Consider the following 67385-nt stretch of genomic DNA (forward strand, 5'->3'; position numbering starts at 1 on the left):
ACTCTGCTACTGAGCCCCAGCCTGCTTTTTTTACAATTTCACATGATTTTCTACATAGGTCATCATGCTGTTTGCAAGGAAAGATGTTCTGTGCTTTTTTTTTTTTTCCTAATCTTAATGCTTTTCCTTTCTCTTGCCTTGTTTCACTGAGTAGAACTTTCAGTACCATGTCCAATGAAAGTGGTGATGGTGGCTACCTTGCTTTGTGCCTCACCTTGAGGGTAAAAGACAGTCAGCAGACTGGAAGTTCAAGAGCACATTGGCAGCAGTTACTTCCTACATGTGTTTTACGAGGTTGAGGGTGCTACCTTCCATTCCTTGTGTATAGAGTCCCCCAGCTTCACTATCAGGGACTGAACCCAGGGAAACAGCTACTGAACTACATCCCCAGCCCTTTCTATATTTTATTTAGACACAGGGTCTCACTCAGTTGTTTAGGGCCTCACTAAATTGCTGAGGCTGGCTTTGAACATGTGATCCTCCTGCCTTGGCCTCCTAAGCCACGAGGATGACAGGTGTCACCACCACATCTGGCCCTTAATTGCAAAGTTCTGATCAGAAACAGATGTTAGGTTTATCAAATACACTGTCCCCCACGTTTTAGATAATCACATGGCTTTTATTTTTTAATCTATTAATATAATAAATTACATTAGTTGAATTTCAAATGCTAAGCAAAACGTGCATCATTGGAATAGCACCAGAGCCTGCTGGCTACTGCTTGTCCCATCCGTCACTGAGACGGGTGTTGGCACCTCCAACTATCCCTGAGGGTTGTCCACTTCTCCCTGCTCCCGATACTCTCATGCTTCTGGTTGAGTGCATTTTACTGAGCCATACCCTTGACCTTTTCTATTTTTATTTTGAGACAGGGCTTTGCTAAGTTGCTGAGGCTGGCCTTGAGTTTGGGATCCTCCTGCCTCAGCCTCCTCAGTTGCTGGGATGTTGGGTGTGGCCACTGCACATAGTTGAGTGCATTCTAATGAGGAAAGTGTTCCCCCACCTGGATGAACGGCCTGCTGCACTACCAAAAGGACCCTCATCTTGCGCAGAGCGCTTGGCTGTGACACCTACTGTGGTGAATACCATCCCTGCAGTTTTCTGTATCAGTGCAAGCTGGAGGTGCCTTTCCTACCCTCTCACTTTCCCTCTCCTTGCCCTTCTCGTCGATGTCCTGCCATCGGCCCCTGGTCCCCTCTGGTCATTCCTACTTTTTCATACTTATGCCACTGACACTTTATGTGATTTTGCGGATTTTAAACCTTCCATTGAGCTACTTAGTCTTCACTTTTCCTGGTTGTTCCTGGTTCCATTTTCTCCGTTTTTCCTGCCTCCTGTGTTCATGGTCACAGGGTCTCTGTCAGTTCACAGGGGGCTTCAGGGCCGTGCTGAGTGCCGGTAACTTTCCCAGCCCCTTGCTCTGTTGTGCAGACCCAGATTCCTATCCAGCACCGCCTTCCTGGTCCTGGAGGACCTCTGTAACGTGTCCAGGGTACAAGTCCACAAGGATGGACTATGAGGGACTGGGGATAGGCCATGCTGGGCATGGACCCGGGGCCTTGTGCATGCTCAGCAGCCCTTCAGCACTGCGCTGTACCCCCAGGCTCACTATTATTATTATCTATTATTCACCACTCTGCTCTCACGACGGCATGCTCCTTTGGCTTTTCCTAATCTTGGGGTCGTTCCCACTTCAGAGAGACAGAACCTGTAGTTATCCTTCACAGAGGTTTTGCTAGGGATCATATTTGTCTCTTTTGTGAATTAATATAGACCCTGATCTTTCACAAGCACCTAATTATTTATTTGGGGAGCAAATTGCCTCATTTCTGGCCATTGGGAGTCCTCATCCCTTGGTGTCTTCAAAAGTAGCCTTGCTTCTGGCCAACATCTGATGTTCCAGCTCCATCCTGACTTTTCCTCTTCTAAGACATGGAAGTGGGCATTTTCCCAGAGTGCATGGGAAGAAGTATATTGTGACGGAAGAGGAGAGGCACGTCTTTTTAGGGCCAGGAGGTCAGGAGTTCACTTTTTGCAAGTCAGCATGCCATTCTGTTGTAACTAACTTTCCTACAACCTTGGGTTTCATCCACAACTGGGACTTCCTACTATTCCAACATCCAACCAGTCGGTAGCTGCGAAACTCAAGAGGCATTAGGTACACAGTGACCTGGGTGCACACACGTATTCGCACCGTATCTTCCTGCTCAGAACTGGTCCTCTTGCACACAGTTCACTTGAAGATTTTGCTTTTTTGTTTCCTTCTGGTACTTGGGATTGAACCCAGGCATGCTCTACCCTTGAGCTAACACCTCCAGCACTTTTTTCATTTTGTTTGGGACAGGGACTCACTAAGTTGCCCAGGCTGGTCTTAAACATGCAATCCTCCTGCTTCAGCCTCCTGAGTCACTAAAATTACAAGCATGGGCCACCGCACCTGGCTTGGCTTTTGATTTTAAAGTTGGTCCTGAGCCACTAATCTGATTTTCTGACCCACTGTGAGCCTCCACCTAGATGACCTCCCCACCCAGAGCCTGGTTTTCCTGTCTTTGAAGGTTGGTTCCTTTCTTCATTGGCCCTGTTGGATTTTAGCAATGGTCCATGGTTGCCACCTTTTTTTTTCCCCTTGCATATTTGGGAGCAGGGGAATGCTTTTTGACCAAAGGGGTCTTTCCCCTGCTTGCTTGTATTCTGCTCAAATCCTTGGCCAGCTCAAGTAGGGTTCTTATCTCCAGAGGGTACCTTCCCAAAGGCAGAGCCATATTGGGGTTTATACAAGCATGTTCAGTATTCTCTTTATATATTGTTTATATATATATATATATATATATATATATATATATATATATATATTTTAGTTGTAGTTGGACACAATACGTTTATTTTATTTATTTTTATGTGGTGCTGAGGATCGAACCTAGAGTTTTGCACGTGCTAGGCGAGCGCTCTGCCAATGAGCCACAACCCCAGCCTTCTCTATATTTTATTTCTAGGCAAACTCCAGTAAATCCAGATTGTTCTTATGTTTTATATCTAAATAAGAGAGCTTTCACAACTCCCATCCCAAAACAAGAAACAGAAAGAATCTGTAGGAGTCCTTAGTGTTTTTTTCCAATAAATGAAAGCCAAATTGGAACTGACCTCGATTTTTTTCTCTTCTTTTTTTAAAAAAAAAAATTTTAGTTGTAGATGGACATAATACCTTTATTTACTTATATGTGTGGCTGTGGATTGAACCCGGGGCCTCACACATGCTAGGCAAATACTCTACCTCTGAGCCACAAACCCAGCCCAATTTTTCCTCTTCTGAGCACACCAGCACCAGCTAAAAACACAGGGTTAAGGGTCCAACCCAGAATCAGAATCTGCTTTGTAACAAGATCCCCAGGGCGTGTCTGTGCATGTGTGGTCCCCGTTGGTGTCATGCTTACAATCTTCTGCCTCAAAGAATTTAAAATATCATGCTGTATAGCTAATGATTTCATAATTCTGATTGAAAAAGTTGTTACTGCAATCATCTGAAACCAATTTTTATGTTAGGTGTGAAGTTTATGCTCTAAACTAAGGGGGATGAGTACTGGCACATGCCTTTAATCCCAGCTATTTGGTGGGTACTGAGGCAGGGGAATCACAAGTTCCAGGCCAGCCTGGGCAAGTTAATAAGGCCTTGTCTCAAAATAAAAAATAAAAAGGGCTGAGTAATATAGCTCAGTGGTAAAGTACTTAGCGTACATGAGGCCTAGGGTTTGAACCCCAGTACCGCAAACAAACAAGAATAATCTAAAAGTTTTGAAAATGAGTGACCAGTTGTCCTGATAGCCTTTATTGGGAGTCCATCATTTTCCCATTGGGGATATGTTAGGTGGGAAAAAAAGAAAAGCAAATTACAAAACTTCAAGTGTAGTATACTGTTACATTTATTAAAAAAATAAAAAAGGGACTGAGCCAGGCTCTGTGGGCAGGCCTGTAATCCCAGCGGCTCAGGAGGCTGAGGCAGGAGGATCCGAGTTCAAAGCCAGCCTCAGCAAAGGCGAGATGCTAAGCAACTCTACAAGCCCCTGTCTCTAAATTAAATACAAAATAGGATTGGGGTTGTGGCTCAGTGGCCGTGTGCCCCTGAGTTCAATCCCTGGTACCACAAAAAAAAAGGCACTCCAAACTGTGATTGCATGAGCGCAAGATTCAGAGCCCGCGTGGTCCCAGGCCTCTAAATGTCCTGATTCCTATACCACTGAGATGGGGGTTCTATGCTGTAATTATTTTGAGCCTGCAAATGAGTTTCTTAAAATGAGCGCAAACTGGCGAGGGGCGCGGCCAGGCACCGGACTGGGAGTAGCTGGGAAGTAGCGTGGCCAGGGAGCAGCGGGGCGAAGCCGACCGGGACTTTGCCTGGCTGGGAGTGAGGCTTCGCGGCATCCTTCCGGCGTGGCGGGAGCGGGGGTGTGGCCGGCGGAGGGCGGGGCGTGGCCTGGCGGGGGCGTGGCCGCGTCCCGCGCGCACGCGGCGGCCGTCCCGTCGCGGGGGGCGGTTGAGCCGGGACGGGGCGGGCGGCGGGTAACGGAGGGGCGTGGCCCTGAGGGGTGGGGTTACCGTTGCGGGGCGGGGCGGCGCAGGCGCGCTGCGCGGTGCTCAGCGGTTTCCCTCCCCCAACGGCGCGCCCGCGGTGGCCGGCGCGGCGTCCTGCTCGGGCCGCGTCCCCGCCTCGCCGCCCGCGTCGCCGCCCCCGCGCCCGCGCCCCGCCGTTGGGCCGCGCCGCGCCGGCATGTCGGGCCCCGGGCCGCGGGAGCCGCCGCCTGAGGCGGGCGCGGCGGGCGGCGAGGCGGGCCCCGAGGGCGCGGGCGGCGGGGACGCGGCGCTGGGCGAGTCGGGGCTGAGCTTCACGACCACGGACCTGAGCCTGGTGGAGATGACGGAGGTGGAGTACACGCAGCTGCAGCACATCCTCTACTCGCACATGGAGGCGGCCGACGGCGAGCTCGAGGCGCGCCTCGGCTCGGCGCTGCTGGCCGGCCCGGGCGCTGGCGCGGGCGCGGCGGGCGCGCTGGCCCCGGCGCCGCCCGTGTACCCGGTGCTCTGCCCGCCGCTGGCGGCCGACGCGCCCTGCCTGGGCCACGTCGACTTCCAGGAGCTGCGCATGATGCTGCTGGGCGAGGCGGGCGCGGCCGAGAAGACGCCTGGCGGAGCGGACGGGGCGCGGGCGCGGGCCGACGGCGCGGCCAAGGAGGGCGCGGGCGCCGCGGGGCCCGAGGGCGCGCCCGAGGCCCGGGCCAAGCCTGCCGTGCGCGTCCGTCTGGAGGACCGCTTCAACAGCATCCCGGCTGAGCCACCGCCGGCGCCGCGCGGCCCCGAGCCCCCCGAGCCCGGCGTGGCGCTCAACAAGTGCGTGCAGGGTGTCTGGCCGCCTGCGGGGACTGGGTGGAGACGGGGTGGGGGTCCGCCGCACCGCCGGTGGGGCTGGGTGGAGAGGCGCGGGCGCAGTATTGCCACCTGCGGGGTGCCGGAAGGGACCCCCAGCTCACCTTCTGTCTGGGTGAAGGAGAGGGCTCAGCCCCCCCCCCCCCACACGCACCAGGGGTCAGCCTGACCACACGCAGGGTTTGGGTAGAGGGGAGTGTGTGTCAGTGGGACTACAGTTGGCCCTGGGTGGAGGGGAGAGGGGAAACCACCAAGTCTTGGTGTCCCCGTATAAAAGCCACCATTCTGCTCTGACACTGTCTCCAGCAAAGAGCAGGCAGACCCAAGTGTGGGGTGACCTGAAAGGCCCTCTCTGTGCGGGCGCTGAGGTCACAGTTCCAGGTGGCACCTGGAAGAGTTGGGTCTAGGATACAGGTGGCCTTGAGCTTTCTTCCTAGAAAAGCCTTTCTGCCTTCCAGAGAGCTGATTCCTATAGGGCATGTGCAGAGCCATTCAGAGCTTGCAGCTGCAAGACAGAGCCATAGCATCGTGCTGCCCACTTGGTGACCCACCTTCAGGGGTGGCTGTGGAAAAGAGTGACAGTTCTGTTTTCCTTTGTTCCAAGGCTGTGGTTGGGCCCCTCTAGCCCATCTTTGGCTGACAGATTGATGTCAGGCACAGTCACTCCTTCCAGGAGGAGCTAGCACTGGTTGGTGGTTGTGTGAGGGTGCTGCAGAGCAGGGATCCCGCTCCCAACCAGAGTAAATGTGACCCATTAGTGGGCGAGTGGGTGAACTTCATATTTCTGGAGTCTTTCTGCCATTTATTCTCAGGTTTCTGGGCTTTCTTTTGTCTTGGCAGTTTGGTAACTCTTATTCGACATCCATCTGAATTAATGAATGTTCCTCTTCATCAGCAACAAAACAAATGTACAACATTAGTGAAAAATAAAACCGCTGCAGCAACTACTGCTTTGCAGTTCACCTATCCACTGTTCACAAGTGCCTGCTCCACTGGTGGAAATCCCAGCCTTTCACAGACGCAGGTGGGAAGATGACCAGCCCTCTTGTATTAAACAGGCAGATTTAAGTTCCAAGAACTGTTTTGCCTTTCATAGAACTTAATAACTCTTTAAAATGGAGAACGTTTATGTGGTTTGGTGCTGTGTGAAAATCCTCAGTGAAACAGATTCAAGTGGCATGCCCGTGACTTGAGGGTGCTCTGCTATGTTTGTTTTGCTTGTGCAGTGAAGGGCAGGTTAAGTCCCATGTTTCTAAGATTCCTGTTGTTTCATTTTTTCAGAGTTCTAGCAACTCGTGTTCTATATTGGAAGCTGCCAAGCACCAGGACATTGGACTACCCCGAGCATTTTCCTTCTGTTACCAACAGGAGATTGAGTCCACAAAACAGACTTTAGGTAGCAGAAATAAAGCTTTGCCTGAGCAGGTTTGGATTAAAGTGGGAGGTAAGTGATAAAGCAGTAGGCTCTTCCAGCTGTGGGAGGGAGGGAGCTGATTGCATGCCCTGGGGACAATCTGTGGGGCCCCCCTTTCTTCTCACTTTGAATGTTGTTCTGAGTTTCGAACATTGTGATTGACCTTAGTGTGGAGAACTCTGAGGACTTTCTTAACAGTAAAATGACAGACTTATTCATTATCTTCATTACTGAAAGCATTTTATAAATTATTTTTGTTTCATACACTGTGAGCAGGAGTCTGAAATCTTCTGAAACCTTTGAGGTGTGTAATAGGAGGACACTATAGGTGGGCAGGGATTGGCTAGGAGCCAGATGCCATAAGGGTCAGAAAGACTGGGAAAGGAGTACATTGCAGAAGGCATAGTTGGCATCCTTAAATGCTCTCAGCTCCTTCCTCTGCGAAGAGAATTATTTCTCATGTGACTCAGGAGGCTAGTACTGCTCTGCTATGTTTTCATGACTAAGCAGGCAGGATGGGGAAGAGTGCTGCTGCTTTCTCCCTGTCCTTTTCTGTGTCAGGACATTTTATGCAACAGCGCATACTGACATTTGTAAGGAGTAAAGATGAACATTGGAATGGTCCTGTGCTGATGGCTAGGTTAAGGAAGGAGTTGCCACCAAAGTTTTGGAATATCCCCCTTAAAATGTTCCACCATCAGGAAATTTGTGTGACAGATCCTTCACTTGGCTTTGTGTAGTGTATGGGACTATAGGTCACCACCCCTGCTAAGTGGATTCCTGCTCCTGGTTTGATGGGACCCCGACATCTTTGTGCAGCACATGCCGCAGCATGTAACATGAAGGCTGTGATACCATTTACTGTGCCTTTTGTGTGAAGAGTCACTGCAGGGTGAGGACGTGTTTAATCTTAACCCACCTAACCCACCTTTCTTCTCCTCTGAGTACTGCAGTTAAAATACCAGTTGTCAGAATAATTATATGTAAAGAAAACCTTTTTTGTAGAAAATATTTCTAGCTTTCTTTTCTATTCTGATTTCAGAAAAAGGGAACAGCATCTTGATTTTGCTATTCATAGGTAGCAAAACTTGGTTAGGGGAATTTTTGCTGGGCTTGGTGGCACATGCATGTCATCTGTGATTCTCGTGACTGATGCAGGAGGATTACAAGTTTGAGGCCAGCCTCAACAACTTAGTGAGACTGTGCCTCAAAATAAAAAGGGCTGGGGATGTGGCTCAGGAATAGTGTGTCCCTGGGTTCAGTGTCCAGTACTGCAAAAAAAGAAAAGGTTTGACAAGGCTGCTTTGGTCATGTTAACACTTGGCCCAGTATTGGATTCCATGGTAGACGCATGCTTCAGTTTTGCATGCAGTGTAGGCTTGGAGCTCAGTGCCAGTGTATGTGGAGTCTCCGCTGCCTCAGCTTCTTATGGCTCAGATTGCTGCATATGCAATAGTGTTTATATCTTGGTTTGAAAATGCCAAAAAATATATTCAGCTTAACGGGTACAAGTTAAGAAGAATAAAAAATTAAAATACCACTTTTTCCTTCTTTTGCAAAGAAGAAGCGCTATGTAAACAAGCAATAAATAAGAGGAATCGGAGTAGAATTCGTCAGTTGGACACAAGTGTAGAACGGCGGGCCCTTGGAGAGATTCAGAATGTGGGTGAAGGCTCCACCGCTGCACAGGGTGCCTGGCAGTCCTCGGAGTCCTCGCAGTCTAACCTGGGGGAGCAGGCCCAGAGTGGGCCCCAGGGAGGAAGGTCTCAGCGTCGCGAGAGGCACAACCGGATGGAGCGAGACAGGAGGTATGTGTGCGGTTGGCGGTCAGGTCGACATGCACAGTTCTCCAGGACTATCCTGAGGGAGGGCAGGAGCAGGGGTCACATTGATTTTGTTTTGCTCTGATCAGGGTCCCCGGGATCAGCCCAGGTTCAGTGATTCACTGGCATACTCAGGGCTGTGACTCACTCTAAGGAAGGGATTCAGGCATCTGGGAGAAGACTGGGGAGACCAGGTGTGAGCTTCCCAGGTCCCTCCCAGTGCACACTGGGTGCCCGCACTTCCCCCAGCGGGTGTGGGCCACACAGTGAGGTTGCCAAGCAGGAGAGGTCTTCAGACGCAGTGGTTTTGTTGGGGATCCCGCCTGCCCTGCCCAGCACATGGAGTCCTCCCAGGGACGCAGGTGCTCAGGGTAAACCATCTCATGAGCAGAGAGTAGGTGCTTCAGGCCACATCTTGTCTGTCCATCAGATCCTGGACACCAGCTGAGGGCCAGCTTTGTCGGCAGGCCCTTCTGAGCAGAGCAGCCAGGCAGGCCTACTCTTGGTACAGTAGGCGGCTTAGTTTTGCATTTTATTTGGTTCTTTTAAGAATGTTGGGGAAGGAGGAGGTTTAAACTGCTATTTAAATGGTCTTACTGAGGGTTTTGTTTGTGTTCTACATAGAATCAAGGTGGTTAATTTTTCTCTGTTCTAGGGGGTTTCTTCAGTGTTTCCCTAATCATAATTAATTAGTCATTTGAGTACTGTGTACCAGTTTTGTTTTAGGCTTAGGAAATAAATAACATTGAATGAGACAGATATCAGCCTTAAAGCTGAGGTCCTGAATGTCAATCTAGGGCAGTTGGTTGCTGCTTTTTTTTTTTTTTTTTTTTTTGCAGGAGGCGGGGTGGGGCAGGTGCCAGGGATTGAATTTAGGGGCACTTGATCACTGAGCCACATCCCCAACCCTGTTTTATATTTTGTTTAGAGACAGGTTGTCACTGAATTGCTTAGTACCTTGCTTTTGCTGAGGCTGGCTTGGAACTTGCGATCCTCCTGCCTCAGCTTCCCAAGCTGCTGGGATTACAGGTGTGCAACGCGGCGCTGGCTCAATCCATTGCTTCTTGAAGGGATGTGCTAAAGCTGACTTGATCCCTCCCTTGCACATGTGTGCACACACTGAGGGACCTCCCTGAACTTGCTGTGGGTTGTGAAGGGCCTCTGCACTCTGCCTGCCTGGACATTTGTTTAAGAACATTTGTCTAATGCCTGCGACAGTTTGAAAGTGTGAATTTTCACTGCAGCACTTGGAAATTTACCAACCTGCTACAAGTTCTTTATCTCTTCTCTGGAGTTTCTCTCCTATAAAAGGAATGTTATCTACCGCATAGACTTGATTAGAATTAAATGAGCAGATGGCTGAAGAGTTCTTGGCCCTGTGCCTGGAAGACGGGGAACGACTGGTGCATGCCTGCTCTTTCCTCTGGTGCATGCCTGCTCTTTCCCCTGGTACATGCCTGCTCTTTCCTCTGGTGCAGTTGTTAGTACAATTCTAGTACACAGGTGTTCCAGTGCCTGGTGACTGGCACATTGCTGAGTGCCCAGTGTCACCTCATTTAGGACTTTGCTAGATGTAAGAAATAAAGGTTAAAAACTATATAATAGTAAGATTCAAGCTATGATTTAAATTCTCTCTAAAAAGGCTGAGGTTTCAGGAGACTGACAGCGGCAGTCTGATTCATTTGTCAGGGCCCCTCAAGGTGTCTGGCACTCCAAGTTCCCATTGTGTCTCTTGGCTCACGGACAGCAGGGTGTAATAGTCCTGACCAGAGGAGTGATCTGCCTGGAGAAAGCGCACACAGTTTTGCTTCCAGGGTTAGGAAATTTGATGCCATCCCTGGTCTAGAGACTCGGACCTCAGGAGTTTATCAAACTGCTACAAGTTCTTTATCTCTTCTCTGGAGTTTCTCACCTACAAAAGGGATGTTATCTCCTCCAAAGACTTGATCATAATTAAGTAAGCAGAAAACTGTGCTGGGACTGGACTCCACTAGGGTGTCATGGGTGCAGCTGCCAGTGTCTTGGCTGGGCACAGAATCACGAGCCACCACACAGCTTTGTAGATTCAAACAGCAATTCTTTATTCCCGAACTCACACCGGCCTCCACACATGCTCTGGGGCAATCCCAGTTCTGCTGCCGCACAATTCACCTACTACACGAGGCTTTCTTCCCAAAATGCTCTCTGAATCTCATGAGAGCTCAACGGGAGCTCAGGTAGCAGGAACGCCCTATTTCCAGCAGCAATAATCCTCAACATCAAACTTCCCTAAAACCCAAGGTCTTAAACTGGGAACGCCCTAAACCCAAGGACCCGGATACTATACTTCCTCAAACTGTAGGATACACCCTAATCCTGGATCCACCCTCGTCCTTGAGTAGGGTCATCTTTCTCAAACACACATGCAAGGTCACAGCAAATTTAACATGGGGTACGCTGGCAAGGAAATTAATGCGTCATTCCTACTTGGTAATGGCCCTCAGCATGCAGCAGCCTCTAGACAGGAGTATGGCAGCACAGTAGTGCAGGCTTTCCAGGGGCTTCCTGGGGCACAGGGTGCCTCTGCAGCACTCAGAGGCCAGCTCCAGGAGCTCTGGCTCCTTTTAGCAAGATGATGAACTTCCCGTTGCTTGCTTGCTTTGCCAGCTGACTCCTCTGGGTTTTGACTGTAGGCGCAGAATCCGCATTTGCTGTGATGAGCTGAATCTTTTAGTTCCGTTCTGCAACGCGGAGACGGATAAGGCAACGACTCTCCAGTGGACCACGGCATTCCTGAAGTACATTCAGGAAAGACATGGGGACTCTCTTAAAAAGGTTAGTGTTTAAGTAGGCCAGGTAGATTTTTAGAATTTTGTAAGTTTACTTATCAGTGTTCCAATTTGTCCTTTTTTTCCAAGGATAACTCAAACTGCCCTTTGTTTCCTGGAATCTGTTGTCACATACCAAGTCCAATATGAACGAAGCTCTGCTTGATAGCAGGGTGAGCACGGCTGCGCGCCGTGCGTTGCATTGTGGTCTGAGGGGCTCATGGGGCGTGATTTCTGCCCTCAGAAAGCCTGGTGAAGGGGATGAGAGCAGAGTAGCACAAGAGCAGAGCAGAAAGGCAGGCGGGTGTCCCGTAAGTGGCTTGGGCCTCAGTTACTTCCATAGGGCAGAGGGCGACCAGGGGAACCAGGACATGCCCTACAGTCCTGGCTTCCCAGGCCCCGTCTGCAGCTGTAGGCTGTGATGGCTGGTGAGCCTGCTCCGTTCTGCTGGAACTGAATGCTGGTTGGAGTGAGTTCCGTGAGTTCAGTCAGCCCCTGGGGCTGCAGAGGGAGAAGGGGCACTCAACAGTTGGTTTGAGCTGTGCCTTGGGGGACCTCAATGTGGGGTGCTAGCCTCGGAATTCTGTTGGTCAGCACCTGGCTCTGTCCTCCCAGGAGTGACCAGGCAGTGCAGTACATAAACCCTCAGCATCCTGATTTTATCTTTCCCAAGCTGTTGGGCAGTTGCTGCTGTTGACCCAGCAGGAGTCTGCTTGGAGGCGGGGCTAAGGTGGGTGCGGCAAACCTGGAACCTTCTCAGAAAGGGTGCCCACCCATGGCCAAGCTGCACTGAGCTGGGCCACCTCTCTGGGCCTCGCAGCAGGGCCTGTTCTTTTCCTTTTCCTGGTCTGTGTCCACATGACATTTACACCATGCAAATTAGTAAGTCCCTTACTTTGACAATACATTTAATTGCATTTTAAAGCAATATTATGTCAATTTTATTCTAATTGGATCATTTATGGTTATTGATAATGTTGCTTTTTAACATTATTTGTTAGTGGTAGACTGTTGGTTTGTTTCAATAAAATAAAGCTTTAATATTTTTTAAAATGACTTAGTGTTTGCCTCTATGTACCTATTTGTAGTCACTTATTGATATAATTCAAATACAATGAATATGTTTATAATTTTGGGAATAAAACATTTTTTAACTGTATACTCCAAGACTAGATTGCGAACTTATGGATACTATATTTTGTATAATGTTTTCTGGATACTTCTGTAGTGGAGTCCTATTGAATGTGTGGGTTGCTTCTGGGTCACATATCAGGCCACCAGAACAGGCGGGAGGCGGTCAGTCTGGGTTGCTGGCCAGCCTAGCTCAGGCACTGGCTCACTTCCACGGTAGCTGCTCCTCTTACCTGCATGCATACTTTTCTTCTTACAGTTGCAGTAACGAGAGTTCTAAGTGGGTTTTCTAAGTTATCTTAGTACACACTTCACTCAACGAGTCTTTCCCACTATAACCAGGTACCTGCTCCAGATTCTGGGGTGCCTTGCATAAAACAGCACCCACCTACTGGCAAGGAGGGGGACTTCAACACCTGCACCTGTGGACAGTGTTGGGTCCTGCCATGGGTGGGAGCCCTGCTGTGGCCCACCCCTACTGTGGGCCAGTGTAATGGCAGAGGCCTTCTTTAGATTGGGTGGTCACCGACGGCATCTGTATGCATGCAGATGCCAAGGAGGAGCGGGAAGCCCTGAGCCAGGGAGCTGTGGATCTCTGGGTCTTTGGGCAGGGTCACACACTGTGGTTAAGAGTGTTGCCTATAGCCACATGGGGGTCCTGAGCATGTGGCAGGCAGGCCAGGGCCTGGTGGGCCTGGGTGTTCCGAGGTCTCAGGAGCCCCTGGAAGGCTTTAGGTCTGGGAGGGACATGACATTTTACAATCATCACTTGGTGCTCCAGAAGGGGTGGGGTGGGGTGGGTGGGAAGGAGCACAGACTGCTAGGAGGCCACCGAGGTGCTCTGGGGAGAGGTGGGCTCAGCCTGGGCTCGTGCTGCCCTGGGAAGCCTGTCAGGAAGGCCTGGCCTGGCTTCATCCAGTGGTGGGGGAGCCATGAGATGGTGTGGGTGGGCTCAGCGTCTGGCCTGGACCTGCTGAGTGTTCAGTGCCTGGAAGGCCCCAGGTAGAGTGTCCAGGAGGTGTTGCTAAGTGAGTCTGGGGCACAGATGGGGATTCCCTTTGTGTTAGCTTGATGAGCTCATGTAGCATGACGAATGCCTGTGCGCCCACCTCCTCATCGCAGCCGTTAACACAAACGTATTTACTCCACACACACCATTCAGAGATGATTACAAACACGAACCTTCGTCTTGAAATATTTCTACACACAACTCAAAGGTAGCCACCCCCACCACCCCCATGACCTGAGCCGTTGTCAGCCCACAGAGCTGATGGCATTGCTCATTTGCTTGGATATGCAGTCCCTATTCACATTTTCCCAAAATAGTTTTCTTTTTTGGTACCCGGGATTGAACCCAGGGGTCCTCTGCCACTGAGCAACATCCCCAACCCTTTTTATTTTGAGACAGGGTCTCACTAAGTTACTGAGGCTGGTGATGAACTTGTGGTCCTCCTTCCTCAGCTTCCCAAGTCACTGGGACTGCAGGCTTTGTGCCATTACACCCAGCTCCAAACCACTCTCTTTTTTGTTGTTCAAAATATTTATTTTTTAGTTTTTAGGTGGACATAATATCTTTATTTTTATGTGGTACTGAGGATTGAACCCAGGTCCTCAGGCATGCTAGGCAAGCACTCTACCACCAAACCACAACCATAGCCCTCCAAACTATTCTTAAAACCGCCTTTGTATCTGTTTTTCCCCCCAGTCCAGCATCCAGCCATGGATTATATGTTGCATTTGATTGTGTTTTTCAGTCTGTAAGCTACAGCAGTTCCACTGCACCCACGGTTGTCTATCACGGCATTGAGGTTTTGAAGACATCAGGCCAGTTATCTGTAGCGCCCCACCTTCTGGATTTGTACCACTTATGGTAAACTTTAGTTATGGTGTAATTTCAAATGTACAGGAAAATCCCAAGAACAGTACAAAGAGCCCCACATGTACCTGCCCAGGTCTCCCTGAGCCCCCAGTCACCCTGTGCCCCATGTTCTCTCTCCAGTCTCTGTGGCTTTCTGAATGGTTGGATGGTGACTCAAGACACCACGCCTCACACACCCCACACACCCCACACTTCGCTGTGTGCCTTTCCAGAAGAGGGGTGTCACCTTATGTAGCCAGAACACCGTGGTCACAGTCGGAAGGTTTAACGCCAGCGAGCATTGGTACCCTGTCCCACCAGAATCCTCATGGCTTTTCCCCAGTCAGAGTCCTCGGCTGGTGACAGTGGTGGTGAAAGGCAGTTCTAGATTCCTGGCAGAGGCCATGGCCCTCTCTCCCCTCAGCCCTCTTTCTTCCTGTTTCCACAGCAGCTCTGCTTCCTCTCCACCTCCCTTTGTCACCGAGGCCCCACCCTACCTGCTTTTTCCCTCTGGCCACCTGGGGCTGCCACTTCCCTTCCTCCTACTTCCCCTCTAGATGGCTTCTGCTTCTCCCATTGTCCCCTGTCAGCACTTGCCTGTTTCTTTGCCTTCCTTTGTTGCCACCTCAAAGGTACACTCTGTACCCTCTCCCTATCCCCAGACCTACTCCTAGCAGCCTGACGGCTGTTCCCTATGCTGTTCAGCCAGAGATGGGCCCATGGCTGGCCTGACAGACACCCCTTTGCTTTCAGCACCCACTTCTAAGACATTGGTTTAGAAGTGGGTGTTGGCTTCCTCTCTGGGCCTGCCTTCTCTTCTCCCTGAGTTCTCATTGATGGGGTGCCCTTGGCTTGCCTGGGGCCCAGGACTAGAGTAGCCAAGGGAGCGGAGAGTCTCCCTGTCAGTGTGCAGCACCCATTGGTCTCTGTGGTCAGTGGGCTGCCTCCCCTACTACATGGCCCATGTCTCTGCAAGCCCAGAGCCCCTGCTGCAGATTCTCCAGTCAGGACCCTGGCCTTTCACTCCCAGGCCACGGGATGGGTTGCTGTCTTGGTGGGCACAGAATGAGGAGACCCTCCTTGCAGAGACCTGTGCCTGGTCCTGCTGAACACCGTCTCACCTTGCAGAGCCTCCTGAGGGTCTGTGTGCTGCTAACAGTGTCCACCTGATAGCACTGCTTGTCGAGCCCCTGGTCAGCTGCAACTCCTCTCACTTTGCACCCTCCTAGGTGCCATCCTCGTGGACAGACCTTTAATTATGTGAACCATGGAGTATGTGTATCATTTAAGTACATCCTTTATGATGTTGCCCACATAAAGCCCCTTCTGCAAGAGACCCAAACCAGATAATTAATACTCAACCAGCGTGTGCCGCCCCCAGGTCATGGGGTTGCTGTGAACTACCCCTGTGCTAGATGCCAGGGGAAGGCGGCACCCACACAGCTGCTGCTGCCTTCAAGGAAGTCCAGGGGCTGCCTTCAAGGAAGTCCAGGGGCCGATCTGGAGCCCATGTAGCAAATCCAGAGCCACAACTCCCCCAAGTGGAGGAGCAGGCCAGCAGCACACATCTGTGCTCAGGAAGGCAGATCAAGTGGCCGACAGCTCTTGCTTCAGCTGATGCTGCTGTCAGGGCCATTCCTGTGGCTGTTGGCTGTGGGCCACACTCAAGTTTAGTGATTTGGATACTGCGTGACTTAACTACTGCAAGTTTTGAAATGTCTTTGTAGGAGCAGGGTTGGCACATGCAGCAACATGGAAGCCAGAAGATGGGGTCACACTTGCCTGGCTCTTCTGGGAGCTGGCACTTGAATGCCTATCATGCGGATTTGAATATGCTCTTTGAACATGCTACAAGGAGAGTCCTCAGCTGCCACACACACACCCCCAGCTTCTGCATGGCAAAATGAGTCAAAGCTGTGTTGTGACCCGTTGTAAAAATCAAGCATCTTGGGAAAAGTGCCACTGTGCTCTGCGTCCTCCTGAGTGAGCCTTTGCCTTCCGAGCCCCTCGGTCTGCGCCTGTTCTGCATGCTTGTTGTGGCTGGGCTCTGGGCCTTCCTGCCTGCAGAGCCAGTGCAGGTCTTGTTCCTTCACTCTACTAACCCTTTGTGTGGCATTAGGAGTGGTGTTTTTTCCTGTGATAATTTGCTTTTTATTATTTGAAAGCCTTATGTCTGATTTCCCTTTTTTTTTTGATGTCTCAAGTTGAAAGTTTGCTTCATTTGTTTTCAATCTTGCTTTCTAATTAATGCATTTAAAGCAAATTTCTGTCTTCAGTGCTCTTTCAAAAATATCCTATAGGTTGGAGTAATTTGATTATAGATATATAAAATTATCTATATCAAAAATATCCTATAGGTTGGAGTAATATGATTATAGATATATAAAATTACTTGAGACTATACACACACAGTCTCTTGAGTAATTTTTGTTTACCTCTTCAGTATATGAATTCTCTGGAAGTAGATTTCTAATTTTCCACATATGTGGGATCTTTTTTTTCCTCCCAGGTACCAGGGATTAATCCCAGGGCCTCCTACATGGTAGGGAGATGCTCTCCCACTGAGCTACATCCCAAGCCTTTTCATTTGAGACAGGGTCTCCCCACATCGCCTGGGCTGGCTTGGAGCTTGGGATTCTCCTGCCTGCTCTTCTTGAGTCGCTGGGATTGCAGACGTGCCACTGTGCCCAGCTGTTTCTGTCTTACCTGTTTCTCACATTTATTTATCATATTGTGCTCAGTAAAGTGGCTCTATATAAAAGAGTAATTTTAAAAGTTTGTTGACACTTCCAGTGTGACCTCGTAATGTAATAAATTTAAGACAGTTCCATTAATTATTAGACAGTGTGCATGCTCTCTATAGAATTCTACATGTTTATCAGACTGGGCATATTTATGTGCTTATAGACAGAGCCTTTGCATGTTGCCCAGGCTGACCTTGAACTCCTGAGCTCAAGCAGTTTTCCTGCCTTAGCCTCCTGAGTAGTTGAGAGTGCAGGGGTGCCACTGTGCCAGCTCAGGCTGAGATGAGTGAGAGTCACACCTCTTCTGTCATTCTCTTCTGTCAGACCTGTTTCCGAGACCAGTGTGGACATTTCCCCTGATTGGATTTGTCAAAGCCCGAGTCCTCTGGGCATTTGCTGGATGTTTACTCAACTGTTATCAGGTACATACAAGTGCCTGCTGTCCTGCTTCCTCTGAGTGGGTTCTTTGTTCACTTTGAGGTATCCTTCTTTGTTTCTTTTAACCCTTTACCTTTAGCTCTGGACACAGATTTCACACTTTTCTTTATCTTAGTAACTTCCTGGTATATTTTCCAAGATATACTTAGAACCATCTTTTTTTTTCCCCCCTCTAAGGAATAGTTTTTATCATCAGAATTATAGTTGCAAATCTAATATGAATGTTTACTTTGGTCAGACATCATCTCAAAATATTTTGATAAATTATAAAAATCCTTTAAAACTCAGCTGAATAGATGCTGATTGTGCCGGTAATCCACAGCTTACAAACTGGAGCATGCTGCTCGTTTTACTCCTTCACACCTGGCTCCGGGCCTGCTGGTCCCAGGGGCCTTCCAGAGCCCAGCTGAAGTACAGCATAACCACCCTGCCCACTCCAGGATGTAGGCCTCATCACTGGGAGAAAATGGCTAAGAAAATCTCTCAAAGTACTTTCTTATGTGAGAAATCAGTATTTCCTTCTCTCATGTAATCATTTTAAAAGGTAAATTCTACCTGGCCAAATATAGGCAAAACAGTTTGTATTTCGCTTTAGATGCAGGCTTACAGAAAATGTGGTTGATTGGAGGCATCCCAATGCCTGGTTTCAAGATGCTACAGAGCCATAGTAAGCAAAGCCACATAGTACTGGCATAAAAACAAACTCATGGACCAGTGGAGCATAACAGAACCCAGAAGAGAACCCACCCATGTGCAGCCAGCTGAATCTCAACAGTGCCAAAGTTATGCTTTGGAGCAAGGACATCCTCCTCAACAAACAGTGCTGGGGACACTGGCCACCACACGGAGGAGATCAGACTTGGCCCCCATCTCTCATCCTGTACAAAAAGCCACTCAAAATGGATCAAAGTTGAAGATTCAAAACTCTGCAATTATTAGAAAACAGGAAATACTTTAAGTCAGCTGCACAGGCAGTGACATTCTGGATAGGACCCCAAAAGTACAGGAAACAAAGCAAAAATTGACATAGATGGGATGACAGCAAACTAAAAAGCTTCTGACAGCCAAGGAAACAGTCAAGACTGAGATAAAGAGGCAGCCCACAGGATGGAATATGTCCAGCTCTTCATCCGACAGGGTTAATAGCAGAATATGCAAGGAACTCAAGAAGCTTAACAGAAAGTGATTCAACTGAAAAATGGGCAGATTTTTTCTTTTCAAAAGAAGAAATACAAATGGCCAAGAAATATATGAAAAAATGCTCCATGTCACGAGCTATCAGGGAAATGCAAATCAAAATGGTAATAAGATACTTTCCCACCTTAGTTAGAATGGCTATTATTAAAAAATAACAAATACTGTCAAGATGTGCAGAAAAAAGAATTTTCATATGCTGTTGGTGGAAATGTAAATTAGTTATAACCACTATGGATAATAGCATGGAGGTTCCTAAAAAATCTAATAAGCTGGGCATGGTGGCACATGCATGTGATCAGTGAGTTGAGAAGGCTGAGGCAGGGGGATCCCAAGTTCAAGACCAGCTTCAGCAACTTAGTGAGACCATCTCAAAAAAAAAAAAAAAAAAAAGGCTGGGTATGCAATTCAGTGGTAGAATGTCCCTGGATTTAATGTCCCTGGATTACAACCCCTCAGAAAACAACTTGAAAAAGATCTACCATATGATCCCGCTGTCCCACTTCTGGGTATATATTCAAAAGAAATGAAATTAGCATATCGAGGAGATACCTTCACACCCATGTTTATTGTGTCACTGTTCACCATAGCTGAGTTGGAATCAGCCTGGGTGCCCATCAGCATGCATGGATAAAGAGAATGTGGTCTATATACACTGTGAAGTATTATTTAGACATAAAAAAGAAATGAACACCTGTCATTTATAGCAAAATGGATGGAAGTGGAGGTTGTTAAGTAAATACCCAGACTCCGAAAGGCAAGTACTGCAGGTTCTCTATATAGAAACTAAACAATTTTGACCTGAAAGTGGAATTACCAGAGATTGGGAGGTGGGTGGGGGGCAGAGGGAGGCTGGACTTGATCAGTGCACACTGAATGCATGTCTTCAAATATCACACTGAACCCCATTAATATGTACAACTAGTGCATGTTCATAAAAATAAACTTTTAGGGCTGGGGATATAGCTCAGTTAGTAAGTAGAGTGCTTGCCTTACATGCACAGGCCCTGGTTTCAATCCCCAGCACCACAAAAATTAAAAATAAACTTGTGGTTCATCTTAAATTGCATTGTAAAGCCTCTTGAAGTTTTGGGAGAAAATTAGAGTATTTATATGCAAATATGCCTTCTGAGTGTAGGTGATAGTTGCAAATGACAGATTGCTTTGGTCAAATGTCACTTGGAGTATGATTAGGTGGAGTGTTAGAACTACTGCAGATGATCCTGAAGCTAAACTGGTGGCAGCGGGGCACCTATGCTGCTTCTCCTCCTGGCCTTGAGTTAAATATAAACTACTATAATTAAGCAAAAAGAGACACAATTTTAAAAAGGCTTGAGTACACCTTTCTCCATAGATGCTCATGTGGATGCCAGTAATTCTGCTCCATCATTAGACAACTGCACATCAGAATCAAAGAGGAGCTTCATCTGGTTGGCTATTATCAATAAGCAGAAAGTAACAAGTGGCGGCAAAAACATGGAGAAATTGGAACTCTGTGCCTTGTTGGGGGCAATGCAAAACGGTGCAGCCACTGTGGAAAAAAAGTATGGTGGCCTCTCAAAAAGTTGAACAGAATACCATATGCTCCCCAAATTGCCAAGTAGAAACTGGAAAGAATTGGAAATGGAATCCAAACTGACAGCTGTCTGTGAACTTCCACAGCGGACTTCTCCCAGAGGCCTCAAGTGGAGCAGTCTGAGTGCCATCAGCAGGTGATGGTGAATGAAGTGTTCTGTGTACACCCAAGCTTGGCCAGCCATTAGGAGTGAAGTCTGACACCTGCTACAACACAGTGTCCTCTGTCCAAGGAGTGCGGCTCTCTGGGGACAGGAGCCATGAAGAGGTGGGAAGTAGACTGTGGGTGCCAGGGGTGGAGGTTAGTGTTTAATTAGGATAGATTCTGTCTGGAATGATGGAAAAAGCCAGTGGTGATCCCTGCAAAATGAGGTGAAAGTCCTGGACGCCACAGAATACTTCACACAGTCACAATGGAAACTGTGTATTCTACCACAGTAAAAAATACGACCATCTTGGGGCGGGGTTGTGGCTCAGTGACAGAGCACTCGTCTAGCATGTGCGAGGCCCTGGGTTCGATCCTCAGCACCACATAAAATAAATAAAATAAGGGGATTGTGTTCAACTGCAACTAAAAAAAAAAGTCCATTCTAATTGAAGCCAAGTTATACTCTATGTATGTATGATATTTCAAAATACACTCTACTGTCATGTATATCTAAAAAGAACAAATAAAATCAACCTACACTTGAACAGAGTGCTATGCTTTAAGAAAATAAAATGCAAATTTCCAAGTATGGGGTTGCAGACATAGCTCAGTTGGTAGAGTGCCTGCCTAGCATTTGCAAGGCCCTGAGTTCAATCCCCAGCACCACCAAAAAAAAAAAAAAAAAAATCCAAATATGGGGGCTGGGGTGGTGGCTCAGTGGTAGAGCGCTCGCCTAGCATGCACAAGGCACTGGGTTCGATCCTCAGCACCACACAAATGTAAAATAAAGATATTGTGTCCACCTAAAACTAAAAAATAAATATTAAAAAAATCCAAATATGCACAAAAATGGAGAGAATAGAATAATAAACTCCCAGTCCCTGGAACTCTGTTCCCAGCATGACTTTGTTCACCCATTCTCCCGTCCTCTAGGTCATTTTAAAGCAATTCCCGACATCTGTCTCACAGACTCTCCAAGAAGCAAAGGGCTGTTTAAAATGTAACCAGCATGTCAAAATCACTGTGGAATACAGCCATTCCTTGACACTGTTTCTGCCCAGGTCCTCCTGTCAGCTCACAGATGTCTTTACAGCTGGTTTATTTGAATTGGGATTCAAATATTCATTTGCTTGACAGCACTTAAATATATTTTAATCTAAAATAGTTTCCAAGCCCTTTCTCTCTCTCTTGCCATTTATCTATTGAAGAGGTGACAATTTGTCCTGTTCTCTGTAAATTTCTGCACATTCTGTATTCTGCATGTTCATGGTGGTGACTAACATCCTTTGTTGCCTGTATTTCTTGTAAACTGTGGCAAGGATGGGCTTGGTGGAGTCCAGGCGGGAGGCCTGTGGCACTGTCCCAGGGCTCTGTTTTGTGAGGCTAAGAGTGCCCTTGTGTCCAGGTGGACCATTAGAATTGGGGCCTTTTGAAGAGTGGAGAGCAGCAGGGTGTGAGGAGCAGGGACCAGGGAACGGCTCCTCATCGCACCTCGGACAGAGCCGTCCATCTCAGTGACCACACCTGACACCTACCTGGCCACAGGATGCTCACCAGTGTGTGGGCCGGCAGGGCCTGCCTTTGTCGAACAGTGTAGATGCCACTGCCCACACACTTCAAGATGGTTAAAGCAGTACGTTGTATGTTACTGTGACTTTTATCACAATGAAACATGGCTGCTTTTACGATTTGGTCAGACATGTTGAGAATTGATTTCGAAAAGCTGAATGAGAATACACGTACAGGGTGGCTGCTATTGGGGAAAGTGAACCCCTGTTTCTATCACAGGCACCCCTTAAATGGTGACATCTGAAAGCCATGTATTTTGAAGTAGTTTACATAGCTCCTTTTAGGGACCTTTTGTGCCTTTGAAGATAGCACTGTTTCACATCTTAAGAATTCAGTACATTAATGATCACTTCTCGACTTTAGGAATTTGAGAGTGTGTTTTGCGGTAAAACTGGCAGAAGGCTAAAGCTGACCAGACCGGACTCCTTGGTGGCCTGTCCTGCACAGGGCAGTCTGCAGAGCAGCCCTGCGATGGAGATCAAGTGACGGACTGAACAGGGACCCTGGGAGTAAACAGCCATTCCTGCAATGCACGCACCTGTTCCACCACTCTGGAGCTCCACCCTGGTCACCTGACATGAGAAGGACCTGGCTCAAGTTGATGGGACTCCAGTAGGGACTTTGGGAGCACATTTTGTAAAAGTATTTATCTAGAACAAAATACTTCTCCATTAATGTCCTCTTAGACCTTTTGGGGATGAAGACATCTTGATAATGAGTAAGTCATTTTTCAATTATCTGATTCCATCATGTTTTTTTAACATGATAACTTGAAAAATTAACATCCTTTCTAATTTCTTTAGTCTTAAAAGGTACATTGCTTTTTACTTATTTTATTTACATTTTAAAAATGCCCCCTTAGCAATTGGAAGAAGGTAAATTGTTCTTAACTACTAGTTTGGAAATTTTATTTCATTTGTTATATCATCCCCCCCCCTTGTAATTATTTCCAGTCTCATGTACTCTGTATTGCAAAATACAGTACTATTTTAAAACTTTTGCCAAAAAATTTCCAGAGACTTTCTTTAAAGCTACTTTTTTTTTCCATAAAAAATAAAACATTTTCTCGGTAGATTGCTTAAATGCCCACATTTTCATATTGCCAGTCATTACTTTGCTTGTAATAAACTGCATGTTTGGAGCGGAGTTTCCAGTGCGTGGCTCTATTTATTACGACAGGTGATCCCATAGACCTTAGCCCAGGCACAGGCACCTTCAATAAATACTGTCAGTTGGAGACTCGAGTTTGTACAAAGAAAGCAGGTAAAGTGGATGGACTTGTGTAGAGGGACACAGTACATGGAATTATCTGGTTTTGTTATACTGTAATCTGTCACTGATCTGAAGACTGAATACATCATTTTATTGGGGTCGTGTTGGGGTCTTTACGTGGGTGTGATGTAAACAAGTTGCCGAGTGTCTTCTAGCTTGTGGGTCGTAGGCAGGTCTGTACACAGAACCCCAAGTCCCTCCAGGCGTGGGCTTCGTGTCCTCCCAGAGGGCGTGTGTCTGAGGTATGCTGTCGCAGGTGGACGACCCCTGTAAATACTGCAGAGACAGGCCATGGCCATGTGCCAGCCTCCGAGGCCTCCTGGCTGACAGGCCAGTGGTGCCCGCTGCTCCTGATAGCCAGGCCGCGACCCTGTCAGAGCCTCTTGCTCAAATTGCCTCCTTCACGAGCTCCGGGCACCTGACTTCTCTCCGCCCCCTCCCAGCATGGCTCCTTGACAGGCTGAGGTGTCACAGATCCCTGGAGTCCCCTGAGCCCCGACTGCGCCAGGAAGGCCCGGATCACCAGGAAGGCCAGGCTCGCCATGAGCACCATCTCTGCCGTCTTTGCTGATACCAGGCACACCCTGTGGCCCTGGAGACAAGGAGGCCGGGATTAGAGGCCACAGGGCCTGAGGAGAGGCAGTAGTTCACATTTGCTGGCCACACCAACCCGCCTTTTTGCACTGGTTATCTCCCAACTGTGCAACACCCCAAGGGGAGGACAGCTGGCCAAGAGGCTGGCAGGGCTCCAGGTGGGTGGGAGGGGCAGGTGCAGGGGAGGCAAGGCACAGTCAGCTAGGTGGCAGAGTCTGGGTGGCCCTGAGGGTGCAGCCTGCTCCAGTGTGAAAGGCTCTGCCAGGTGCATGTGAAGAGTGGATTTGGGGCAGGTGAGCGAGCGAGCGAGGAAGCAGGTGTGGCAGGGAAGGGGCTGCGGCAGCCTGGGGTGGCCTGGGGGGCAGGAGGTGCCCGACAGCCACCTGCAGGTGCTGTGGTGCTGCTTGCAGGTGCTGTCCACCGGGCCACATGTGTGACACTTAAGGCCACACTGGTGCAGGGACGAAGGGTGTGCGAGGAGGAGGGGTGTGGCGGCTGCTCTGCCCCCTGAGGTGTGCAGAAGCCTGGTGTCCAGCTCTAGCAGCTCTGCAGGGCTTGTCATGCCCACACTAGGAGGCTGTGAGGGGCTCAGGACATGGGGGCTGGTTGTGGCTGAGGACAGCAACACTGCCTCCCTCATCAGAGCGTCCACTTTGAACATTAAAATGGACACATTCAATGTACATGTGGGTCAATTAGGAGAAAATTCTGTTTGACCAAAATAGATACTAAATAGCTTTCGTTAGACAGGATTTAACCAAACCTACTTAGCAGAAGCAGATAAGGAAGATGTAATGATTGATTGGACTTCTGCATAGTGAAGTGCTCTTCCCCCCAGTACTAGCGACTGAACCCAGGGGCATTTTACCACTGAGCTATATTCCCAGCCCTTTTATTTTCTCACTTTGACCCAGGTTCTTGCTAAGTTGCTGAGGTTGCCCTCAGCTGGCCATCCCCTTCCTCCCTCCCATGTAGGGGTCACAAGCCCCCAGCTGATGCTAAAGTGGTTATTCAGGGAGTTCCTAATCTTGCCTCTAAGAATGCCTTGCCAAGCCAGGCACGGTGGCCAAACCTGTGATACCTGTGGCTTGGGAGGCTGAGGCAGGAGGATCTTGAGTTCAAAGCCAGCCTCAGCAGCTTAGTTAGGCCCTAAGGCAACTTAGCGAGACCCTGATGAGACTCTGCCTCTAAATAAAATATAAAAAAGGGCTGGGGATGTGGTTTGGTGGTCAAGCACCCCTAGGTTCAATTCCAGATTAAAAAACAAAAAACAAAAAACAACATTTCCTTTTAAGAAAATGAGACATGTTCATAACCCCAGTATTCCCCCATGTAAACCCCGTGAATGACAGTGGCCTCCTACCTTGGAGCCCCTGGTCTCCGGCAGGCCCGTCCAGCCCTGCACCTGCTGCACCCTTGTCTCCTCTGTCACCCTGGCTTCCTGCGAGGAGGGAGGACATAGGTGCATGGTTAGAACTGCTGCCACAACCACATGGTGACAGTGCTGGACCCCACCTCATCACAAACAGGGGGCCACCTTTTACAAGCTTTATACTGCAGCAGAGCCCTTCAGGGAAGGGCAGGTGTCCCCACCTAGCCTGCAGGCAGCAGGAGCCTCCTGACCTCTGGCAGCCACTCTGATGGCAGCCTGGTTCTGTTTCAGCAGTTGCGTGTTCGTTTGGCAATCGTGATTTCTGTATGACCTTTGAACTATAAGTGACCTAAGAGTGATCTAAAATGTCCTTAGTTGCCGTACTCAAGTCTTAGGTGTCTGTGTTGGGTCTGTGTGAGCCACGGAGACAGAGGGATGTGTTAAAAGCTGTCGTGACAGAGGTGTGTCAACACTGGCCTCGCGGGATCTGGATGTTGAGGGCACAGTGACCCCAGGAGTCTGCCCTGCAGACTGAACCTCGGTCAGTGCTGCAGCGCTGTGAGGCAGAGGCTTTCCTGTGTAGGTGTGTCCCTGTGCCGACGGTGTCAACACTGCCTCTGTTCAGCTGTGATCTGTGGATGCATCTCAGTGCTGTAGCTGCTGAAGTGGCTGAGAAGCCCAGGCAGGCCGGGCGCCATGGCGCAGCCTGTAATCCCAGCAGCTCGGGAGGCTGAGGCAGGAGTCTCGAGTTCAAAGCCAGCCTCAGCAAAATCGAGGCGCTAAGCAACTCAGGGAGACCCTGTCTCTAAATAAAATATAAAATAGGGCTGGGATGTGGCTCAGTGGTCATGTGCCCCTGAGTTCAATCCCTGGTACCCACCTCCCCAAAAAAAGAGAAGCACAGGCAGGACTGGCAGTTGGTCCTGAGCCATCACTGCCATCCGGTGGGGGACGGCTCTGTGGCCCTAGAGTTGCAGACTGGCCTCCCTGGCAGGCAGTGGCTCCAGTGGCCTGGATGCTCCAGGAAGCTGTCTGCCTGCTGTGTCCTGGTGGGGTGCTCCCACCCCACACCCTGCTTGCTGGGAGGGCAGATGGAGGCACAGCCAAGGCCCAGTCCTGAGTGCATGTTGTGAACTGCACAGTGACCTCCGGACAGCCCCAGGTCTGCTCTGCCAATGGAGACAGAGACGCCCAGCGCAAGGTGCAGAAGCACACTCTGCAGGGTTTGCCCTCCTTCAGACAGAAACAGGGCTGGCCCCGTCCCAGGGACGTCCTGTGATGCCTGCATCTCTGCCGTGGCCTTTTAATAACGCTGCAAACTGCTTTTCTCAGACTCTGTAAAGGTGATTATGTGGTGTTTGAATTTTATTTTCCCAAACTCTAGAAGAAATTTAGGTCTCTGCTTGGAGAAAATCTTATCTGGTCTGTTTTTAAAGCGTGCAGTTTCTTGTGTGGCACTAGACAGCACAGAAAGCATGAGAAAGTCATGAGCTAAGGTGTCCAAGGACAGTGGTCTGGGCCAGCAGCAGCATGTGGACAGGTGAATTGACATGTTGGCCCTCTGTGTTGAGCTTCCTCAGTCTCTAGGGATTCTAACAAGTGGACCTTCACCGCTGACTGGAGGCTCTTCCACTTGCTAAAGCATTTACCATGCATCTCAGATGTGAGGAAGGGCCTCAAAACAAATCTCCCTTTGGAACATCCTGAGCTGTTTCTGAGAAGCAGAGGCGGCTGGTCAGCTGCTGGAATCTGAGCTTCAGACCCTGGCTGGCCACAGGCTAGATGCTTCCCGTGAGCATTCTAAAATGGAAAGGGCTGTGCTCTTGGTGCCCAGTTCACCTCAGGGCACCCGGCCCCTGCTGGGCCCGGCCTCCACTGCCCACACAGGACCTGTGCCTCCTGCCCAAGTTAGGACTTTCTGACTCTCATGATTCCTGAAGTGGAAGAGTCCTGAATTTTTATTCTCTCCTTTTGCTACAAGATACCTTCCTGTTGGCAACCCACCTTAAGTTGTGTGCCTCCAGGTATAGGGGGGCTGCTGTGCATCCGCTCCTCAAACTGCTGTCCACCCCTCCCCACCAAATGTTGTTCAGATGGTATTTGAGAAAAATATCACAATAAAAAATGTCCTAGTTCCTGCAGGATTGGTGAGGAATTAACTGTGCTGGGCCCTGAAGGGGTGACGGTCCAGCCTCCAGGAGCCACCCTGGAGGACCCACACCTGCTGGCCAATGGCTGGACATTCTGTGTTCTCACAGCACTCCTAGATAAGCCCTGCTGCTGGGGGCCTGGACGTGCCCGCCAGGCTCTGGGCTGGGTGAGGGGAGCTCAGCCCAGGCGGGCCTGGCCTGGGCTGCCCTTGGGTCCTCCTGTGCCTCCAGAGGGGACGCCTCAGAGTGGAGGGGCAGCTTTCATATTGTCTGGGTTTCCTTCCGTAGCTGGGACAGCGAGTCCACTACTCACCTCTGGGTCCAGGGTCTCCCAGCTCCCCAGTGGGACCACGATATCCAGGGGGTCCTCGAGCACCAGGGTGGCCAATGGAGCCGGGAGGACCTGGGGGCCCTGGGGGGCCGGCTGGACCAGGTCGCCCGATGGAGCCTGGTGCTAAAGGCTTCCTCAGGTGCGCTGCTAACTGTGCGATTTGCTCTTTTAGAAGACAGAGACAAGCATCAACTTCAGAGGGATCAGACACGCTCACGGACAGCATGAGGAAGTTTTTGCATATTGACTAAAAGTGGTTTTAACTGTTTAGGGGGACCTCGAGGGCTACATGGGAGAACCCCCCTTCCTTGGAGTGCCTTCAATTCTAAGAATCAGAGAAGCAAAGAACGGCCACTGGGGAGCACCTAGGGAAGTGTCCCTCCAGGGCCCAGAGGTTTGCCCACCGCACGCGGCACTCAGCAGACACCTAGGGCATCTCTGTGTGCTACCAGGCGGAGCCTCCTCTAGTACAGAGGCAGGAGCTCAGGTGTGGACACCAAGGATCCAGAGGTGGGGTGGCAGGGGGTGACTGAGGAGCAGCAGGCTGCATGGACCCAGGCTCTGGGACCCAGGGGCAGGGAAGGGGACAGCAGGGGACGTACCGCTTATCATTCCCCCACACAGCTCTCTGATGCGTTGCTCACTGGCTTCTTTCCCCTGAAAGTCACCCCCCAGGTCATCAGCCAAGGGGCAGCATGCTGGCAGGCCCAGGACCCCACCTGACGTTTAGCAAACACACATCTAAACCCACTGCCCACTGCCCGCAGCACCAACCGAGAAGAAAGAGCCACGCACCGGAACCCCAGGCTTCCCGGTGATGCCGGGGACACCCTGCACGCCCTGGAAGCCAAGAGGACCTGGGGGCCCAGGGACGCCCTGGACTCCGCTCGTGCCATTGGGTCCTTGGATGCCTTTGGGGCCCAGCTCCCCTCGATCGCCAGCCTGCAGAGAAGCAGGACAAAGAGGGCTGGACCACACCTGGCCCACGGCCAGGAGCTGCCACCCCAGCGGCTTGGAGCAGGGAGCATTTCCACATCTCACGTGTGGGCAGCACCCTGCGGGGCCAGCGGAGCCGAGGCGGGGGGCCTGTGGGTTCCCGGGACCTGCCGTGGGAATGCCTGCAGGTACTCACCTCTCCTTTAGGTCCAAGGGGGCCGCTGGGACCCTGCAGAGAGACCATGGTCAGTGAGTGGGGAGTGACGGCCAAGGACCCGTCTGGCCCGTTATCATTATGTTTTAAATATTTACTTTTTAGCTATAAGTGGACACAATACCTTTTTATTTTACTTTTATGCGGTGCTGAGGATTGAACCCAGGGCCTCACACATGCCAGGCAAGCGCTCTACCTCTGAGCCCCAGCCCCAGCCCCTGGACGTTAAGAGTCGAGGAAAAAATTAAAAACCATCTACGACCCATCAAAATATTACTGACAGGTTTCCTCCCTTCTAACCTGACTTTTTTGGCTGGGGATAGAACCCAGGGGAGCCTTGCCATCGAGGTACATCCCTGGACCTTTTTATTTCTCATTTTGAGACAGGGCCTCACTACGTAGCTGAGGCTGGCCTGGAGCTTGTGGTCGTCCTTCCTCAGCCTCAGACCTGCGGGGATCATGGGGGTCACTGGGCCAGCCCCCTTTATTTCTCTACGTGTGCTTTTGCTATTGCTGAGAGGTTATTCACTCTTGATGTTTTTTAGTAGCTGCATCATATTCTCTTGTTGTGGTTGGCATGTGAGTGTCCCCCAAAAGCTCACGTGAGAGTCAATGCAAGAAGGTTTAGCAGAGGCATCCTCCGTGGGTTGGGACAGCCTTAACCCAATCAGGGAATTAATCAAATGGTGGGATCGATGCGTGGTGGCTGGAGGCGAGGGAGGGTGCGGCTGGAGGAGGGGGCATGGCGGCACGGCTTGGTGTCTGGGAGTGGAGCCTCTCTCTCTTCCTGGTCACCATGTGAGCTGCTCCCTCTGCCACTCTTCCACTTGATGTTCCGCCTCACCTCCAGCCCCGAGGAACGGAGCCGGCATCATGGACTGAGACCTCGGAAACCGTGAGGCCTCAAGTAAACTCTTGTTCCCTAAATTGTTCTGGCTCAGATCTGTCAGTTACAGGAGTGGAAAGCTGACTAAAACACTCTGGTACCCATTGGCTGTGTTTCCATGATTTTTACTACAGTATCCCAACTGACACTGAGCTGAACATCTCTGTCCTAAAACTCCGGGTCCTTCTCCAGCCGGGACCAACAATGATGGTCCCAGGTCCTAACCAGACAGCAGGTGGACTGGGGCCTGGCCACCCCTCTGTCCACACCCAGAGCTGACTGCCCATAGCCAAAGCCAAAAAGACTGAGGGAGAGGGCCCTCTGCGCTTGCTGACAGAGGGGCAGAGACCCCTGTGGGCTTTCCAGGGTAGCTCCGTCCCTCTTGGTCACGACCCACCACCCCGTCAGTCTCAGGGCGGCTGGGTAGGGTGATTTTGGGGATTTCTGGGCTCCTGCTTATCAATACTGTTTAAGAATCTGCCAAAATAAATAAAGCACCTCTAACGAGATGGTCTTGGCTACAGGAGTGAGAGGTCATGCTGGACTGGCGGCGCTACCCGGGAGCAGGCGGTGTCTGCCCCCAGACACCAGGGCAAGAAAACTCAGTTACAGCTCGAGCCTGGCCACTGGAAAGCCAGCAAGGACATCACAGTCATTCCTCTCCGTTACAGGAAGGAGAGACCAGAGCCTGAGCCGGCAGGTGAAGGAGCTCACCTTAGGCCCGGCCTGAGTCCTCTCTGGGAAGCGGAGTCTGTACTGGTTAGGCCCCAGCTGTGGTTGATTCCCGAGAGGCACGGAGGAGTGACTTTCACAGAGCAGGTCACGGGTGAGACCCATCTCAGTAGGCGAGCATCCACACCAGCCAGACCCCGCCCCTCACTCCAAGGGTGGCCAGTGCCCAGGCCTTGGTGCCCAGGGGACACTGCACTTCTCCCCATGCTGCCCAAGACGCTGCTGGTTCTTTTGCTAGGATCTGCAGATACTGACTTTGTCCATGGGAGAGCACCCCACCCAAACGGACTAGTTGGTTCACTTACCAGCTCGCCTTTGTCCCCAGGAAGGCCGTCGGAACCCGCAATGCCCTGCAATGAGTTCCAGCCTTAACAGCAGCTCTCCTCGCCTTACACTGCCAGCTCTCAGACATCAGGTGTCTAACAGTCATCCCTGAGAAGAGGCACCTCACGGCCTCTGTGACCCGCGACCTAGCCAGGGACAGAAGCTGAAGGCACATGTTTGCCTAACGAGGCTTTCTGTGCTGGGCAGAGCTGTGCATGGTTTTAGATGGAAAGGCCCCGGCAGTGTCTGGCGTAGGAGGAAGCAGGGTCTGCAGCAGTAGCCACAGCACCCCCACCCTGAGCTTCTCCAGGAGAAGCAGGTGCCTTTAACGTGCTGCTGGCCGTGGGGCAAGAGCCCAGAGACGCTTTTGCAACACTAGTGTTCTGCACCGGAGGTTTCTGCCACCGCACCCAAGGCTCCACAGCATCTGTCTGGCCAGGGGTCTGTACTAGGAAGGCGGCCTGCTCCACCTGGGGCTGGTGCGCAGAGCTGTGGTCACTTGCTAAGCAGGAGTGAAGAAGATGAGGAGGGGAAATGAGACCCAAGGGAGCCGTCCAGGACCCTAAAAGCAGACCCAGGGCCAAACAGCACGGAGCCACTGAAGCCGGAGGACTTGGGGATTGCACTTTGGCAGGACTCAGACCTGACCTGACCCCGGCGCTGGCTCACCTGGTCTCCCTTAGGGCCTGTGGCACCTCCTGGGCCCTGGAGAGAGAAGGCGTGTGTTAGGGGGTCCCAGGAATTCACACAGGGCTCCTCGTGGGGAGGCAGCAACACCGCCCCCTCCCCCACAGGGCCTGAAGGCCTGTTCCCAGGCCAGCTGCCCCTGTGCACTCAGCTCTGCTCTGGCCTCGGTCCCTTGAGTGCCAGCTTCCCCAGAGCCCCTCGTCCTTTGGTCCTGGTGGAGAGTGGGTCCTTTTAAGTTGGTGCTGGTGGTGACCGTGGATTGGGAAGCTGTCACTGCACATGTAGCCCAGGACAGTGTCATCCTGGTGTGTTTGCTGAGGCAAAGATCCTAATTGTCTTCCCCTCAGGTTGGAAAATTAGGGACACGTCTGGGAATTGCTAGGATCTCCTCTTAAAAAAATCCATTTGCAAAGTGTGGGAGCCTATGGAGGTGTGAGAGTGGGAGCAGGGAGCCAGGACCTGCCTCACCCCTGGGACAGCCCGGCCCTGCAACCCTCTCCGAGGCCCCAGTGTTGTCGGCAGGTCCTCTGACCTCTGCAATGTCCTGTCCAGAGGCTAATGAGGGTCCCCTGTCCTACTGTGTGGGGGAAGCAGCTCCCTGCCTCTGAACCCAGGGCCGTGTGCATACTCTGGAAAGGGCTCCGTCTCTGCTGGACCCCAGGGACCTGGGGGGACAGCCAGACCAACCCAAGCCCCTTCCCTTGGCCTTGGGAACTGAGGCCTTGCCCACCAACAGGGAGCATGCCTGCACCCTGAGCCACGGCCCTCCGCGAGCTTATATTGTCATCGATTTCAAGACTGGCAGGCAAAGGTCTTGGAGACTTCCATCTGTTGGAACACTGGTGTTCAGACTGACTTTACAGCAGTGTGACTCTTGGCCAAATCCAGCCTCAGCTGGCACCCTCAGGTGGTGCAGGGCATGGGTTCTGGGCCTCCACCTCACACCTCGCCTCAGTTACTGGGTTGTTCCCCCGCCACACCTCCCCCTGGGGTTGGAGGCTCCCTCTCACCCACAAAGAATGTCACCACCCAGGCGAGCAGAGGGGGCACTCTTCTCGCTGCCTGGATCCAACGGGCAGTGGTAATGGCCACTGGGGTACAAGAGCAGGGCATCACCTGCCAGGATAGCCACTTACCCGGTCACCCACATCGCCTCGGAGACCCTGGGGACCTGGAAGGCCGGGGTCTCCCATGCTGCCCTTCCGGCCCTGTGGACAAAGTTCCAGCCCGTGGGTGCCCATGGGAACTTGGCCAGGATCCCTCTCCTGCCCGGCCCACCAGGGGGCACTGCCCTGGCCTGGGTGTGTTGGTCACTGCACCAGGCCAAACTCCTACTCCAACACTACCCACCTGGAAGCCTCGCACACCAGGGGCTCCCGGAGGGCCTTGTGGGCCAAGAGCCCCCTGAAAGACAGAGTGTGAGCGGATGCCTCGAGGCCCAGAAGTCCCGGAGGGGACCCCGGAGCCTCTGCGGCCTGGGGAGCCCAGTTCTGCCTCCCCATGCAGCTAGGTCAACATGGGGCTAGTCCCAAGTCATCTGAGGCCACCACTGCTGGGGACAGAAGCAGGGCACCTCCTGGCGGGGGACAAGTGAGGGGTCTCGGAGCTCAGGTACACTCTTAGGCCCTATTTGTCAAGGCAGATGCTCGTCAGTCACAAAAGGTCACTTCTAGCCGGCAGGCCCTGTGGAGGCTGGAGGCTTAGGCACCCCCACTAGTACTTGCTGGGTTCTAAGTTGTGCATTGGCACAGAGACCCGAGGACAGGGCAGCTCCTGGTGAGGGACCAGGAGTTAGAGTCCCTGTCTCTAACATCTCCAGCTTTTGTGAGGCTGGCCCATCAGTACCCCCATAGTGCCACCCTGTCCTGCTCAGAAGCCAGCGCCCACTCCTCCGGGCTGTGCCCACTCACCACTGAGCCCCTGTGACCAGCCTCACCACGCTCCCCAGGCACGCCAACATCTCCCTGACCAGAGAGAAAAGGGTATAAGGGCGGGTCCCAAACACACGTCAGGGAGGGGCAGGGTTCCGTGCACACGAGTGGGGAGGATCTGGGTACTCACAGGGACTCCTGGCTCTCCGGAGGGGCTAGCCTCACCCAGTTCCCCAGCTCTACCCTGGAGAATGGAGGGGAGCATAAGGCCTCAGCCTCCCAGGACAGGACCCTGCCTGCCCCTCACCAGAAGGAAGCTGCACATACCGGTTCTCCCTTCTCGCCCTTGGCGCCTGCGCGTCCAGGGAGGCCCTGCAGGACAGAGCTCCTAGTTAAGGCTGCCGAGTCCTCCTGCACTCAGGCAGGGGCCAGGCCACCTCTGGCCCTGCAGACCCAAGGGTGGGCTCTGATGGCTTCCCTTGCCTCTGGTGTAGTGTTCCTCAAGAGCCCAGGCAAGGCCCACAGACGCCCTGCAGTGCCCAGGGATGGGCAGAGGTACATCTGCATGTCCCTCTGCACATGAGGACACAGGCCTAGACACCACAGGCCCCTGTCCACAGGTCCCACTGGGCACCAGAGCTAAGCCAGACCCCAGAGGGTACAGTTCCCAGGGATACCCACAGGAGCCAGCCTGGCCCCGCCCCCTGCTCAGACACTCACCGGCAGCCCGTTGGGACCCTTCTCTCCTGGGGCTCCGCCACGACCAGCCTCCCCCTGCCAGGACAGAGTTGGGATGGGAGGGAGACAGACGCTGAGGCCTCAGGAGGCCGGCTCTCCCCAGTCACCCTCTCCCAGCCTGCCAAGCACCCACCTTCTCGCCGTCGAGTCCTGGTACCCCGTCCCGGCCATCCTTGCCTGGCATGCCCTGAGGACAAGGGACAGCGTCAGACCTCCCCTTCCTCCACAGCCCTGTTCCCCTCAGGGCAGCCTCTTCTACCCCCTGCAGTGGGGTCTGTCCCTGGAGCACCTGGGAGGTGCTGTGTTCTAAGGACCGGGAAGGGCAGGTGACAACCTGTGCCACCCTCACAGACCAGCCCAGGGAGAAATGCAGGCTGGCGCACTGGCCAGGCACAGTGCCCAGGACGCTCGGGCACCCCAGTCCCACCGGCACCCTTCCTGCTCATGAGCTCTGCAAGCAGACGAGCCCTGCCTGGTCCCTGGGCTCTGCAGGGCTGCGGTGGCAGAGGATCTCAGGCGGGGGCAAGAGGGAAACGCAGGGCTGCTGGCCGTCCAGCTTTACTTTGTCGAGAAGGTAACAGCCAAGGGTTAGACCACGCATGGGCCCTTCTGGGAGGGACCCCTGTCTGACCGTGGTCAGAGGCCTGCTGGGCTGTGCACGGCCAGCGCCATGAAAGAATCCAAAGGCGAGGAGAGCCCAGCTGGTATCCCAGCAGCGCGGGCCTCCTGCCAGCTCCAGGCCACCTGCCTGAGCACACTGCGGCAGCCACGGGGACTCACCGGCTCGCCAGCTGGCCCCGCCATTCCAGGGATCCCTTTGGGACCGGGTCTGCCCTGAAGGACACAGAGGGAGGCAAGAGCAGCAGTTGGCACCTGGGGAGTCTCCAGCCATGGCCCTCCAGGCACGAGGCACATGCTCTGGGTGGGGGCAGGCACCCAAGGACCGGAGTGGGGAGAAGACTCTCGGTGGTGCCATGGACGCTGCAAACCCCAGGACTCCCAGCCCCTCGGCTTCGCAGGCGCATGTGGAAGTCGCCGCAGGCAGGCAGGCTGGGCACCGCCGTCCCTTGGGCTCACTTCAGGAGATGCCCGCCTGGCTCAGGACTCGCACACCTAGACTGAGAGCGGCTTTCTCCCTTGTTCCCTCTACACAGCTGAGAACCTGGGCACTGGGGACTGTGCTCTGTCCAGGGCCCTGCACCGTGTCCCCCTTGTGTGCCCCTCCCTGCAGCAGCAGCTGCCTCCTGGGGTGGGCCAAGGGCTTCCGTGCAGGCTTGGGAGGAGCAGGGGAGGGCTGCAGTCCTTCCAGGGCTAAGCCCCAATGTGTCCAGCAGTTTGTCCCCACCCACTCCCAGGTGACAGCCTGGAAGGGGGAGGTCCCTGAGACCCCATTCAGGTCCCTCCACATGCACCCCCACCCCTGACACCAGCTAAGAATAGATAAGATTCGTCCCCAGAAGACGAGAGAATCAAAGTCTCTGCTACTTACAAGGTCACCTTTGGGTCCACGGAAACCTTCTGGGCCCCTCTCGCCTCTGTCACCCTGAAAATGACAAGGAGCAGAGGGAAAATGCTAATGTCACAGAGAAGGCAGGAGAGCCAGACTGACATGTGACCCGATGGGAGCCCTCCAGGTGTGGCCAGAGATGGCGTCATGGGGGTCGGAGGGAGGACCCACTTCACCTCCAGGAAGACTGAGGGGGCAGATCTCCTACAGAGGGTGGATCCTCCCATAACAAGTTCCTCGGGTGTCCCCAGCTGCACTAGGGGCTCCCAGGTATGCCACAGAACCCTGCACCATCCCTCCAGTACTGTGGCCACCCCCCAGGTGTGCGATAAGCCCACCAAGACGGGCCCCTGGGACAGCAAGCCTGGGGCTCAGCCAGCCGCAGCAGGGGAGGTCTCCGAGGGGGCAACGGCAGAAGGAGAGGCCAGAGGGCCTGGGCCTACATGGGGCCCTCCACTCCAGACGCACACGTACCACTTTCCCAGGTGCTCCCGGAACCCCAGGGGGGCCTCGGAACCCCACGGGACCCTGAAAAGGAGAGCGGGCCTTGGGACTCTTTTGCAGGAATAGGGACTCAGAGGGAGGCCACAGCCAGCTGCTGAGCACCTCCAACCCTGAGCCACATGAAGGTGGGGGCAGGACAAGCCCAGGCCCCACAGCCACCTGGGCCAGCCTTGGTTGGCCATGGCACCTCACAAGCCCAGCAGAACTTACTTACCCGGTCCCCAGGGGGCCCAAGTGGCCCTGGAAGTCCTGGCAATCCTCGGGGACCCTGTTGGGAGAGAGCTGGAGCTGTACAGCTGGAATGCACCTCCCCGGGCCACCGCGGGCCTGGCTCTGGGGGAGCTGGGTGCGCACAGTGGAACCAGCCCCTCTCCTGCGCCGACTGTCCCTGAGTCTGAGGGTGGCTGTCTGTGGGGCTCCCGTTCTATTGGTCTCACCTGCAGCCCCACGGTGCCTGGGATGCCAGCAGGACCAGGGGGGCCAGGGTCACCCTGCAATGGAGAAAGTGGTGGTCAGGGGTTCATCCTGGCTCTTCTAGCACCTTCCGCTGCCCTCCAGGACCCACCAGAGCCAGGCAGTAAGGGGCACTGCCCCCACTTCACGTCTGAGCCAGAGAGGCCGAGTGACGTCACTTACCCCTGGCTCCAGAGAGGCCATGTGTCACCTGGGCTCTGCCCCTCCCCGGGCTGGGGCTGGGATCTCTTGTGGCACAGTCCCCTGGCCCTTCCAGACCTCCCCTCCTGGCCGAGTCGGTGTGGCCCCTACCATCATGCACCAGTCCTCATCTGGTCATTCCTGCCCCACTAGAGGGTGTCCTCGACCTTGTTCCCAGCGGGAGGTGAGGAGGGGCAGATGCCCTCTGTCAGCAGGGGCAAGAACTGCTGAGGCCTCTGCAGGCCTCGTGGGGCCCAGGCACTCAGGCACCCCTCCCAACCCCAGGGGAGCTTTCACATGAGGTCAGGCTGGTGGGGGTCTGTCCAGGGACCCTGCTCCAATCACCAGTTCTGACCAGCTAGACCTGTCTAGGGGACTGACACAGCAGGTGTCAACTGGGGGGGAGCCCATGAGGCTGTGCCACCCTCCCCTGGTGAGTCCAGGCCCACCCCCAGCCCAGGCCAGGCCTCCAGGGTCAGTGCCCAGGCACTGTCAGCATGGTACCTTCTCACCATCCTTGCCGACTTCTCCCTGCTCCCCTTTGTAGCCCGTGGGCCCCTGAAAGCAAACATAGAAATCATAGCCCCCAGACCCTTGGGCACCCTCCTCAAGCAGCACTGAACTGAGGCCTATACAGCCAGTCGGCCCAGGATCTAGCCACAGTAACACCACAGCATTCAGGACCAACGACCCGGGCCCAGGTAGGGGAAACAGGCCTGAGAGGCACTGTGACCTACCAGGGGACCCTGGGCCAGCCCTGTTCCCCTCTCTGGGCTTCCTCTGAGCACCACAGTGCAGGCCCAGCCCAGCCCCACCAGATTTCAGCATGTTACTGGGGTGGAGAGGGTGGGATAGGGTTCCAACACCACTTTCCCCCAGTGGTGCCCTGGACCCCATATCCCTGAAACCCCCAGCCACGAGGAGACGCCTCTTGACAGCGGGGAGGTGGGCTCAGCCCAAGTCACCCTGCAGCCACCACTCACCTTGAACCCTGGCATTCCCGGGGGACCTGGGGGACCTGGTGGGCAGATGGCAGGGCACTGTTGGAAGACAGAAGAGTCAGACCCCCCTCCAACAGGGCAGGATCCCCAAGAGAAGTCATCATCCTGAGGGGCCACATGGAAGGCCACGTGGAAGGCCACGCCATCGGGGGGACTACGGATGAGCCCAGACAAGGCGTCACTCAGGGCCGGCCTTGGGCTGTGGCGAGGGGCTGTGGTGAGCCCAGCCGTGGCTGGGGGCTTCCCTCCCAGACGTCCAACTTCCGAGCAGGTGCTGGGTTTCCAAGCAGCCATTCACAGGCGGACTGCTGGCTCCACCAGAGACCTCATCCTCTGACCAGGCGCTTGGTGGCTTTTAGGAAAGACGCTACCGTGAGCCCAAGCAACAGGTCTGACGCTCTGGCTTGAAGGCACCCTGAGCCGGAGGCAGGGGACCCTGGGAGGATATGTAGATTTCTAGATCATTCCACACTGCACTGGGCAGGCTGGGCAGAGAGGCAGAGCTGGTCCTGTCAACTGCCCACTGTGACCCGTCCTTGCGTCCAGCATTCTTGTGGGGAAGAACCCTCAGCCCTCCCTTCCAGGACATGACCTGGTCAAGCACTCAGCACACAGGCAGAGGGACAGCTGCAAACAGCCCTCAGCGTTAGCCAAAGGCATTATCACTTTCTCCCCATGGAAACGGGTGCTCGTACTGTGCACAGCTCACAGAGAAGCAGACCCTGTGCCCCAGGCTCAGGACAGGACTCAAAGACCAAGGTAAAAGTCCGTGACGAGGGACACATTGCCTGCCGTGCCCAGGGCAGAGCGGCCGGTGCAGGACTGAGTTCTCATCTGACGTGACTGTAGTGATTTGAGCTCTGCATCACCCCACAAGGCTAGTGGCTTTGTGAGGGACAAAGCAGGTCCAGATGGTGGCAGGGCAGGGTGGGGAGGGTAAGGGTGGGCCCCGGTTACTCCTGACCTGCCCACACAGAGCACCCGTCAGCAGGGAGCTCCCTCGAGCCCTGCCGTCCTGCCATGCAGAGCGGGGCCTTTCCCAGAGGCAGTGCTGTGTTGGGGGTCCCCAAGATGGCGATCGTGGCCAGATGCTTCCCGCTAAAGCAAGCACCCCCTGCCCCCTTCACAAATGGCCACAAGCGCCCACCTGCAGATCTGTAGCACCTTCGGGGAGGACCCCAGGGTGTCCCTGAAACACAGAAGGAGGCAGCTGAGTCCACCTGCCCTCCCACCCACTTTCACCATGACCTCCCCCACCCATGAGGCTGGGGACCCCTCATCCCATCTCCCAAGTGACAGTGCTACCTGGACCATCCTCAGTGCATGTGACAATGACAGAAACCACCTGTCCTGGGGCAGGGGGGCCTCAGATTCTGGCCTGGACCTTGCCCCAGCTTGTTCCTGGGGAGTGGCCAGCATCTCCAGTGTCATGTGGTCTGGGTGAGGGTCCAGTCCAGCCCCTACCCAGTACTTACGGGAGGTCCAGGAGGTCCTGGGGGGCCAGGCAGGCCTGGGAGTCCAGAGGGTCCCTGGGGAGTGATCATGACTCAAACAGGGCCAGCCCCACCTGAGTGAGGGGACACTCCCAGCTCCCTCCTCCCCCTGGACAACACCTGCACTGGCTCAGCCTGTGTGGTGTCCTGATATCTGGGATGTCCCCTTGCCTGGGCTCTGTCAATGACCACAAGGAATGGGGAAGAGGGACAGGGAGCCCTGCAGTTGAGTTTGGACTTATGGGCAGGGGGAGCCACTCACCGGGGGACCACGGAGGCCGATGCCACCTGGGAGGCCGCTCACTCCCGCCTCTCCCTGGGGAGTAAAGAAGTGAGAGGGAGGGAGCCTGCACCCAAGGAGCCACACGGGTCCTGGGGAGGGATCCCCCAGGCCAGTGTGCTCTTTCTGAAGGGACAAGGGCTCTGGGTATGGGTCATATCCTGAGAAGTTCCACCCCTGCCGTGGTCTGGGACACCCCAGCCCAAGTGGCTCTAGGTATGGGGACAGCCCTGGGAGCTCAGCGGCCTGGGCAAAGGCCATGAGGGTGTGCAGTACTCACGGGAGGTCCAGGGAGGCCTTTGCCCTGCAAAGCCAAGCACAGGGTCAGAGCACAGGGTGGGCTCGCCCTGCCACCCCAAGGCAACAGAAGGCACCTCAGGGCATTGACCCCCGCCAAGGGCACAGCCTAGGTAAGACCCCAGGACCCCACTCCAGGGCCCAGCCTCTAGGGGAGACCACAAGGGGCAGCTTGATAGGTCTGGACACTCTGGCTCAAACCCCCACGGAGAGGACAGTACTCACCCCCAGCCCGGGTGGCCCCGGAGGTCCTAGACTTCCCTGAGGAGGAAAATGGGTATCAGTGGGCCTGTCCCCAGCCGCCCCAAAGTCTGATCCAAATCCTCCAAGGAGGAGGAACAGGGACAGATGTCCCTTTCACGGAAGACCAAAAAGGAAAAGGGGCTCTGCTGCCCCAGCAGCCTGGGCAGGATCCTCTGCTTGCTGTCCTCCAGGACAGCACTCTTCCTGCACAGGCTCTGGGGGCTCAGCCACCACGGCAGTGCAAGGCCAGGGCTGGCACCAGCCAGGCGGAGGCGCCCCGAGCCCCTCCCTCCAGGAGGCACCCCTAACACCAGCCCCAAGAGGCTGCTGGCACCTCAGGCCTCTGCCCCACGAGGCCACAAGTGCTGCAGTTGGTCAGCCTGCGGCCTCCTGCTGCCGCATCCCCTGCCTTTGCAATGACAGGTCTGCAGGCCCCGGGAAGGCACAAGCCTGCGCCTGAACGGGAGCCAGAGCTTCCCTGAGAGCCTGGGACCAGCCCATCCCAGGTGGGCATCAGTGGCCTCCCTGGCCATCAGCTGCTTCCTCTCTGATGCTTTTAGCTCAGATGCTGCACACAGAGTTCCTGAGGGCAGGCTGTCAGGACAGGCATGTCCCTACCCAGCTCTCCTCTTCTTGGCGATGCTCTGTGCCTAGGGCCAGGAGCGCCTGCTGGCCGGCCGCCAGTCACCTCTCATGAGGGAGGAGAGAGCTGGTAGGACTGTTTTACTCTCAGAAGCCACAGGAGGGAAAATCGGCTAAAGAAAGTACCAGGTGACTTCAAATGATGGCCATGACAGTCTGATGTGGGACACAGAAGGCTGGCCACTGCGAGTGCAGCCAGGACTCTGAGGATAGGGTACCTGGTGCTGGTCGCCACCCCCCAACCACACCAGCTCTCCACAGTCTGAACCCCAGGACAACTCTGACCAGACGTGGGTGTGGGACGGTGAGGCAGCCACAGTGGCTGGCCACCCGGCACCCTCTGCCTGCCTGCTCCTCTATGGGGACAGGGGCCCAGCCAACATAGTCATGGTCACCACTCTTAGAACTTCCAGCCCCATGGCCTTGTGGGAAACTCCACCTGGCAACCACCTGGCCAAGCGACATAGCCACTGGACTTGGGGCAGGAACTTACCCGTTCTCCAGGGGCACCTTTGGGTCCAGGGGGTCCATCCCGCCCAGTCAGACCCTTGGGAGGGAATCAGAATAGGGGATCAAGAGACCATATGGGAAGCACTTGTCCCCCACCCCCAAAACAAAAATGAACACAGATCTTTCCTTCACTGAAACGAGCCCAGAGGTGACAACCCTTGGTCTGGCTCTGCCGTCTGTGGACCTAGCTCCCCCAGAGCTGGGAGGTGGGGGAGTAAGTGGGGAGCCAGCTGCAGGCCCTGTGGGGACAAGCTGCTCAGACAGCAGTTCACTTCTCAGACTCTGGCCTGCTGAACCTGGGGCCCAGCCTCCAGCCCACCTCAAAACCAGGGCCAGGCTGGGCAAGGGGGCCCCCGGCCAGCACGGGCAGAGGAGCTTGACAATGGGCACTTGTTCCTGCATCAGCCAGAGCTGGCAGGACCTCCAGCTCTGCTGTGGGCTGGCTCTGTCCCCCACCAGGCCTGGCAGGGTCTGGGCCGGGGCCAGGGACCCCTGTGGGGACTTCTGGAGACTTCTGTCAGGACTGGGTTTCCAGCCTGAGCAGGCCCAGCGGGAGAACACCAATTAGAAGGTGACCCTTAGTCTGCGAGGAGCAGGGGCTGCACACTCACGTCCACACCAGGCAGTCCCGGCAGACCTGCCTCTCCTGGCTTCCCTGGCTTGCCTGGGGTCCCTTTTGGTCCCTGAGCAAGAGGAAAGAGCAGACTTGTGAGGGAGGGTCCAGACTCAAACCTTGTCTTCAACAAGGAAGAAATGCCGGGTACCACCTAGGCGTCCAAGAACGCTGGCCCCAGGAAGACTACCCTCCCCATCTTTCAGTCCCATCAGTAGTAATTTACCTGGTAGATTCAGGTCCCCCACCCCAGGCCAGCAGCCCATGTGGGATTGCCAGTGTTTTCAGTGCCCTCAATCCTTACAGCTAGATGAGGTGAGGGGCCTGGGGCAGCTCCAGGCTGGGGAGACCATCAGAGCTGTATTTGTCCCCCTTGCCTGGCCTGCCTGGGCACTGGCCCAAAGAAAGCTTCCAGCCAGACCCTGCCTCCAGAGACATCAAATCCCACACATTCTCCTCCCACCCTCTTCCTGGCTCCAACCCCCACTCCAGCCCTCTGAGGCCTCTCCTGGGCCCAGCAGGGTGGGACCTGGCGTCAATGACCTTCTGTTCTGTGTCTATCCCTCCTCACCAGATGGAAAGAGGCTGCCCCTCTCTCCAACTAAGGACACTCACCGGGGGCCCAGGCAGACCTGGAGGACCAGCTTCTCCCTGCAGAGGGAGAGAGGCCAGGGTTTAAGTGTGAGCCCAGGACCCACGTGCCCAACCCCAGTAAGAGGGGTATTGGGAGGCCAAGGCCCTGGGCCACCTAGGATGTAGTCCAACATGGCCCCAGAACAGCTGCCCTGTGGTGGGGGAAGGGAGGCTTATGGCCATCAAGGCAAAGCTTGCTGGAGACTTGCAGGGAGGCTGAGGAGGGGTTGTGGCTCTCCATGGCCCTCCCAAAACCCTGACAGGGAACCACAGGTGAGGACGGCCCTATAGGGATCCCTGCTCTTCCTGGAGGTGGCTGGCTGGACAGGGGAGGTCTTTATCCCGGACCATCCCAGCCGCCAGGAGCTGCCCCAGTAGGAGCTGTGCCTCCCCAAATCACTGGGCTCACACTGGCCCAGGATACCATAGAGGATGCCATCTCTGGGGCTAAATGTGTCCCCGAGCTCCTCCAAGACTGGCTCCAGCCCCCAGCATCCCCCAACAAGACCCACAACCCCCATCCACCCAGAAGGGCAAGCCCCACACCAGCACAGAGCTCAGGGCCCATCTCCCACAGAAGCACAGCCCCTCAGGAGACCCAGAAACACACCTCAGTGTCCACATTTCTGGCCCCAGGACCACCATGCTACCCCACCTCAGGTTCTGCCCGGAGCAGGAACAAGGAGTGTCTTTGTCCCTTCAGTCCAACACGGGCACTGGCTCATCACCCTGTATGGCCCCAGCTCTGAAGGTGGGACTTGTTTTGTCTCCATCAGGAAGGCTAGGACCAGAGCTAGAATGCAGGGAACCCCCAGCCCAGCCCACCCCACCCCCCAACTCACATCGATGCCATCCTTGCCCGGCTTTCCAGGTGGCCCTTGGGGGCCAGGAGGGCCTCGAGGTCCTGCTTTCTGAAATGTAGAAAAGTCATTAGGGAGGTATCCCTACCCACCGCAGTCCCACAGGTCAGCCCTCCAGCCTGCTCAGGGTACAGGGTCCCTTCTTCCCCTCCAAGCAGCTCCGGGGTCTGAACTAGAGCCCACCACCCTGCGGAGCCTGGCGCCAGCGGGCAGTTTAACCACTGCATCTCTCTGGCTAGGAGTGGTCAGGAACAAAGGCGACACTGTGCTTCCAGCCCCGTGGCAGCGCTGGCAGCAGCCGGGCCAGGCCCGCGAGGGGTAGTCGGCCACCAGGGCTCATCCCCGACGCGTCTCGGCGTCCGTGGGGCTCAGCGGGACTCCGCGCGCCCGCGGCGAGGTGGCCGGTCCGGGGTGGCGCGGCGGGGGTCGTCCCGGGTCGCGCGCCTGGACCTCCAGCCTTAGTCCCAAACCCTCGACGGCCCTTGAGCGGGTCGAGCCGGGGCGGCTCGCGGGCCGCTCACCTGCGCCGCGGCGGCCGCCAGAAGCTGCCCCAGCAGGAGCAGGGCCAGGGCGGGCGCTCGGGCCATGGCTGGCTCGCACTCTGAGCGGCTCAGAGGCCGCGGCGGCGCCGGGCCTGGGGCGGAGGGCGGTGCGTGGCCGGCCGCCCCGCCCCGCGGCACAAGCCCCCATTCAGCCGGCCCACCTGGGCGGGCGGGGCGCGGGCGCGGGCTGGGCCAGCCTCCGGCATTTTCTGGCGGCCCGGAGTTAAAATTATCCCGGGCTGGCGCCGGGCACACACACACCTTTCAGCCGACAAGAAAGGCTCCTTTCTCCGCAGTCGAGAGTTGGAGGCGCCTTTTAGGAGGGGGGGCCAGCAGGCTGCCCCAGCCCAGGAGACCTCCGTGGGTGAATCCCCTCCAACCCGGGACAGCACAGGGCTGCCTGCAGGCACGGCACACACTGAAACCTGGACTGTCCCAAGGGTTCTGTCCACGTGGGTCACCACTGACACCCTGTCTCCTCAAGAGAGAGCAAAACGGTCCCCCTGGAAGAGAGGGGGAAGCAGCTCCTTATCCTGGTCCTGAGGGAATCTGTCACCAACAGGACCCTAAGACTGCTGCACTTACCCTAGCCTGACACCGCAGCAGGGTGAGCGCTGGCCTGGGACAGGCCTCCAAGCTACCCTAATGTCAGGTTCCCCACGGGGCCGGAACCCAGGCAGGATGGCGGCCAACCAACCGCGGATCCTCAGGCTTCTGGGAGTGCTGGCCCCTGCAGGGTGTGTTGGAGCCCCACTGCAGTGGTGCACCTGGGCACCTGGGGATGTCATTCTGGCTCACTGAACCCTGAGCTTCAGGGAAAGTGTCCCAAAACAGGTGAAAAGGGCTTTGGCTCTGCCCAGCTTAGGTGCTGGGGAGGCTGGACTCTGGCTGGTGGGTGTGAGGCCAGCCCGGTGCCTTCAACTGGCCTGGCCCCCTTGCAGGGAGTGCAGTGGCTGGAGGTGGAATCCAGGCCATCACCATTCACAGCCGAGGCCCTGCACCATGGAGCCACTTCCCCAGCCCATTCACAACCGTCGAGAGGATGGGAATCAAGTAGGGGTGAAAAGGGGAGTTTAGACAAAACAGCACCCCTCGGCCCAGGTGAGGTGGCAGGAGAGTCTCACCACCACCAAAGCCCACAGCTGTCTGCCCAGGAGCCCTCCAGTGGGAGGGCTGGGGCACATCAGGAGGCAAGGGGAAGCTCAAAAGGGCCCACCCTCCAGCAGAGTCCAGGACATCCTAGGGCACATCTTCAGAGACAGTCTCATGGAAAGGGGAGGGAGCTGCAGACAGCAGGGTTTGGGAGTAGAGGCCTGGGGTAGCCCCACTCCAATCCCTGCATCTAGGAGCAAGAGGGTTCCTCCCCGGTTCAACTGGGAACGAGGGGGCATGGCAGCCCCTTCCTCGGGCTCTCCCTCCCCATCCCAGGCTCCTACCTGGCCCCCCAGCCCAGCTCTGCCCCTTACCCCAGTTCCTAGCATGTAGCTAGACTCAGGAAGCACAGTTGGCCTTCACCTTGGGTGGAGAAATGACAGCCTAGTGTCCTTCCCCAAGCCCCTCCACTCAGGCACCCTTACAAACCCACCCCAACAATACACAGATCTTTAGGGCCAGGCCAGCTGAGGGCAGGGGGCTGGCCTCACACCCACCAGCCAGAGTCCAGCCTCCCCAGCACCCAAGCTGGGCAGAGCCAAAGCCCTATTCACCTATTTTGGGACACTTTCTCTGAAGCTCAGGGTTCAGTGAGCCAGAATGACCATCCCCAGGTGCCCAGTGCTGGACACAGCCCTCTCCTCAGTGTTGTTCCAATGGGGCCTCTTATCACAACAGGTGCTGCGATTTCCCAACTTTTTTTTTTTTTTTAAAGAGTGAGAGAGGAGAGAGAGAATTTTTAATATTTATTTTTTAGTTCTCGGTGGACACAACATCTTTGTTGGTATGTGGTGCTGAGGATCGAACCCGGGCCACACGCACGCCAGGCGAGCGCGCTACCGCTTGAGCCACATCCCCAGCCCTGCGATTTCCCAACTGACTGGGGCCCCAACTGGCTGGACCGAGGTCCCCGAGCTCTGGAGATCAGAGGGGGCCTGTTGAAGACACTGATGCCCACCTCTGCACCAGAGCCTGGTTTCCCCTCCAGGTGGAAACCCCACTACTGAGCTAATGAGTGGGGGCAGCACCAGGGTCCCACAGCATCCAGTGGAGGTGAGTCAGATGCAGAAGGCCTCTGCCCAGAATTAGCCATGGCCCTTCCACCCTTCTCTGGCCCAAAGGCAAGCCTGCGGCTGAGAGCCACTTGGGGAACCCTTCTCTCAGAGGCCCCACAAAAGCTCCTCACCAGCTAACTTCGATGTCCTGGGCTCCTGGCTCAGGACAAAGCCAAGCTGTGGCGAAGGGCTGCCAAGGGAGGCTCATGGGCTCCACCAGGTAGGGTGTAGCCAAGGGAGTCCTAGGAAGGCAGAGGGAGGTGGGGAGGGGCAGGGCTGGGCAGGGGCACTGCTGGACTGGGGCCTGAGGCATCAGTGCACCCCAACCAGGCAGACGTAAGACCTGCTCTAGACCTGCAGCACCCCAACTGTGGTCCCCCCACCCAAGGGGCTATGCGCAAGTCCTAGACTGACTACTGGGAAGGTGACCCAAGGCAGCTGAGGGGCCAGATGTCTAGTGCCGGGGCTGGAGAGGCTGCGTGCTCGGACAGGATCAGGGGACTGTGCTTCCATGGAGAGCTGTGCCACTGCTGCCTGGTGGGCACTTGCCTGGGCAAAGTGAGATGGCACCAGGCCAGGCCACTCTGCAGCTGGGCGTAGAAGAACCTGGAGAGGACCCTCAGGAAACCAGTCACAGGCCACCAAAGAGGACTGCAGCCCACACCACGAAGACTCAAAGTCAGACGAGTTTATTCAGAAAAGGCCTTGCTTGGCACCACACTGAGAAAAGGACCCTCTGGGACCCTGGAGGGTTTATTTACAAACACGGGGGCTCAGAGGAAGAGCAGGGAGAACGCAGTGAGGTAAGGAGGGTTCTGAAGGCTGGGGCCTTCCCTGAGGGCGGGGCCTCGGTCCATCCAGTGGCCACTGCAGTGACCACCAGGGAGAGGCCAGCACTGCTGGGCACTGAGAAGAGCCAGCAACAGGGCTCCTGGGACCCAGACTCGCCCTGCAGCAGGGCTGGGCAGGGCCAAGACGCCCACAGGCTCCCCGTTCCTAAGGCTTTCCGTTTCCAGGTTTGGCAGAAGGTTCGGTCCCGGCTGCCTCCCCCACCCCATCCACAGGGGTCCCTGTGGTGGCAGGCCCTGGGCCCTCTGGCGGGCTCCCACGGGCACTCTGCTCGGGCCCCACCTGGCTTTCTGGTTCTCCCTCCACCTCGCCTCCACCCTCTTGGGCCCTGAAGCACTGAGATGGGGTGGGGGCAGGCATCTGGGTGCTGCTGCTGACCACTGCTTCGTCCCCAGCACCCTCCTCCACCTTCCTCCGCTTCCTCACCTCATCGGCCACCCTGGCTCCTGGAGGCTGGGGGCAGGGCTGCTCGGTCTCCCCCAGGTCCTGGCTGCCCTGGCTGCCCTGGCTGAGGGCACACCCCTCCAGGTTCTGAGCTATTTTCTCCACCTCGGAGGGGCCTGAGGGGCCTGGCTCCCCTGGGGCCTGCTCCTTCCGGTTTGCCTCCAACTTCCTCTTCTTGCTCTCTTTGGGACTTGGGGGCTCAGCCTCATTCCCTTGGCCCCCCTCCAGGGTTTCCGCATCCTGGTGCTTCACACTCAGTGGCTGGGGAACCTCAGCTGACACCCTGTCCCCACCAGGGTCCCTCTCCTGCCCACAGGTCTGATCCTGGGTGCCAGCCTCCTGGAGGGAGTCCCCAGGGCCCTCGTCCCCCTCTGCCTGCCTGGGGGCCACCAGTGGCTGGAGTGTGGCACGGGGCCTAAACCGCTGCAGCTTGTCGCGTGGCCCCCAGACGAACTTGCAGCGAGGCTGGAAGTGCTCCCAGGCGAAGTGCACGAGCTCCCGGCGCTGGCGCCGGCAGCGCACAGCAAACAGGAAGTAGTCCAGGGCACTCTGGCGCACGCCGGGCAGCTCGCAGCGCACCAGCGTCTCTTCCAGGAAGAAGCGTGCCAGTGGGGCCTGGTAGTGCTCCAGGCCCAGCTCGCCCAGAGACTTGAGGATGCGCGTGATGCGCAGGTTGTTGTGGCTGCGCCTGCGAGAGGGGAGGGGTGAGTGAGCTCAGCTGGCGCCTCCAGGAGGACTCACACCCATGGGGAGCGTCCACTGAGGGCAGTGCCTCCATCAGTGGACTCACGTGGGGGGGTGCTGGCTGGAGGAGGGCAGAGGGGGATGGTGCCACCTACAGATTGTCCCTGACCTGCTTCCCCACGGGGCTGACACCTCCCAGGCAAAGGAAGCCCTTCCTTTACGTCCTCACCACCTGACCGGGTGGGCACCATGCCTCCCCGTAGGCCCCTCACACCTGCCTGGAACCCAGTGTCCTGACCTGAGGCTCGCCCGCTCCTCACCAGTTCAGGTTCTGGAAGCGACTGTGGTAGTTCTGTGCTCGGCACACAGCACCCGTGTCCCGGTCTTTGAGCTGGATCCCGTAGAAGCCCAGCATGAGCTCATAGGCCCGGACGAGCCGCTCCCTGACCTCCTTGGAGCTTTTGAATGCCTGGAAAACACCCCCAAGGGAGCTCAGGAGGCCGTTCCTGGGCCTCTGTCGGGCTGTGTGGGATGGCCATGGACACCAGGCGGGCAGACGCCTCCTGGGTCATGACTCAGCCTTTTAAGGCAGAAGGACAGCAGGCACATTAATGCAGCTCCTCCCTGGACAGAACCAGATTCCCAGAGCCGGGGGAAGGCTGCCTCCTCTCCGATCCTGCCCTGGCACCAAGGTGCTCCTCCTGCTCAGGCCCTTCCCCCAACTCCCTAGCAGGCAGCGGACAGCCTGAGAGATTTCTAGATGCTACAGGAGCCCATGCAGGAAGATGACCATTCTGGAAGGCAGAGCGTGGGACGCAGGTTCTCTGGGCCTCTGCATCTCCCAGCAGCCCTCCAGGTGGCATCCAGCACCTGGTATCAGATGGGACCTCTCTAGCAGGGGCACAGGAGCTCACCTGGACCTCCTTGAGTGTGAGGGGCTTGGCGTGCCAGTTCACTCCCGGTTCCCTCAGAGGAAACAGCCTGTGAAGACAGGGAGAGCGCAGGCCCTTTAATGACCAGGGCCAGACTTCCAAGACCTCAGGCTCAAGCTTGTTGGGTGGCCTGGGGCAGTGTACTACCCTCTCTGGGCTTGCTGCTTAACTCTAGGAGGGTGGTGGCCTCCCGTAGTTCACAAAGTAAAGGGTCAAGGGTAGAAAAGGAGGGTTTAGCACAGGTGAGTGTGACTGGCCAGAGCTCAGCATGCATGCCTGGTGGCCTGCGGGCAATCCACGGAAGGCTGCCTTGTCCCCCTGCTCAGGCTGGGGCCAGGGCTCTACTTCCTGCTGCTCATCCTCCTTTGCTTCCCTTCACTGATGCCCATGATGCCCCTCATGCAGGAGACCCCCTGGAGCTGCCCAGAAGGCTGACCTCAAGCAGAGGCACACTGTCTTCAGGGCAGTCATGGCCTCCAAGAGCACCACACATTTCTGCCCAAGCCTGACCTAGAGCCTCACCATGGCCTGAGTCAGGCACAGCCCAGCCCCACCTGCCCCTGGGGGCTCAGGCCTGGTGCCAAGGCTGCAGCCCCCGGCAGGTGAGCAGGCAGGCCATTTCCCACCCCACGCCCCAGCTTGTGTGTATCCCCTCCTGTCTCCTGGGGCCACCGTGTTCCCAACCACAGAGGTGCTGAGACCTAAAGAGCCAACAGACCGTGGACAGGCTGGAGTCTCCCCTTTGTGGCACTGGCCCCTGCAGTATCCGCTGATGCCCACCCAAGCGTGTGCAGGCCCCATCCTGCGGTGTGGATGTGGGCTTCTGGGAAGGACTCTACTAAGTGCACACGAGAAGGCAGCAAGTGGCCCAGGACCCAGGCTCCCTCCCCGTCCGCCCTCCTGCTCCTCCCTACCGGCTCACCACTGGATGTAGGAGTGATTGTCCTCGAGGAGATCATAGTTGTCCCTCCAGTTCTGAAGAATGTCTTCAATGAAACATCCTGGGAACCCCATGGGGCCAAGTCAGCAGTGGGGACAAAACCCTGACAGGGCTTAGGGACAGAGTGCTGCCAATTCAGGCCCCCAATTCTTTAAGACCATCAAGGGCTTTGGGCTCAAGGTACTCAGCCGCTCTGCAGTGTGGAAGCAGGACCCTCAGTGTGACTGAGGACAAACTCAGCAGAGGCCTGGGAGGCCCCTCTGGGGAACCTGTGGTCCAGACTCAGACCCATTTCTGCCAAAGGGGTGCCTCACTCAGAGCCTGGCCTGTGAACCCTGGTACTCACTCTGTCCTCAAACAAAACCCCAGCAGAACCCAACCCTGGGGCACAGTCCAGAGCAGGTGGCCCGGGTCTGTGAGGCCAGACAGTAAACACCCCAGGCTGGGGGGCCACACGGTCTCCACTTAAGCAGGCTGTTTCCTGCTCCAGAGAGAAAGCAGCTGCATAACGAATGGGCACGGGTAGGTTCCAGTAAGACTCGATGACAAACTTAGATTTCAAGTCAACTGTACATCACAAAATATCACCCTACTTTTTATGACACCACGTAGAACAGTAAGACCATCGGCTCGTTAGTCCACCTGTTGCCTTGAGCAGCTGCAGCAGAGACCATGTGGTGGGGAAGCCTCCAATGTTCCTCTGGGACCCTTTACACAGCCCCCCAACCTGGACCCCTCTGGCCGCCTCCAGGGGGCTCTGTGGAGCTCTCTGAAAGCAGGGCAGCTGAGCGGGTGTGTACCGTTTGGCAGGAAGCGGATCTCATTTTTGTAGAAACTCAGGTTGGGCATGTCACCGTTGCAGTCTCGTTCCACCAAATCCTGAAGGGCAGAGAGAGGGCACGGCTGGGGCCTCATCAAAAATACGCTGCCTCTGAGGGCCCTCAGTCCAGTGCATCTGCAAACCTGCAGGCCTCCGGAGGCTGCCGTGAGGCCCTGAGCCCAGTCGGGGCTCCTCTGCAGGTGAGGAGAGGCTTGGAGGACAGGGTCTCCTCGCCTCCCACTCATGTGGGCAGGAACTGAGGACAATGCTCCTACCCCCACCCCCAGGAAGGCTTCTAACACCCTCCCCAGGAGCCCCCCACCAGACCACACACTTGCATTAGGAGGCCAGAACTGCTACCCAATTCTACAGCTGGGGTGCTGAGGCTCAGAGCGGGGGAAGCATGTTCCCCTCACACCACGATTAGAACTCACACCAGGTCTGTGCTCTGGACCATGAGGGGCACAACCCAGAATCCAGGCCCAGGTTTTGAGCAAGACAGGGGACATTCTGTCTGGCAGGTGCTAATGGGTCGTGTGTATGGGCCAGTGCATGGGTGCTACAGGGAACGCAGGGGGCTGCGGGTACCTACCGGGTAGTGGTGCCGGTACCTGCGCATGTCCTGCATGGCTCTCCAGTTGCGGGACCCTGTGATCCTGGACTGGGAAGAGACGGCATGGGATGAGCCCCCCTGGAAGAAGCCCCAGGGAGCCCACTCTGGCAAGGCCATGTGGCCTGAGCCAGCTCTGGTGAGCTGGCTTGAAGGGGAGTGGTCACTTGTCACAGTTCTTCCCTCCAATCCCCCACCCTGGATTTCCGAGGGTTCCCAGTGGGTAGATGTGGACCCAGTGAAGTACCCCTCCCCACAGAGTCAGACAGCTGGAGCTGAGGCCTGCTCCTATTCCTGCTCCCCTTGGGAGACTCTGGGCCTCCACCTCAGGGACATGTGCACTCCCAAGGGGTGTGGCCACGATGCCTTCCTGTCCCCAAGCCACAGCTCCGACTCTTCCCCCAAGGTTTACTGGCTCTCCTCAACCCACTGTACTTGCCCTTACATTGTGCTTTAAGTTGACCTCAGGCTGTGTCCCCAGTGGCAGCCATCTTGCCACCTACAGCCCGAGGAGGGGACTCAGGCCCTCTGACCACATGTGAGAAATAAGCAACAAAGGCCTGTCCCCACTAACTCCAGTCTTCCTTGGTCAGCGACCATAGAGAGGACAGGCCCTGTGCCCCCTGTCAGAAGGCTGCTTTCAGCAACATGTGGCCCTCTCAGCCTCACACTCTGCACCACTTTTTCTGCATGCCACGCACCCAGGGGTCCAGGACAGATGGGAGGCAACTGGTCACAAGGATGCTGGGAAACAGCCTTGACCCCACTGTGTTACGAGGTGGGAGCAGGGGGTGGGCTGTGTCCAGCTGGGTAGGGTGAGGGCTGGTGCAACCCACAAGGCACAGGTTGTCCTGACCTGGGAAACAACTGGCTCAAGGGATGGGGAAGCACTGAGAGGCGCAGGAGGCCAGGTTCCCAAATATCGGCTCAGAGCTCATCACCCCCTGCCCCAACTTGATAGGACTCCAGCCAAGGTATGGCGTTGCAGCTGCTAATTTCAAACCAGGGCCAGCTGGTTTGATAAGGTTCTCTTGCCAGGGAAGGGCCAGTAGACAGAAACAGAAACTCCCAGGAGTTGGCCGCCCCTGTGCTTTCCCACTTCCTGCTGGTCAACAAGATGCACACAGCTCAGAGCAGGGCCAGCCTAGTCAGGGTTGAGGGGCTCTGCAGGGGAAGGAAGGAAACGGTCCAGGCAGGAGGCAAAAGGGAAAAGATGGGAGATCATGGGCACCTCACAGGGCCAAGGTGCCGGAGCACTGCTCAGGATGGCGGCTTGAGCCACAGCGGACACTCATGTCATCTCACGTCAGAGCCGGCTGGTTGGCACACTGCCCTGAGACCCTGACCCCACCTCCTGCAGCACTTAGGCCCTGTGCAGGTGTGCTGAAGGCCAGAGGGCGCGGAAGGCTTCCAGGTAGGCCTGGGAGCCCTCCAGGTTCCGGGGCCACTGTCCCTGACCACTCCAGGGCACTGAGATAAACTGGAAACCAGGGCTCACTGCCACGGGGAGAATCTGAAGCCCGTTTTCTGGGCCCTCCACATCTGGAACGATGACGAGGCTCTGTACAGAACGGATAACCGCTGGCAACAAAAGTAGCCCGGGAGTCACAAGCACGGTGGCAACAAAAGTAACGAGTGGCTGACAGCCGCCTGGCCGCGGCGGGTCCAGAGGGCAGCTCCCGGGTCCGCGGTGCCCCAGCTCAGCCGAGGGCGAGCCGGGACGCTGCGCCCGCGGGGCGGACGGCGGGGAGCCCACCGCCCCGGCCAGAGGCCGGCGAGGCCGAGGGGCCAGAGGCGGGCGGTCAGGATCAGCCGCGGCCACCGGACGGGGCTGGCCTGCGCCCAAGGCGCCGCGAGGCGCCCACCCACGCCGCCCCGGGCCGCTGCTCTGACGTCACCCACGCACGGTCCCCGCTCGAGCCGCGGCTCTGACATCACCACGCACCGCTCTGACGCCACCCACGCACCGGCCGACTCCGGGGGCGGCCCCGGCGGGGCGGCGGGGCCTGGGGTCCCCGGCTGCGGCGCGGCGGAGCGCGGCCCGGCCTCCCCGCCTCCCGCACCTGGAGCGCGCCGGCCCGCGGCCCCTCCGCGTCCTCGTCCTCGTCCCCCGCGTCCGCCTCGCCCGCCTCGCCCGCCTGGCCGTCCTCGCCGCCCTCCGCGTCCTCGTCCTCCTCCCAGGTGGAGTCGCAGTCCGGGTCGTCCATACTGGGGCCGCGGGACCCGCTCGCGGCGGAAGCGAAAGTGAAAGCGGAGGAAGCGCGGGGGCGGGGCGGGGGCGGCCGCAGGCCCCGCCCGTGTGGCCCCGCCCGTGTGGCCCCGCCCGCGCCGCGCGCCGCGGAGCGTCCCTGCGGGGACAGCGACCCCCGGAGGATGCTGCCGCTCCGGGAGCCCCTGCCCCCGGGTGTCCCCACGGAGGACGCCTGCCTCCGCGGAGGAAGGAGCCACCCGTGGAGATGTCTCCCAGATGATTGTACCCAGAGGGCGCCCTTCGAGCAGCCACCATGTATTCCATCATGTCCACCCTGAAGGATGACCCTACGGAGATGTCCCCCAGAAGGACAACGCCCACCCCCAGAAGAGGCTTCAGGATGACCCCCTTTAGGTCTCACCTCCCTAGGGGACGCCTGACTCCAGAGAATCCCTCTCCTGAGACTATCCCTTCCGCCCAGAGAAGTCCCTCCAGAGGCTGTCCTCTGAAGGATGCCCTCTGATCGGTGCTCCGTGCCCCGCCACCGGGTCTGGAGTCCCTGTGATCCTGCTAGCTGTGGTCAGGCGAGGGGTGGGGGCGCTGGGCTCCGGAGGCTGCTGGCCGGTGCCTGCGCCCTCCACTGGCAGCACAGGACAGCCTAGTAATCTTCTTCAAAGCCCTCACTCTATCTGCAGGTGACGCCCCAGGGAATGCCACATGATATTGGGAGTGACGTCCCAACGCTGTTGCCACCCGGTCAGTTGTGGGAAGTCACAGGTACCACACTTAGGTGGAGGGACCACACAGTCTTGAAAGCCAGGAGACAGAGGTTACTGGGGTCAGCCTAAGGATGGTGCAACCTCGGCTGACCCGAATAAAATGCCTCCTTAGGAATCTGGGGGACCGCTGGTGGCTGGAGGTAGGTGTGCCTTTACACATTGGCTGTCCCAACTGCTGGGACTGGGGCCAGCTGACAGGACTTTGGTGCCTGTGGGGGACAGGTGAGAGTGAGGAAGTGAATTCAGTCTTCCCATCTCAGTCATGAGCATTCTTATTAAGGACCTCTGGTGCTGGCCCCTAGTCCCTGCTGACCTTTATTAACCTGGGGAACAATCTCTCCTGGCTGAGCATGTGTCCATGTGACACTCTTCCTAAGAAGACAGTACTGAACCCTGAAGCTACAGAGCTCTGGATATTTCTGCAGATTGTCTCACCGTGCAGCCAGGGCAGGGTTACTGTGAATGTGTGAGCAAGCAGCCCAGGGCTTCTGGTGGGGCGGACCCACTGCAGACTGGGAACATGGTCCTGCTTGTTATGTGATGTACAGCTGGGTTCTGTTATAACTCCAGGGTAGGCAGGGCAGTCTTTGGTGGGGCACTAATGGCTGCTGGTAAAGCTTTCAGGGTTTGATCTGGGACACCTGGATGAGCAGGCATGCCAAGCCAAGGGACAGTGTCCCACTGCTGCCTGCTGCCAGAGCAAGAACCTGGCTACAGAGCCATATGCCCAGAAAGAGTTGTTTTTAAGATATTGTGCAACTTCTCTTTTGCACACACAGCCACCATGAGTTTTCCTTTGGTTTTGTGTAGTTTGTGCAGAGCTCATCTTTAGAGAGCCATGAGATGGCATTGTGTCTTCCCTGAGCATCTTCTGCAGTCAGCTGTCACCCAGTGGGGCTCAGTTTTCCAGACGGCTTTGCTGCCCTTGGTGGGAGCTGAGCAGTGGCACATCTTGCTCTGTCATGCTGGAGAGGACATTTTTGCAAGTAGTGTTGTTTATGGCTCTGCCTTGCCGGAGTTTGAGGAACAGTGGAACTAACTGTGGCTTCCCTGTTGTCCCTGGACCAGTCTGGGAGAGGTGACACCACACCCAGCCGAACAGTCCTTACTGACTCCCTGCACACTGGTGACACCTGAGGGAACATTTGTCCCCCCCAGGAAAGGTGCCTGGAGGTCAGGCGTGCTTGGCACACAGTGTGTCTGCTGAGCTGTCCATCTTAGCATGGACAGGCTTTGCAAATGAGTGGATCACAGTGCAGGACTTTGTGCTGTGAATTCCACCTGGTCATTCTTACATGCAGCAGGAGCTCCTGTGAGCTGTAAGGGCTGAAGAACCAGGTAGGGCCACTGGGGCTGTGGGGTGACGCCTGCTCCTGAGGGGCAGCACGAGGCGGAGGCTGACCTGTTGACCAGGCTCTCCAGTGCATGCTGAAGTCCTGAAGACGCAGCTTTAGGTGGGGTTTCTGACAGTGGTCCTTGCTGGAGAGGGGCCTCCTTCCTGGTCATCCCTCAGGGTGACTGTCTGCTTCCCTTTCCCATGCTAGTTCTGGACTCAAAAGAGCCAGGATCCAGCAACAGGACCAGCACAAATGGGCACTGAGTGAAGGTTGACCTGGAAGGAGAGAGCACATGGAGGTGGGTGGGCACTTGGGTGAAGAGAGACCTTACTCTTCCCTCTGTGGGGTTTGCGGTGTGTGGGGGTGCTCCTGAGGCTGGCCCCCAACTGTCTACAGTGCTGACCTCTGTCTTGACACTGCACAGGCCAAGGTCTTGAGTGTCAGGGTGAGCAAGGAGTCTACTGTGCTGGGACCTCATCTTAAATGGGGCAAAACTCCGTCCTTGGCTCCCACCCATGGGGCAGGATAGTACGGACAAGGGCATAGACCAGCCCAGGCTCTGCAGCTGGTCTAACCTGGGCATGTGGAAGGGAAGGCTGTGAGACCAGCTCGTTTGTCCCCACAAGATATTCTTTCTGTGCAAGGAAACTGGATCCAGTCATATTTTACAGGTACCCAACTGCCCCACCCAGAAGTGACTGGGTTTGGTGTGATCAACTTGGACTCCATGCTGCGCCTCTTGTCACCCAGTACACTGCAGATTGCTCGGCTTTACATTGGTATTGAGATGCTGAGGTGCATGTGTGTGTAGGCTGGTCTCCTACCACACCTCCTCATGCCCAATGGCTGGAGTGTGCTTTGTGAAGAACAATCATTATCAGCAGTCTAAGGTCACACGCCAGAGAGCAGTTTGGCAGGTGTCAGAGCTGTATGTCTCTCTGGATGTGACACATGTTCAAGAAAGTAACCTCTCTGGACCGTTACTGTTTGTACATTGTATCAAGTGATGTTAACAAGTTGTTTAAGTGTGCTCTTCAGTTAGAAATCTTGGAAAAATAAAACTTCCTATTGCAGAAAAAGCTAACCTCTTTTGGTGATTGAAACCACACAACTCCAGGTTGATTTTTTGTGCTTTAATATTCTGTAGTCCAATGAAAGCATACTTCAACCAATACTGAGGCCACTGCCTCACCAGCCCAAAGGTTGTGTCTTCCCCTCAACTCCCTCATTTGGTCTTTTTGCAAGTTACTAGAATTACAAAAATAACCACTATAAATTCTCTGTATCTGGAATATAAAAACTGAGCAAAAAGTATCTCAGTAGTTGTTACCTAAAAACAAAACATCTCAGGAAAAATACAACACAGGTTTAACTTCTGCAGTATTCTTTCTCATATAAAACGCTAGTAAAATAGGCTTCTTAAAAATTAAATAGTGAAATACCAACCGAATTATATACATCGTTACAGTACAAGTGAATGAGAAAAACATCCAGTTCTTAGTCTCCCAGGTAGGGAGTGGGGCATGTGGTGACCTGGGCCACATGCTCCTGATGCCTCCATGGGACAGCAGGGAAGTTTAGAAGGACAAGCAAGTGCAGAGCGAGTCCCCAGGGAAGGCTAGCACTATGGTCTTTCTGAGGACGGAGTGGGGGCTGTTTTATTGCTTGCTGATTCGCAGCCTTCTCCTGGCCCCTGCCCTTGCTCTCCTCCCTGCGACCTGGCAAGGGAGGAGCTGAGAAGACGTGGACTTGGCAGCTCAATGTCCAAGAGAGTTGGTCCTGGTCTTTTGGGTCCCCCAGGGACCCTGGCGATCTGACAACATGGCGGGAGGCTCCACAGCTTCCTGTAGATGGCCATGTTTGCCCAGGGACCTGAGGGCAGGCGGTAGGGCTTGCAGCTTGGACGACTCTGCTGCCGGGCTGTGGTGTCTATGTTCGGCGCCGCTTGGCAGCGCTGGGGCTGGAGGGGTTACTGTTAGCGGTCAGGACTTTGTCAGTGACCCGGCTGCGCTTCCGCTTGTCCGCCCCGTCTTTACACCCCAAGTCTGAGGAGCTCTTCTCTTTGTCTTTGCTGGATTTTTCTGTTGACTTCCCCAAGCTCCCTGAAGATGAAAAAACTGAGAAACAAAATCATTTGGCTGAAGACAGAATACCCAGAACCTCATTTCATCATCTTCTCAGTTAGGAAAATGAGAATCTACACACAGGACCCCTGACCCCAGCAGGCTTCCCCCTGGGTGGGGAGCCCCTTACGCGAGGCCTGAAGAGGGGCCTCCCGACAGAGAGCCTCGGGTGTCCCACGCTAGGCTTCCAGGCTCCGCCACGACGTCAGGAGAGGAGCAGCTGAGCCTGCGGCTCCTGCACTTTGCTTTGCTGCGGGGACGCTGTCAGGACTCCTCCTGCACTGAGATGACCCTCCGTCCTGCAGACTCTACGGCCACCTGACCGCGCCCTGCATGAGGGAGGCCTTTCGGGGAGGGCGATGGGGTGCTGTGCTCCAGCGGGTGCAGGGCAGGGTGGGGGGTTCCACACTTACCGTCGTCGGCCCCACTGTGGGGGTCCACGTCCTCCTTCATCTCCTCCTTCATCTCCTCTTCAATGACCACTTTTCCTGTGGAGGAGACAGCTGACCTTCACTGGAAACCCACGGTGGCGGCCAGCGCTGGGGACGGGTGGGCCAGGACTGCCCCGACTCTGGCTGCCCACACAGGCGGCAGCATCCGTCACACGGATGCCCTTGAACACTCACCCTCGCCCTGCCCCCAGGCCCCCAGACCACCCCCGTGCAGTGGAGGCAGAATTCCCCCTGAAGGCCCCTGACCTTCACAGTGACCGCCCACCCCTGGCCCAGGTCCCACCTTTTCTACTCCCAGATCAGACCTCTGTGGAGCCTCACCTTCGCGGACTTCCTGAATGATCTCTTCTGGAAGGACAAAGTTCCTCTCTGGATTTGGGAATGGAAGAATCTCCGACTCATGCTGACAGCAAATACGGCATTTTGTATTTAAAAAAAGAAAAAACAGGTGTAATGTTCGCAGGTCGTAAAGACATACAGAAGCTGCTCGGGGGCACCAACAAGTGCCTCTAACTGCTAGGCCGAATGGGCAGATCTGTGGGGACTGACCCTCCTTTCCTTCCACCTGCAGAGCCTACCATAATCTAGGCTTGGCAGACAGAAGAGGGAGGGACAGGAGGGCACAGACACCACAGACAGCCATGGGAAGGCAGAAGGGGGTCCACACCACTGGAGGGCCCCAAGGGAAGAGCAGTCCTGCCCAGACACACTGGGCAGCTTACCCTTGTGGCTTCCTCATGAGAGGGACTGCACCATGGTGTACCAAGGCAGTTGATAGTCCCTGCCCACATGGTGCCAGTAGGAGGGCCATGTGCAAAGAAGCCCAGAGAGTAAGGCAAGTGAGGAAAGGTCCTCAAGCAGACTGGGCTTCCACCTGTCCTGCATGTCCCACATACCAGAGGGGACAAGGACCTGAGAATACAAGACAAGGGAACCAAGGGAAGGTTGAGTTGGCAGGAAGGTCCCTGGATGGGAGGGGATTAGGAGAGGGGCTTCCACTGGCAGCCCAGGTGCTGCGTGAAGTCAGGTGGTCAGTCTTAAGTTTATGCATCAATGTGTGGTGTGCCAGACAAGGGGACAGATCCGTATTTTACAGTCCTTCCTGTCCTTAGAGGCCACTGTAGAAGACAGGGGCAGCTGTCCTGGGGATAAATGGAAGTTCCCTGAGGACCTGGAAGGCCACTGTGCCTCCTAAGCAAGCATCTGTGCCAATCTCAGCCCAGAGCTTTGTCTTCCCTAGATGGGCATGATGCTGCACTCATCTCTGCACCTGGGCAGGAAACATCTGGGGAGCAGGTGCTCCAAGAAACCCCACAACTGAGATCCTAGGGAGTCCAGACAGAGCGGGCCCCTGATTCTGCAGGTGGTGACCAGGGACTCACACCTGACTTGACATGCTCATTGTGCAGACAGGAGTGAGGCTGCTGCAGGGAGGACCTCACTGATGGCTGCATCTGGGCTATAGGTGCTGGTCACTACAGGTGCTGCTGCAAACTCCCTACCAGGTTCAGAATGCCTTTAGTGTGAGATGCCACTGGCAGCCACCACCCAGGTTTTCAGGGCATCCATACTGGCTCCCTACAGATACAGAAAGTGGGGCACTTAGGACTCACCCAAGGTCAACAGGCAGCATTCTCTGCTTTGACAGTGTGTACCCCAGTCTTGCAAGGACCAGTAGGGCTGAGTCCAGCCCGGAGGCTCAGATCTCCTTCTACCAGCACTGCTCTCCTGGCCCCCAGACCTCAACGCACCTCACACTCCAAGCATACTCACCTTTGACTTCCTGATCCTACCCACTCCTCCTGCTGCAGGGCTCTGACAGCTGCTTTTCCTCTGCCAAGAACACCCACCTGTCTACTGGCCACCCTGGTTATTCAACAAACCCACCTGCCTGTCAGACACTGCCAGCTCTGGGCTCCATAAGGATGGGGCTCTCTGTGTCACCATGTTCACCTTATGTGACTCAGATAAGTTCACCTCCCACCTTAAGCACTTTTGGGACTCCCAGAGACTGACAACAGCAAGGGGCCCATGCCTTGGTACCCTAAGTGGCACCCTGTGGGGAAAGCCCCTGCTTCTCAGGTCCCCAGTTAGTCCCTGGAAACTTGCGCTGACTGCCCATGCTCAAGTAAGTTCCCTGAAAAAGGAACCAATTGCCACGACTAGACTGTGCTTCTCATGAGCCTCGTCTGGGGACCAGCTCTGCTGCTCTGCTCAGCAGACAATAGGAGGTCAGCAATAGGCACGCCCCAACCCACTGGGCCTGGCCTCCAGGGAACACAGTGTGGGCTTCTTGTCTCCCCACCCCATGAGGGAGAGGGGTCCAGCTCACCAGTGCCTGCATGTCGTACATGGTACTCAGATGGTCCCAGATGACCTTGGATGGGACTTGCCGCCCAATATTCTGGCTGAACTTGTCCCGGATACAGATCATGTGGAAGTGTCGGTTTACCCCTGTGGGAGGAGAAGCAGGACAGTAGGTAAAGGGGAAGGGGAGAAAGTGCTGTTCTGGAGAACGAAAGGGCAATGGGGGCTGGAGCCGGGAGGGTGGCAGTGGGGAGGGTAGTGAGTGGTAGAAAGGGTCAGGGGTGAGTGGAGGCGATGTAGGAGGGGCAGCAGTGCCCAAGCGGAAGGGCAGGGATGTTGCAGGGGTAGGGGTGTGGCAAGGAAAGGGATATTAAGGTGGGGGGAATTGTGGGCACAGGGGTTTGACAGAGGTGAGAGGTGTCCCTGGCAGCCAGAGTGTGTGTATGAGCCAGAATGTGCCAGGCGTGGTGGTGGAGCGGTGGTCAGAGAACAGCCCAATATCTGGGGCAGGGAGAACCTCTGTGGTGTCCCTGCAAGAAGTCCTTGGGAATAGGGGTGACCAGGGGCTGGGTGCCAGGGACAAGACTATCTTGGTGTAGTAGCGTCCAGGGGCAGGGGTGTCCCCGGAGAAGCAGAGTCCAGGGTGTCCCAAGGGCAGCGGGATCTGAGGACAGAAGTGTCTCTGGGGCAGCAGGATCCAGGGGCAGGGGAGGATCCAGGGGCAGGGGGTGTCCCGGGGCAGCAGGGTCTAGGGCAAGGATGTCCCTCGGGCGGGGGGATCTAAGGGCAGGGGTGTGTCTGGAGCGGCGGGATCCAGGGGCAGGGGTGTCCCGGGACAGATGTGTCCAGGGGCAGGGGTGTCCCGGGCGGCGAGTTCATGTCCTGGGGCAGGAGAGTCCCAGGGGCAGCGGCGTCCAGGGCAGGGCGTCCCGGGCAGCGGTCCGGCGCGCGGTCGCAGGCCCCGCCCCGCCCGACGGTTGCGGCCGCCCCGCCCCGCCCCCACGCGGGTCCGCGCCCGGCGCTCACCGACGGGCTTGTGGCCCAGCATGGCGTGGAAGAGGCACACCTCCACTTCGGGGCTCCACACCACCGTCTCCTCGGCCGGGCTGGTGGCCGCCTCCCCGGGGCCCTTGTCGCCCGGGGCGCCCCCGCCGCCCACCTCGGCCTCCCCCATGGCCGCCGGGAGCCACCAGCGCCCGGCGCGAGCAGGCGCGGCCACGGGCTCCGCGCAGGCGCACTCGAAGGCGGGCGGGTACGCGCCAGGCGGGCGCGCGCGCCGCGTCGGCGCAGGCGCAAAGAAGTCCTGGCTTCCGGCGCATGCCCGCGGCGCCCTCTGGCGGCCGACTCTTCCCTGCCGCACTCTGCTTGGCTCTGCGGGTTGCAGGGGGCTGGTGCAGGGCACTTAAAAAACGTTATTTTTAAAAGCGCGATAAGATAAAGAACACGGTATCAAACTAGAAAAATGAAAGAAAGCTTGTGTGTCAAAGAACACTACCAAAAAAGCGAAAAGATGACCCACGGGGTGGGAGAAAATATTTGCAAATCGTACATCTGATAAGGAACTTGTATCCATAATGCATAACTCTTACAATAAATATGAACACAACAATTAATCCGACTAAAATAGTCAATACACTTGACTGGACATTTCTCCAAAGAAGACATATAGATGGACAACGAGCACATGAAAAGATGGTTGGCGCCACTGGTTATTAGGAAAATGCAAATCAAAACTACATACTTGGGCATTTACAAACACACATCGATGAATGTACAATTATAATGCACCAGTAAAAAAGTGACATGCCCTTTCACATCCTCCTGGGTGACTAGAATAAGAAAGCCTGATGAGATCGGCGCTGGGGAGGATGTGGAGAAATGGAGGACCTGCAGGCAGACTGAATCACAGGGTAGCTGTCTTTGAAAACAGGCAATTCTTCAAAGGACTGAACGTTGTCACCGTAAGACCCAGCAGCTCACTGTTGATCCCTACCAGAGGTAAATGAGAACATGCATCTACCAAAGGCTGCCACAGGAATGTTCCAGAGCTACCCATAATGGCAGGAAGACGGAAGCAATCTAACCTTTGAAGATGCCTGATGGATGGATCAAGGGTGGTAAATCCATACCGTGGAGTTGTAGTAAGGAGTGGAGCATGGACACACTATAACACGGGTGAGTCTTGAATGCACTGTGCTGAGTCAAAGAATCCAGACACAACTGGGTGTGGTGGCATAGGCCTCAGCAACTCAGCCAGGCCCTAAGCAACTTAGTGAGACCCTGTCTCAAAATAAAGGGGGTGGGGGCTGGGGACTTGGTTCAGTGGTTGAGTGCCCCTGAGTTCAATCCTGGTTTAAAAAAAAAATCCAGACACACAAACACAGGGCACTTGGGGGAGGTGACCATGGGCAGTGATTGCTCGTGGATATTGGGTTTCTTTTTCTTTCAAATATTTTTTTTTAGTTGTAGTTGGACACAATACCTTTATTTTATGTATTTATTTATATGTGGTGCTGAGGATGGAACCCAGAGTCTCACACATGTTAGGCGAGTGCTCTGCCGCTGAGCCCCAGCCCTATGTTGGGTTTCTTTTTAAGGGGATGAAAATGCTGTCAAATTAGGTTGTGTCCAGGGCTGCACAGCCTGAGTGAAACCCACCTTAAATGTACACCTTAAATGGTGAACTGCCAGGCCTGTAAATTAAACCTCAATAAAGCTGCTAACACAGGCACGCACACACACCAGGCAACCAACAGTTCCTGCGGGAGTGGGGCTCTGATTGGCTGTGACTGTGGGCTGGACCAGGGGGAAGGCCCTCCTGGGCTCTGCCGGCCTTTACTGCCTACCTACCCCCTACAGCCGCAGTTGGGGTCCTTAGGGGATGGAGCAGTGGTCAACTCCAGCCCTCGTCTGGAGTTTCTTAGGTGTCCAGTTGCAGGCCTGGGCCATTGGCCAGGCGGAGCGGGGCCTGGGCCGAGTTGGGGTGCAATTGCAGGCCTGGGCCGAGTTGGGGTGCAATCTGGGTGGGGCTGAAGCCAGGCAGAGTCTCAGTCCCGGTGGCACTGAGATTGGGTGGAGCCTGGGCGGGGCGCTCCAGGCCGAGTGACCTCCATAGTCCTCGGCGGGCACTAAGGCTCTGCCTGCCCTGCCACCTTCCGGCCAGCGTGAGCTCTGCCCCCCCTGCTTTTCCAGGCCACGTCTGTCAAGGTCCTGTGGGGGACACCCCACTGGCCAAGTCTCCTGGAGGGTGTAGACTTTGGGGTCAGGCTTTTGGGTTCCTTTCTTGGCTCTGCTGTCTCCCAGCTGTGTGACCAGGGTAAGCCTCTGAGCCTCTGCAGGACTCAGTGTCCTCCTCTGTGCAGTGAGGTCCACAGCGGTCCAGTGCTGGGGGTGAGGCTGTATTGATGAAGTTGTTCCCTTGCCCTGGGCCTGGGCTGTGGTAGTCTGGGGTCTGGTCTCCTGGCAACCAGGCTCAACCAACTGCAGCGAATGCTGTCCTTGAGTCCAGTGGCTCAGAGCTGGTCAACTGTCTGGGGCCTGAGCCTGTTTCCCACCTGTGAAGGGGGTACTGGTGAGGCTGATCCTCACAATCTTTGGCAGAGATATGGTCCAGTGAGGCTTTGTGAGTGACAGTGTCCTGTGGAGTGGCAGTGTGGCTGGGCATTCTACCCCTGGCAGGGCCTGTGCTGGCCTCTGCCTGGTGGGCATGTGGGACTTGTCTCAGCTGGGGGCTGCAAGGTGGGGTGAAGCACAGCCCACAACCACTCTGGGTCCAGAGGTTGCAGCCCTTCCCATGATCACCTCCTTGCTGTTCCCTGGGCACCTGGGGCCCCTCCTCTGACCAGGTTAGGCTCTGTGTGCACCTGGAATCTTACGACAGGCGAGACTCTCCTTCAATCTGGAGAGCTCCCTTTGATGCCCCCTTCTCCACCACCCTGCCTGGCAGTCCCTGGGGCTCGGCAGGGCCTCTCCAGGCTCTCTGTACCTGCTGTGTGAATGTCACACTGACCCGCAGACCCCACACTGTCCACTGCAGACAGGTCCTGGAAGGTGTCTGGCAGCCAGGCTTGATGCAGTCAGGGGATTTGGACAGTCTGGGCAAGGGGAAGTCTCCTTCTCAGCTTCTTTACTTGAAGCTACACCAGGTACATGTAGAACATACTGCACGCCCGTCTCAGGAAGGGGCAGAACACTGTGGTCAGCTGCTTGGACTCTGCCCACTGGTCTGAGTTGACTGACCTCCTGTTTTCATACATATGTGAGCACAGCTGGGGCCAGATGCATGCAGAATCGAGAACTCTTGAGTCCAAGAGGAGGCTGTGCCTGTGGGCATCCCAGGTCCACAGTGGCTGCTGTTGGGCAGACCCTGGAACAGCACCTGCCTGTGATTGTGTCTGTGACCCCGCATCCTGGGAACCTCTGTTTCAGGGCATCTTTCAGGTTTAGTAGCTTCAAATAAGGTGGGGGATTGGGCTGGGGACATAACTCAGTTGGTTGAGAGCTTTCCTCGCATGCAGAGGCCCTGGGTTCAATCCCCAGCACCACCACAACAAAAAAACAACAAATAAGATGGGGGATAAAGCTTATAATATGGAGTGAAACGGGCCAGGAGAGAGCAGTGTATGGGCCCTGTGTCTATGTAGATCTGAGTGGACCCTGAGATCCTGCTGGAGGAAAGCCCTCTGGGCCAGTAAGTGGAGAGCAGGAGGACACACCGCTCTTTTCCTTTCCCCCATTGTTCAGGCAAGCAGAGGCCATTGTCCAGGGATGGAAGTGGGGTTGGCTAGGCAAGAGTCATTTGGTTGTTTATTGAGCACCTACTGTGTGCCTGGGCCAGGGCTCTCTTTCTTCAGAGAGACCACGGGTCGCAGGGGAAGCCCACCCTGAGCACATGTGGTTCTCAGCACACAAAGGCACCTGTTCTAGGCAGGTCTGGCACCACCAGCTTCCTTGAGCACCTGGAAGGCTTGGGTACTGGTAGGGGCCAGCTTAGACCAGAGAGCTTTCCCAGTTCTGAGCCAATTAGACCTCCAGGGCTCTTGGGGAACCCTGCAAGGGATGGGGGTGATGGGCAAGGGCTTTCTCCAATTAAAAAAAAATGTTAAGCTGGGCACAATGACACATGTCTGTAATCCCAGCGGCTTGGGAGGCTGAGGCAGGAGGATCACGAGTTCAAAGCCAGCCTCAGCAACAGCGAGGAGCTAAGCAACTCAGTGAGACTCTGTCTCTAAATAAAATATAAAATAGGGCTGGGGGATGTGGCTCAGTGGTGGAGTGCCCCTGAGTTCAATCCCCAGTACCATGTCCTCATCATTGTGATAGGGTAACTGGGGTGCCACAATCTTAGGGCCTAATGCCATGGCCCTGTGGGGAGCAGAAGTGCCATGCACACAGCAAAGCCTGGTGGCTGCAACCTGTGTGTAACACGTGGGAGCATCAGGTGGGTCTGTCACGTGGGAGCATCAGGTGGGTCTGTCGCGTGGGACACCAGGGGAGGCCTCTTTGAAGGAGGTCGACATCAGGTGCTGGTGGGCAGTCTGCACACCTGTGAGGTGAGCAGCAGGAACATCAGCCTGGAAGCAAGGAGCAGAGAGAATCCAAAGACACAGGAGACAGAGGTGTGTGAGAAGAAGCCCTCTGTCTAGCCAGCCTGCTTCGGTTCTCTCTCTGTCCCATGTGAGTTTAGAGAGAACACCAGGCACACGCCTGCAATCCCAGTGACCTGAGAGGCAGAGAGGGGAGGCCAGCCTTAGCAACTTAGGGAGACCCTGTCTCAAAATAAAAAATAAAAAGGGCTGGGGATGTGGCTCAGTGATAAAGTGCTCCTGGGTTCAATCTTTAGTAAACCTTGCCCCCCACAAAAGAGAGAAAACAGTAGTGTTCCCAGGGCTGCAGCAATAGATGGGACAACGCAGAACCCTCTTCTGTGCATCCTTGGCACGAGGGGATGTTTTTGTTCTGGGGATTGAACTCAGGCACTTGGCCACCGAGCCACATCCCCAGCTCTATTTTGTACTTTGTTTTTAGAGACAGGGTCTCACTGAGTTGCTTAGCACCTCGCTTTTGCTGAGACTGGCTTTGAACTTGTGGTCCTCCTGCCTCAGCCTCCCAACTGCTGGGATTACAGGCGTGCGCCACTGTGCCTGGCTATGAGGTGGTTTTGGGACCACAAAAGTGAGATGCCTATTCAGAAAACTGAACAAGAACCTCTGATGGGTGGCCTCTTCCTGATCCGGGTCCATCATCTTTCCCAGCAGACAGGAGGGGCTGTCACCTAATCAATACGTCTTCACTCCTACCTCCTTTCTTCTTTTGGTTTTGGTACTGGGGATTGGACCCAGGGGTGCTTAACCACTGAGCCACATTCCAAGCCTCCCTTTTCAGTTTTATTTAGAGACAGGGCCTCATTAAGTTGCTTAGGACCTCATTAAGTTGCTGAGGCTGGCTTTGAACTCTCGATCCTCCTGCCTCAGCCTCCTGAGCCACTGGAATTACAGCCGTGTCAGACCATGCCCAGCTCCACTTTCTTCTTGTTTAGGAAAAATTAATGTGATTAAGGTTCAAATATAGTTATTTGTTTTCTCCAAAGAAGCCTGTGGTCTGAAGAAATTAAATGTTGGTCTTCAGAGGACTTACTGGCCCTGGGACCCCAGCATGGAGCATGCCCAGCCTCAGCCCAGGCTTGCAGCTGCACATCAAGCCTGTAGG

General features: G+C 55.5%; 4 protein-coding genes across 12 annotated transcripts; 1 reads left to right on the forward strand and 3 right to left on the reverse strand.

Annotated features, from left to right (window-relative positions):
* The first annotated feature begins 4679 nt into the window (after positions 1-4679).
* On the forward strand, positions 4680-23262 carry TCFL5 (transcription factor like 5). Of its 6 annotated transcripts, XM_081292197.1 has the most exons (7): positions 4680-5379; positions 6256-6439; positions 6697-6859; positions 8391-8637; positions 11325-11466; positions 14345-14460; positions 17517-17532. In XM_081292197.1, coding segments are annotated over exons 1-7 (1470 nt in total). In that variant the 5' UTR covers positions 4680-4762; the 3' UTR covers positions 17518-17532. The 6 variants fall into 6 exon arrangements, with proteins under 6 accessions (XP_081148323.1, XP_081148322.1, XP_081148324.1 ...); XM_081292196.1 differs by lacking the exon at positions 17517-17532 and having other exon boundaries at positions 14345-14479; XM_081292198.1 differs by lacking the exons at positions 14345-14460; positions 17517-17532 and adding an exon at positions 11550-12512 and having other exon boundaries at positions 4683-5379.
* A 527-nt stretch (positions 23263-23789) lies between these two features.
* On the reverse strand, positions 23790-44104 carry COL9A3 (collagen type IX alpha 3 chain; the record flags this gene model as incomplete). Of its 2 annotated transcripts, XM_081292192.1 has the most annotated exons (32): positions 43982-44104; positions 43443-43511; positions 42583-42618; positions 41966-42037; positions 41338-41391; positions 40185-40220; positions 39943-39966; positions 39645-39698; positions 39365-39418; positions 39037-39078; positions 37872-37928; positions 37393-37446; positions 36672-36725; positions 36449-36502; positions 36205-36258; positions 35713-35766; positions 35004-35057; positions 34357-34410; positions 34206-34259; positions 33813-33857; positions 33676-33729; positions 33525-33578; positions 32965-33018; positions 32751-32822; positions 31597-31632; positions 30909-30953; positions 28968-29000; positions 28631-28777; positions 28438-28492; positions 27818-28000; positions 25346-25423; positions 23790-23980 (listed from the first exon to the last, which is right to left on the reverse strand). In XM_081292192.1, exons 1-32 carry the CDS (start codon positions 44045-44047, stop codon positions 23790-23792), a joined length of 2043 nt encoding a protein of 680 aa, XP_081148318.1. In that variant the 5' UTR covers positions 44048-44104. The 2 variants fall into 2 exon arrangements, with proteins under 2 accessions (XP_081148318.1, XP_081148319.1); XM_081292193.1 differs by lacking the exon at positions 34206-34259.
* A 2778-nt stretch (positions 44105-46882) lies between these two features.
* Positions 46883-54234, reverse strand: OGFR (opioid growth factor receptor). Of its 2 annotated transcripts, none has more exons than XM_081292178.1 (7): positions 54101-54234; positions 51471-51539; positions 50859-50937; positions 50041-50119; positions 49101-49167; positions 48507-48655; positions 46883-48190 (listed from the first exon to the last, which is right to left on the reverse strand). In XM_081292178.1, exons 2-7 carry the CDS (start codon positions 51504-51506, stop codon positions 47206-47208), a joined length of 1395 nt encoding a protein of 464 aa, XP_081148304.1. In that variant the 5' UTR covers positions 51507-51539; positions 54101-54234; the 3' UTR covers positions 46883-47205. The 2 variants fall into 2 exon arrangements, with proteins under 2 accessions (XP_081148304.1, XP_081148303.1); XM_081292177.1 differs by lacking the exon at positions 54101-54234 and adding an exon at positions 53552-53798.
* Positions 54235-56913: 2679 nt separating this feature from the next.
* Positions 56914-61900, reverse strand: MRGBP (MRG domain binding protein). Of its 2 annotated transcripts, XR_014021323.1 has the most exons (6): positions 61704-61900; positions 60703-60824; positions 58692-58773; positions 58332-58406; positions 58049-58236; positions 57772-57912 (listed from the first exon to the last, which is right to left on the reverse strand). XR_014021323.1 is itself a non-coding variant. In XM_081288757.1 (5 exons), the coding sequence occupies exons 1-5, from the start codon at positions 61849-61851 to the stop codon at positions 57725-57727; spliced, it is 615 nt and encodes a 204-aa protein (XP_081144883.1). In that variant the 5' UTR covers positions 61852-61900; the 3' UTR covers positions 56914-57724. The 2 variants fall into 2 exon arrangements, 1 of the variants encoding a protein (XP_081144883.1); XM_081288757.1 differs by lacking the exon at positions 58049-58236 and having other exon boundaries at positions 56914-57912.
* Between the last annotated feature and the right edge of the window lie 5485 nt (positions 61901-67385).

The sequence above is a fragment of the Spermophilus citellus genome (genome assembly GCF_964194105.1).
Source record: "Spermophilus citellus genome assembly, chromosome: 4".
In the NCBI taxonomy this organism is placed as follows: domain Eukaryota; kingdom Metazoa; phylum Chordata; class Mammalia; order Rodentia; family Sciuridae; genus Spermophilus; species Spermophilus citellus.

Coding starts and splice junctions, on each gene's coding strand:
- TCFL5 (XM_081292194.1), top strand. CDS start 4,763: ATGTCGGGCCCCGGGCCGCGGGAGCCGCCGCCTGAGGCGGGCGCGGCG. Junction 5,380..6,255: donor CCCGGCGTGGCGCTCAACAA/GTGCGTGCAGGG, acceptor TTGTCTTGGCAG/TTTGGTAACTCTTATTCGAC. Junction 8,638..11,324: donor CGGATGGAGCGAGACAGGAG/GTATGTGTGCGG, acceptor TTTTGACTGTAG/GCGCAGAATCCGCATTTGCT.
- OGFR (XM_081292177.1), bottom strand. CDS start 53,695: ATGGACGACCCGGACTGCGACTCCACCTGGGAGGAGGACGAGGACGCG. Junction 51,540..53,551: donor CGCGGGCCGGCGCGCTCCAG/GTGCGGGAGGCG, acceptor GTCTCTTCCCAG/TCCAGGATCACAGGGTCCCG. Junction 50,120..50,858: donor GATCCGCTTCCTGCCAAACG/GTACACACCCGC, acceptor TGGGGTTCCCAG/GATGTTTCATTGAAGACATT.
- MRGBP (XM_081288757.1), bottom strand. CDS start 61,851: ATGGGGGAGGCCGAGGTGGGCGGCGGGGGCGCCCCGGGCGACAAGGGC. Junction 58,774..60,702: donor TGTACGACATGCAGGCACTG/GTGAGCTGGACC, acceptor ATTTGCTGTCAG/CATGAGTCGGAGATTCTTCC. Junction 58,407..58,691: donor CATTCAGGAAGTCCGCGAAG/GTGAGGCTCCAC, acceptor TCTCCTCCACAG/GAAAAGTGGTCATTGAAGAG.